We start from the raw sequence: 72,089 nt of genomic DNA, 5'->3' as shown, positions 1-72,089 counted from the left end.
GTTCATTGTATTGCATGGTGCGCCTAGATGGCATCCTTCCCCTTTTTGTATTTCTATACCTTCTCATTAATCCATCCATGTTTCTTGATACCATAGCAATTTCTTCTTCAAGAGCTTTTGGATCATCATCAATGTCATTCTCATGACCTTCAGTTGTAGATTTGAAGGCAACTGTTTTCTTATTTTCTTCCTGACTTGTTTTCTTGAGATGGGTTTTCTCGAATGCTATAAGATCTCCTTGTAGTTCATTATATGAAAGTTTGTTTAGATCTTGAGATTTGAGTGCAACTACTTTTGTCTGCCAAGTGGTAGGTAAACTCCTTAGGATTTTTCGAACTTGATCATCATTTGAGTAGGGTTTACCAAAAGCTTTCAGATCGCTAATAATTTGCTGAATCTTGTGAATATTTCCTCAATGGATTCTCCATATTTCATCTAGAAGAGTTCATAATCATGAACCAACATGTTTATCCTAGTTTCTTTCACTTTGCTGGTTCCTTCATAGGTGACTTTCAGTTTGTGTCACATTTCTTTAGTCGTATCACAACTTGAAATCTTCTCATGCTCTTCTCCACTTACAGTGTTATACAACAGGTTTCGTGCCTTATCATTAACATGAACGATTGTCATTTATTCGTTTATGTATTCATCTATATCTTCAGTATCAATGGCTAGTTGAGCTGCCGCTGGTAGTGGATAGTTTCTCTTTTTGGTAACGCGACGTACTTTCACATCATAATATTTTGCATAAATTTCAATCCGCACTTCCTAGTTAGAAAAGTGTTGTCCATTGAAATATGGTGGCCTTAGTTGTGACGTTCCTTCTTGAAAGAGTATCCCAACAGTTATTTGATTTGCCATGATCTTTTCTCACAACTGTTAAGCAAAAGGTGTAAGGCATGCTCTGGTACCAATTGAAAGTGCAAGAGGGGGTGAATTGTAATTTTTATTCTTTTTCGAGGTAGTCGACTAATTTGCGTTCTAGTCGACTGGACTTTTCAGGAACAAAATATAAAGATAAATTGCAGAAAGTAAATGACACAGTATGTTTTTGTACTAGTTCGGATTTAGAGTGAATCTTACGTCCAGTCTCCTTGGATTGCAAGGGTGATCTCTTTCAAGTATGAAGTAGCTTAGTACAGATGAGTTGATGTTGTTATATACCAACAACTTTTGTCACTTTGTTCTTCTCTCTATAATTGATACAATGTCTCACCAGTATTCTTTTCTCTCTTTCTCTTCTCTTCTTTGTTACATATGAAATCTAAAGCAGACTATAGTGTTTTTTTGAAGTAGAACAAAGAGAATGAAGTTGGTTTGATTAAAGTCTGAATTTCCAAGGCTGGTGCAGTAGGTTTTATACTTCTCGAGGCTTTCAAGTCTTGTATGTCTTTTTGAGAGATTGCAAACCCAAGGGAGTTGTATTCAGAAGGAATCGTAATTTGATTCTTTCCAAGATTGATTCTTCTGCTAACTTGCTTTGACTCGCGCGCTTGAATTATTTCTTCCTCAAATGAGAGAATATTTCTGTTGCCAAGTCCCTTGATTAAATGCTTCGATTGACATCTTTATGTGGGAGAATCTTTAGCGGATGATTTCGTGCCCTTGATCTCCTTTGATTGAGATCCTTCCTTTAATATTCTTTTTAATAGATTTTGCTCGCTCCCTTGGTTTGATTTTTCCGCTTCTCTTTTCTTTTTTCGTTTGATTCATTTTTACCTTCATATGCCTCCATTTTATTGCTCAAAATCTATTTCTGCACATATGGAGTAATTGGTTATTTTGCATCATTGAAATTTACTGAGATCTAACAGTTTGAACATGCATTTCATTGGAAAAAAATGTTGCAGTTTTGTTAGTGGGGAAAAAATCTTTTCTAAAAATTTTGAAAAAGTGATAAAAACCACTTTTTGTTTTAAAAAAATTAATTTTTGATTTTTTTAAAAACTTGCAAAATTTCATGGCAAACACATTTTTTTAAAAAAGATTTTTTTTTAATGGACAAACGGATCCTTAGTCATTCCCAAATAATTCCCTTTCTCCTTTATACTACGCTTCTTTGTCTTAGGTTGCTTCTCTAGAATTATAATCTACTTTATGTGTACTTCACTCCTTTCTAATAAAGTATATGTCGCGCTCATATTGAGACTACTAATTGATTAAACCTTTGTCTCTCAGAAAAACTACTTCATTTTTTTTTATTATCTTCATCTTAGTAAATGGATAAGAATTGGATATAGTTCAAAACTCAATGACTCTAAAACCTTTCCAATCAAAGCTCAAAGGCACCAAAAAGAAAAAAAGGAGAAAAAGAGGCAAATCAATGATTTAAAATTAGTGGTTGGATTTAAAATGAAAGTGATCTTATTTTATATGTATATCTTTTAAATCTTTTGAATTTGTATACACTTATAATTCGAACAGAAAAAAATGACTTTAGCTCAACCTGAAAAATCTGTCCTTAATTCGCTTAAAAAAAATGTATTATTCTAATTGGTCTTACACTTGTCTAAGGTACATGCCACTTTGCCATTGTATTGTTTAAGGGGCAGATGGAGAAGTAGCTTATTAGGTGTGGGTTCGATCGAATCCAGTCAATTTTTCTTAAATATAATATTAGTATTAGTAAATTCATTAAATATATATATATATATATAAATTTAATTGCAAATTCAGTATCTAAGATGAACTATGAGTTCTGTGACAAATTCTGAATACATAAGTTTTAAACTCTGGCTCCGTCTCTATCAAGGGATGATACCTATATGACACTTGTTAACCCTTAATACCCATTTGTCCATTTGCATGGACATCCATATAACATAATTTTATAGCATTTAACATATTAAAAGATTAATAGAGTACTCGTGCAAAAAAGCCCTCACAAAATTGTACTTGGCTTTGCCTCGTTATACTGTTACTAATCATGAAAAGATTATATAAGAAAAATACTTAATTTGGAAAAGAAAATTTCAACTTATATTTTAATTGCTTTTTATTAAAGAAACAAAGGTAACTGAACCGAATCTTAAGATAATCACATTTCATGTCATGAAATTTATTTACAACATGACCACTCTGTTGTCGCTACTGTGTTAAACAGAAATTAGAAAAAACTGTTAGAAGAAACTGAAAAAACAGTAAACTATAAAAAATATTCCGAGTCCACAATTTCTTTGTACGTCCTTAAGGAATTTTAACCCCCTCACAAGTTGCCAAAGTAATAGATTAAATCCTCCCAGGATGAAACAGAATAAACCTTCCTACAACAGTGGCAATACAAATTGCAGGATACCAACGAACTCAAAAAATGGAGCAAAATCACACTTCCAAATTTGAAAGAAAGCCTGTGAAATAGAATGCAGGTTTTTCAGAAGGAAGTTCTATATTTTTTCCAGTCTGTGAAAATTAAGTCATGCCTCGGAAGTTATAGGCAATTGTCGGAAGATGTGTGATATCTGTTCATAATGTGAATAGATATTTGAAAAGAAGAGGTATCTGTTCATAATGTATACAAAAGGGAAAACCAATTCAGCATTTTGGATTCCAGTTAATTCCGTTAATGAACTGACTAGCACTTAATTTATTCTTAAATAATTAATTAAATAAACTTTGTCAAAAAATTAATCTCATCGATCGATCATTTGACAAATCCAAATCCGAAGCCAAAGTCGAGCGACGATAACGGCGTGAGGCTTAATTCTTCAACTTCTTTTAAGAGCTCTAAGAAGTGATCCTATATTTTATACACACAAGTGTAGTTGTCCCTCATCAATGAGGGACAAAGTTCATTTGACAAAGCTCACTTGATTCAAATTTTCTAAAATTTTCATTTCCCTCCATTTTGTTTCCCACCATTTTCCAATTCACACTTCTAGTCTTTAAAGCCCAATGGCTTAAAGTCCAACAATTCCCCACATGAATGGGAATGAATGTAACAAGAATGAACATAGATGAAAGCTGTGTGATTTTCAAGTAAGGATTAATTGCATTTGGATAAGTAGGTTTCCCTTTGAACTTTCCGTAGTGAGCATATGTCGGATATACTCGGTCAATCGGTAGATTTGATATCTTTGAATCGTAGAACTTTAGTGTATACCTAGACAACCATATGTCACACAATCAACCCTTAACCGTCTTTTGGTTCTCATTGTTGTGTTCGTTTCAGCCATGAACACCGCCTAGTTTCATAAGTGTGTAGAGAATTGGCCTTACAGAATTCTCATTGAAGCGGCTTTCATTTCACACTTACATAGGTGATTCCTAAACGTGTAATCCTTTAGATTGACACTATTTGATAAATACCACATCAAACTCAGGTAATCATTAAAGAACATATAAAGTTCTATCCTTGTTACTGAACATTGTCTTCATCACGAGAAGGGACCAAATATTTTACTTTGACAAAGTTGAACAGGTCAATCACAACTTTGTTTGAGCTCCTTGAACCTAGATCTCGGAATATCCAAAATTCTAGGTAAAGTTACCGCCATGATGACTTATCCTCAGCCATAGTCCCATTCCCTTAGGTGATTTCTCAACTCCCTTTTTAGATAGGCCTTTTGTAAGCGGATCCGTCACATTATCCTTTGATCTTACATAATCAATAGTGATAATTCCACTAGAGAGTAGTTGTCTAACGGTTTTATGTCTTCGTCGTATATGAAGAGACTTTCCGTTATATATAACGCTCCCTGCCCGTCCTATTGTAGCCTCACTATCGCAATGTATGCATATAAGAGCCAAAGGTTTTGGCCAGAACGGAATGTCTTCTAAGAAATTTCGAAGCCATTCAGTTTCTTCGTTGGCCTTATCCAAAGCTATAAACTTTGATTCCATTGTAGAGCGATCGATGCACGTCTGTTTGGAAGACTTCCAAGATACTGCTCCTCCACCAACAGTAAAAACATATCCACTTGTGGACTTTGTTTTTGTTGAGCCGGTTATCCAATTTGCATCACTATATCCTTCAATAACCGCATGATATTTATTGTAGTGCAAAGCGTAGTCTTGGGTATATTTCAAATATCCGAGAACTCGTTTCATTGCCACCTAGTAATGTTTGTTGGGATTACTTGTGAATCGACTAAGTTTACTTATTGCACAAGCTATATATGAACGTGTACAGTTCATGATATACATTAAGCTTCCCAACACACGAGCATAATCCAATTGAGACGTGTTTTCACCTTTATTCTTTACAAGATGATGGTTTAAGTCAATTGGAGTTCTTGCACTTCTAAATTCCAAGTGTTTGAATTTTTCAAGTACCATTTTCATGTAATGTGATTGAGACAAAGCCAGGCCCTGAGGAGTCCTCTGGATTTTAATTCCTAGAATTACATCGGCAACTCCTAAGTCTTTCATATCAAACTTACTAGCAAGCATACACTTAGTAGCTTGAATGCCGCCAATATCTTTGCTCATTATTAGTATATCATCAACATATAAGCAAACAATAACTATATAATTTGGAACATTCTTAATGTAAACACATTTATCACATTCATTAATCTTAAAGCCATTTGACAACATTGTTTGGTCAAATTTCGCATGTCATTGCTTGGGTGCTTGTTTTAGTCCATAAAGGGACTTAACAAGTCGACACACCTTCTTTTCTTTTACCGGAACCACAAACCCTTCAGGTTGGTTCATGTAAATTTATTCCTCTAGATCACCATTTAAGAAGGATGTTTTTGCATCTATTTGATGGATTTGAAAACCATACAAGGCGGCTAACGCTATTAGTATCCGAATGGATGTAATTCTTGTTACCGGCGAGTATGTGTCGAAATAGTCAAGACCTTCTCGCTGTCTAAATCCTTTGACAACAAGTCGTGCCTTGTATTTGTCAATAGTACCTTCGTCTTTCATTTTCTTCTTGAAAATTCATTTAGAACCCAAAGTTTTGTTACTTGAAAGAAGTTCAACCAATTCCCAGGTGTGGTTGCTCAATATAGATTATATTTCACTATTGACAGCCTCTTTCCAATATTGTGCTTCTGATGAAGACATTGCTTCCTTGAAGGTTCGAGGCTCATTTTCTATCAGGAAAGTCAGAAAATCTGGACCGAATGAAGTAGATGTTCTTTGACGTTTACTTCTTCGCGGATTTTCCTCATTAGGCATACCATCTGTTGTTTCCTCCCGAGGTCGTTTTGACTTTTGGTAGGACAATTCACTTTCCTTTTTATATGGATAAATAGTTTCAAAGAATTCAGCATTATCTGATTCTATTATCGTATTAACATAGATCTCAGGATTTTCTAATTTATGAACCATAAAACAATATGCATTGCTATTGGTCACATATCCAATAAATACACAATCAACCGTTTGTGGACCTATCTTAACCCTTTTAGGTTTAGGAACTTGTACCTTAGCTAAACACCCCCATACTTTGAAGTATTTCAAACTGGGCTTCCTTCCTTTCCATTTTTCATAAGGAATGGACTGTGTTTTACTATGAGGTACACGATTGATTATTCGATTAGCTGTAAGTATAGCTTCCCCCCACAAGTTCTGTGGTAAACCAGAACTTATCAACAACGCATTCATCATCTCTTTCAACATTCGATTCTTTCTCTCCGCAATTCCATTAGATTGTGGAGAGTAAGGGGCAGTTGTTTGGTGAATAATGCCATTTTCCAAACATATTTCTTCAAAAGGAGATTCATATTCGCCACCCCTATTACTTCTTATCATTTTGATCTTTTTGTTTAGTTGTGTTTCAACTTCATTCTTGTATTGCTTGAAAGCATCAATTGCTTTATCTTTACTATTAAGTAAATAAACATAGCAATATATCTTACTATCATTAATAAAAGTAATGAAATATTTTTTCCCACCGCGAGATGGTGTTGATTTTATGTCGCAAATATCTATGTGAATTAAGTCTAAAGGACTTGAATTCCTTTCAACGGACTTATAAGGATGCTTAGCATACTTTGATTCCACACATATTTGACATTTGGAATTAATGCAATCAAATTTTGGCAATACTTCCAAATTTATCATTTTTCGCAATGTTTTGAAGTTGATGTGACCTAGGCGTGCATGCCATAAAGTGTTTGACTCAAGTAAGTAAGAAGAAGCATTAACTTTATTGATAGGAACTGCTATTACATTTAGCTTAAAAAGGCCCTCATTCAGGTAACCTTTTTCCTAAATACACATCATTCTTACTTAGTACAACACTATTAGAAACAAAAATATATTTGAATCAATTCTTGATAAGAGGTGAGGTAGACACAAGATTCTTGCAAATTTCTGGAACATGGAGAACTTGGTTTAGAGTCACAATTTTTCCCGACGTCATCTTCAACGCAATCTTGCCAACTCTTTCAATTTTGGCTGTAGACAAATTTCCCATGAAAATTGACTCGTCGGGTCCTGCGGGGGCATAAGAAGAAAATAACTCCTTGTTAGCACAAACATGGGCGTGACTCCAGAATCAATCCACCATTCTTTAGGATTTCCTACCAAGTTGCATTCAGACAACATGTCACACAAGTCCTCCATTTCTTCAACATTTTCAACCATGTTAGCTTGATTCTTCTTATTCTTCTTCTTTTGTACATCAGTCTTTGGTGCACGACAGTCCACGGCCTTATGCCCAGACTTTCCACAGTTGTGGCAATTACCCTTGAACTTTTTCTTGCTTGGGTAATTGTTTGGTCCAGAAGTCTTCTTTCTCTTCTTATTTTGTGGCGCCTCCTCAACAATGTTAGCCCTTATTATTGTCGAGTTGCCACGTGACTTCTTTTCAGCATTTTTGTTGTCTTCTTTATCCTCAAACGAACAATCAAATCTTCAAGTGTCATTGTCGAGTTGCCACGTGACTTCTTTTCAGCATTTTTGTTGTCTTCTTTATCCTCAAACGAACAATCAAATCTTCAAGTGTCATTGTCGAGTTGCCACGTGACTTCTTTTCAGCATTTTTGTTGTCTTCTTTATCCTCAAACGAACAATCAAATCTTCAAGTGTCATTTCCTTACACTTGCGTTTTAGATAGTTCTTAAAGTCCTTCCACAACGGAGGTAACTTCTCAATGAAAGAGGCGACTTGAAAGGCCTCATTTATGACCATACCTTCAATAATAAATTCATAATTAATAACAAGATAAATCTTATTAGTAAAATTATTGATTTGGGGCATACCTTCAGCAAGGAGGTCATGCACAATGACTTGTAATTCTTGGACTTGAGTTATGACCGACCTAGTGTCAACCATCTTGAAATCCAAAAACCTTGCAGCCACGAACTTCTTAAGTCCAACATCCTCAGTCTTGTACTTCTTCTCAAGCGCATTCCATAACGCTTTTGAAGTTTACATGACACTATAGACATTGTACAAGCTATCTTTCAAACAACTCAAAATGTAGTTTTTTCACAAGAAATTAGAATGTTTCCATGCTTCAGTTACAACAAATCATTCATCATCCGGAGTGCCTTCAGCCACGACCGGAGGATCCTCCTTGATGAATCGCTGCAAACTCAACGTAGTAAGATAGAAGAACATCTTCATTTGCCAACGTTTGAAGTCAATACCGGAAAACTTTCCGGGTTTTTCTGCTGGTGCCATAGCATGAGTAGGAGTTGAACGGCTCGACGAGGCAGCAACACTCGTAACAGTAGCACCCGTTCCATTAGCATTAGCTTGGTCCTCATTTGCCATTTTTCTGTAAAGTTGGCAACAAACAGAACTTTTCAAAATCAATGAAGGTTTTATATCTTCAAACTGAATACCAAACCAAACATTCAAAACATAAACGGTGAAGTTTATTATATTCTTCAAACCGTATTCAAATTTAATACCCCGGTAAAGTTTTTATGTCCTTTAAACTGGAGTAAAATATATATCACAGTTCAATATAAATTTCAACACAGAAACGTTAATGTAAATTCCTTAAGCTTGTTGGCGCTACTGTGTTAAAACAGAAATTAGAAAAAACTGTTAGAAGAAACTGGAAAAACGGTAAACTATAAGAAATATTCCGAGTCCACAATTTCCTTGCGCCCTTAAGGAATTTTAACCCCCTCACAAGTTGCTAAGGTAATGGATTAATTCCTCCCAGGATGAAAAGGAATAAACCTTCCTACAACAGTGACAATACAAACTGCAGGATACCAACGAACTCAAAAAATGGAGCAAAATCACACTTACGAATTTGAAAGAGAAACTGCGAAGTAGAATGCAGGTTTTTCAGAAGGAAGTTCTATATTTTTTCTAGTCTGTGAAAATGAAGCCATACCTTGGAATTTATAGGCAATTGTCGGAAGAGGTGTGATATCTGTTCATAATGTGAATAGATATTTGAAAGGAAGAGGTGTCTTTTCATAATATGTACAAAAGGGAAAACCAGTTCAGCGTTTGGATTTCAGTTAATTCCGTTAATGAACTGACTGGCACTTAATTAATTCTTAAATAATTAATTAAATAAACTTTGTCAAAAAATTAATCTCATCGATCATTTGACAAATCTAAAGTCGAGCCGAGCGACGACGACGGCGCGAGGCTTAATTCTCTTCAACTTCTTTTAAGAGCTCTAAGAAGTGATCATATATTTATACACACAAGTGTAGTTGTCCCTCACCAACGAGGGACAGAGTTCATTTGACAAAGCTCACTTGATTCAACCCTCCATTTTATTTTCCACCATTTCTCAATTCACACTTCTAAGCTTTAAAGCTCAGTGGCTTAGCCCAATGGCTTAAAGTCTAATCACTCTTACTAACTCCATAAGCAATTCATTTTCGTCATGAAAATTCCTTTGCAACATGCACAAAAAAAATTCCTTAATTTAATTCTTTCAATATGCATATGTTCGTGCGTACAGAAGTATGAACCAGCTTATTATGTGCAATTTCTGAGTCCAACCAGTCGTAGTTTAGGAGTGAGATGGAGAAATTCGCATTGAGTCAAAATACAAAATAAGAGCGGCAAGAAATTAAATAAAAAAGATGTCAAACTAGACTTTCTATGTTAAGTATGACTTTAATTCCTTTTTTTAGTTTTTTTATTTATTAGAAATAGGACTTCTAATACCCTTAGTTTACTAAACCGGGTTTAAACATCCGATACGGACCGATATATATATATAGTATCGTTTTACTATCGTTAAATCTGTTTGGGGTTACACTATGATAGCCTGGATTTTACCATTGAGGCCTTTTGACCTTTACTCGTGAGAGTTTCACGACGGCAGCAGAAAAATGAAAAACTAAAAAAGATCGAATAATGCAATAGCGATGAAAACAAATATTGTTCGATAAATAGGTTTTACAAATTTGCATCTACTATTAGTGCTCCATATAAAAGAAGAATTTGAGTATCCTATATCGATAAAATATTTATTTTGAAACCACCTATCTATTTATGCTACGTTATAAATTTATCACTCTTAGAGAGGTTATTAATTAAATATATCTTTTATATATTTATCATTTATATACAAAGTAATATATTAGACTCGAATTTTATTTTTATTTTTTCTCTCTTCCTCTTCCGCATTTTTTCTCCCCACTAAAAGAATGATCAAATTTCCAATTATATTTTGCAAAATTCACTGCTAAACCTTCGTCTTCTTCAACCCCTAATATTGCTACTCAAATCCGTAATTTTACATGAAATTCCGTTGAAACTCAAGCAAATATCCACTTTGTCTTCTGGAGTTCTCAGATTATCTCCGATGGCTTTAACTCGATCTTCTATTCTGCCCACAAATTCTATGATAGCCATGATTTTTAAGATGAAAATTTTATTGTCAGTTCAAAACAACTAACAATTTCGTCATTAACACCATTAAAAATGGTTGGAAACTTTGAATTCGAATATCGGATTTAGTAAAGTTGCACTTGTTTGGATTGGATGTTGTTGCAAATGATTGAGAGGAGTTTATATCTCAATTTTTAGAGAATTTAATGAAAATTTGAGTTGGACTTGGTTAAAATGTTAGATTGAAACTTGAAAAAAGAAAAAAAAACATAAATAAATTTATATATATATTTGGCAAGACAAAACATGAAAACAAAAATAACCTCATTCAACCTTTTTACTAGGTAGTAGTACAAATTCCCTCCTCTAGGCCCTAACCAATCTCATTCCTATGAAAGTTTGAGCTGGAATTCTGTCTGCTACATCTTAAAGCAACAAATATTGAGATTGTTAGAACAAAAACCTTTGTTGCAACCTGCATACACTTTAATAAAATTTATACCTGTTAACGGGCGGGCTGTTTCGGGCTGGACACGGAAAAAAAACAGCACGTTCGGTTATTGTTTCAGGCTGTTAGTGGGCTGAGGTTCCGGGCTGGTAGTGGGCTAGGATTTTCCGAGTTTTGGGGGCCGTCCGAGTTCGGGCTTAACGGGGCTGGACCGGGCCGGGTTACTTCTTATTTTTTTAAATTATATTTTATTTTTCTTATTCAATGTTATTGATACTTAAGTATTTGCAAATTTTTAAGGTTTAGAATTAAGGCTTAGAATTAAACTTTAAACTTTGAAGTTTAAAGTTTTAAATTTGAAATTTGAAAGTAAGTGGCTACAAAAAATTATTTAATAAGACCAATAGGCAATATGTAAGGATCAAACTTCGAAGGCTTTCCTTTTACATTTTCATTGAACAATAAATAATACTTCAAATTAATTTGCAAGTTCTATTTTTATTTTTTATTTTTGAACTTGCGAATTAAAAGTTTATAACAATTATAAAAAATAAGAAAGAGTACATCACATGCTTTGCACCATTTTTGTAAGTTCATCCATGCCAACATGAGGTTCTTGATTTCCGGCATTACTTGAATCGGAACCATAAACCATTATATCTTCAATTTCTTGGTCCTCCGCTTCATCTACCTCTTCACGCCCTTGATTTCGCCGTTATGATCTTATCTAATCTCTAAAACACATTAGAATTTCCAAAGCGTTTCCGTACTAAATTTGATATCAAACTTCAGTTGATATATTGATACTTGATACCACACTTCATTTGAATACTTAATATTTGATAATTATAATTTTGTAGTGACTAAAGTACTTGAAATAATAAGTAGTTGAGAATTTAAGAGCAATAATTAATAATATTAAGAGAGAATTAGAGTAGTAATAGAGTAAATTGTGAGAAGAGGGCTATTTAAAGTTTTTAAAAGGTTAAAATTATATTTTATCAATTATTAGGGGCGGGGGGACTATTTTCTTCGGGGGGTGGGCCGAAATGGCCATTTTTGAATTTGACCATTGGCAACGGTCCAGAAATTTAAAATAAAAAAAATTGTAATGGTAATAGGGCTGGACTGGGTTGTAGCCCGGGAAAACCCTAGTAACGGGTAACTGGGATAAACGGGTTACGGGGCACCGGTTACCAAATTTTATTCGTTCAAGCCCAGGTCCCCGCCCCCAACCCTCCCCAGCCTGTCCCAGCCACTACAGTACAAGGCTGAACTGGGTCGAACCGGGCTGTGAACGGGCCAGCCCGACCCGATTAACAGGTATACTTTAATTATATAAATACTGAATATGCTTTAATAAATATCTGTCGGAGTACTTGTATATAGAGACAGAACTGTGTACTTGAAAACAATTTAATTTAAATAACTTGGCGTTCCGGACACTAAAAGCATTTACAGCTTATTTGGATGGTTGTTACCTATTGTATTATATTGTATTGTTACTTTAAATATGATGTTTGTTTTGATTGTTACTTAAATTTTATTGTATCGTATCATTAAATTTGTTGTCATGTAACGACGAAATGTGCCACTTTATGTAACGACCGATTTGGTGTGGTCGCGTCGTTACCTTATCTTTTTTCTCAATCTCACCCTTTGTTATTATTAAATAATTTTATTTTATCATTTACCCTACCTTTTATATAGTAATTTTACCATGTATCATAGTTTTTTTTAAAAATATTACAAATTTATTCTTCATATTGATGGTGCGTGATATCATCAAACGATGACAAACGACATAATCTATCCAAATATTATTTTTATCAAACGATATGGTACGATACGATACGATACGATACGATACATTACGAAACGATGCGGAAAAACCATTCAAACAAGTTGTTTGAGGGCATTAGTTGAACAGAATATTGATGCCTCTGTTGTGTTAAAATCCTAGGTTTGCTTCTGCTTCTATAGTATGAACTAAAGGTGTTTATCGGGCGGGCTGGACACAAAAATGGTCAGCCTGTTAGGGTTACGGGCGGGTTGTTAGCGGGCTGGAGTTAACGGGCTGGTGGCGGGCTGGGATTTTTCGGGTCCTATAGGGCCCGTACGGGTTCGGGCCTAGCGGGTTCGGGCGGGTCGGGATTTCGTTTTTTTTTAACTATCTTATATTTTTCTTTTTCAATGTTATTGATAGTTAAGTACTTAAGTGTTTTCAAACTTTTAAGGGTTAAAATTAAAGATTAGAATTGAACTTTTAAGGGTTAGAATTAAAAGAACAAACTAAAAGTCTAAAATTTGCAAACTAAAAGTCTAAAACATAAAACATATTAACATAAATGCATAAGTCTATATAAAAAATATTGAATAAGATTATAAGACATTATGCAATATAAAATATTCACAATATTTAAGTAACTTTGATATTTTTATTGAGTAATATATAGTACTTCTAATTAATTTGCAAGTTCTTTTTTGATTTTTTAAATATTTGAACTTGCAAATTAAAAGTTTACAACAATTGTTAAAAAAAAAGTAATAGTAAATCAAATGTTTTGCATCATCTTTGTAAGCTCTTCCATGTCAATGTGAGGTGCTTGGTTTCCGGTATTATAGTCGGTACCATAAACCATTATATCTCCAATTTCTTGGTCTTCCTCTTCATCTACCTCGTCGTGCCCTTGATTTCGCCGTTCTGATCTAATCCAATCTCTGAAGCACACTAGAACTTCCAAAGCGTTGCTGCCCAATGAATGACGGGTATCTCCTAGCTGCTGTCTTGCTTGGCTAAATGCGCTCTCTGATGCGACTGTTGAAATAGGCACATTTAGAACGTCTCGAGCCATGGCCGAAAGAACAGGAAACTGATTTGTGTTGCTCCTCCACCAACTCAGAGGTAAAAAATCCTTTGTGAGGGGCTCCGGTAACTTTTGCAAGTAGAATTGGAGTTCATCAATATTCCGGCTACTGGTTTGTTGATGCTCTCCTAGTGTAGACCAAATCAAATAATCTTGAACATTATCATCATCTTCCAAATTTGTTCCAGATGTTGAAGTATTACTTGAAGGAATATTTGCATCTACAACCGAAGAAGCATCAACAATGTTAGCATAATAATTATACAAAATTTGTAAATGTTTGTGCAGATCATAAATACAAGTCTCAGTATCAGGAGTTTCAGTTGGTCCAATATCCATATAAGTATATAAAGCACTGATTAATTGGCGACACTTTATCATTTTGATAGTAGGGTTTAAAATAGCACCAATTTGGTAAATAGGGGGAATTAGAAAGAAATATTTTTTAAACTTATCTAGCATGGTTTCAACAACATTGGTATATCCCTCTTTCGCCTTCAACTTATGTAGTAAAAGAGAAATTTCAGCAATGTGAACTAAACCATTTACAATAGTAGGATAATAAGCTCCAGAAAACTCAAGTGTAGCCACATTGAAATTTTGTAAAAATTGTACAACATCATGAATGACATCCCAATTTTTAGATGTTAACAGACGGTTAGGATCGGCACAATGAGAATTAGCAACTTCAGTTATAGGCATTCTATATTTATAACAACATCTTAGGAACAAATAAGTATAATTCCACCTAGTAACTATTTCTTCAGGCATGAGTCTTGGTTTTAGTCCATAGTGTACACATTTTTCCTTAAATGCATTTAATCTAGCACTTCTATTATTTCCTTAAATTACACCAACAGCTCTTCTAACTAAAGTGATGTCATTGTGAAATAAGTCAAGGTCACTCTTCACAATTAAGTTATAAATATGATATGCACATCTAATATGAAATATTTCAGGAAGTGGTGGGCGTAGATGCAATTTTAGTAATGTAATAGCAGAAGTGTTATTAGAAGCATTATCAAATGACGTACACAAAACTTTTTCAGAAAGATTATAAAATAAAGCAACTTCATGGATAGTAGCACTTATAAATGCACCGGTATGACTTTGATCTTCATCATATTTAAAAGCAATAATACGTTTTTGCATACAAAAATTATCATCTATACAATGATATGTAACAGTTAAATAATCATTTCTATTTACAGCACGACCAATATCAGAAGTAAGAGAAACTTTATAAGAAAGACTAGCGAACAAATAACTTATGTATGTCTGATATTGTCCATAAAGCCTAAAGATATCAGATCTACAAGTACTTCTAGGAATACCTTTAAACATAGGGTTATAAATTCTTTGAATATAAGTAACAAGATATGGTGAAGAAGCAAAACTAAAAGGTAAACAACCTAAAACAATCATTTTAGCTAATTCTTCTCGATCTTTTTTAATATCGTATTTACCCATTAACCCCCCAGTGACCGGGTTAAGTTTTTGTTGCCCAGCTTCATCGCCTACTCCCCAATCAATAGGATGAATTTCTTCCATGTGCCTACGAAGTTGACCCGTTCCCCCATTCTTACCGGGCTCGTGTTTATAAACTTCATTACATATTTTACATTTTACATAATTTTTCTCATTTTCTAGTCTATCAAAAAAATTCCAACACTTACTTCTTAATCTTCTATTCTTCTTAATAGGCAAAGGAGGCTTACTTACACTTCTACCGCTAATATTTTGACTAGCATTACCGGGTGTAGGTGGTGGTATTTTAAGATTATCGGGTGATTGAATATCATCTAAAATATCATCTAAATCATCATCAATACCCAAATTTTCTTGAAGTAGCTCATAATCTACATTTACGTTTTCGGGTGAACTTTCAGAAATATGTGTTGCACTACTAGAAGAACCACCACTTACTCTTTTGGAATTTTTCTTACTACCACCTTTACTAGTGCAAACTTTTTTGGCCGCTCTAAGTAAATCCATTATCTAATTTAAAACAAAAAATTCAAATAATAATTCTAAATAATAAAGAGAAAGGGATGGAACGAGTGTACCGGGATTCCGAATGCCGCACTAAATTTGATATAGAAACGAGAAAGTAGAAACTCAAACTTCAAATCTTCAATTGATATTTGATAACTTGATAATTGTTGTCACACTTCACTTGAATAATTGAATTAGAAATTTATGATAATAATACTTTTGTAATGAAAGTATGAAACTTGTAAGTTGAAACTTGAAAGCTTGAAATAATGAGCAATTGAGAATATTATCAAGAGAGAAGTGAGAGATAATTAGAGAGAATTGAGAGATAATTGTGAGGAATAATAAAGAAAGGGGGTATTTATAGTTTTTTAAAAGGATTCAATTGCAATTTACAAATTATAAAGGGGGGGCTAAAATATAAATAAAATACCAAATTTTGGCTGTTTTTGACAGATTTGGCCGTTGGCCAACGGTCATTTTTGAAATTTGACCGTTGGCAACGGTCAGATTTAATTTAAAAAAAAATAAAAATTAGGCGGGTTTGCGGGCTGTTGTGGGCTGAGGTCCGTTAAGCCCTTAACGGGTTGTGGCGGGTTCGGGTACCCGTTTGACTAAAACTTAACGTTACTAGACCGCCCCCGTCCAACCCGTCCCAACCCGCACACATATGCACAGTAACGGGCTGGACCGGGCTGGACCGGATTATTAGCGGGTCAGTCCGGCCCGATTAACACCTTTAGTATGAACACCGTTTTGATTTGGCAAATTGAAGTTACAATCAATAATATATTTTTACACTTAAAAATTCCAAATAAGATAAACAATTAGATAATAATATTTGACTGATAATTATTCAAGTAATTGCTTTTGTCGACAATCAATTAGTATCTTATAACCGGCAATCTTTTTCTCTATCTGAAATCCATTTCTCTGCAACTCTGATACTTCATTTATGATTTTAACCCTTCTCTATATTTTTGCATAAATTTCATAACCTTTTTGGAGAAGTGCACCCTCCCACCATTTAATGATATTCTACAAAAATCTCCAATTATTTCATGAATTTTTAGTTTTATCCGTTGACCCATCTTTTTTTTTCTCCTACTACTTTCCTATCCCATAATCTCACCCAATTGTCCAATTTTGACCAAACTTTAATTCTTTTTCTCCTTATTCGGATAGTAAATCAAATTCTGGTCAACACACTTCAAATTTTTACAATCTTTCAATATATCTCTTAGTTTGCTATAGACCATTATTACTCTTAGATTTTATGTCCCAAAATACATTTATATAAGGGCTAGTCAAAGTTAAACAAGAAAAATTCATTCAACATAGCTATAACATTTTCATTGTTATATTTCACAAGAAAATTTTCACCCTTCTTTTTTTTCTTTTAAATCTTTTCTTGAGATGGTATAGAAACCAAGTTGACAATTGACAAGTACTTGTTTGTTTTGTAGTTGTCTTTTTGAAAGTTGATTGAACGTGTCTCTTTTTTTTCAAATAGAACAGAAACATAAATAGTAGTAGGAGTTATTACAATTCCATTGAAACAAACAAACCAGAAACATTTGCATTTTTAGCCAAAATAATGGAACAAAATGACACTACTACTATAGAGATGTCAGCCATGGAAATTCACAAAGTTGCTCCTCCCCCACATAAAACCACTTTGCAAAAACTGAAAACTAGGCTTAAAGAAACTTTTTTTCCTGATGACCCTTTGAGACAATTCAAAGGACAGCCATTGAAAAAGAAACTAATTCTTGGAGCTCAGTATGTTTTTCCCATATTAGAATGGGGTCCTAATTACAGTTTCAAATTGCTCAAATCTGATATTGTTTCTGGTCTCACCATTGCCAGTTTAGCCATTCCTCAGGTAAATATTTTTTCCTTAATAAATATCCTTTTCTATATAAGTTTCTAAGTTTGTAAAAATTTTTGTTATACATGGTAAATTTGTTAAGCTTTTAATTTCTTTTCTTTTTATTTATTATTGTGCAGGGAATTAGCTATGCAAAGCTAGCTAATTTACCTCCCATTGTTGGTCTATGTAAGTATTTCTTTTTCTTTAGTATTCTTTCTATCCCAATTTATATTGCACTGTTTGACTTGACATAAAGTTTTAAAAAGAATGGAGTTCAGTGGATGTGGCTGTTCTTCCCTTAACCAGAGGTCTCGGGTTCGAGCCTTGGTTATGGAAAAATCCTTGATAGGGAGTGCTTCCCCCGAAAGGATCCTACGCGGCGCGAATCCGGATATAGTCGGGCTCCAATGCGGTACCTTACACTGGATGGGAACCAAGAAAAAAGTTTTAAAAAGAAATTAAATAAAAAAAATAAAATTTGTGATCTGACAAACCTTAAATATTTGTATGACTATAAATTATCTCATTAACGGTAGAATAAGATTTTAAAAATTAAATTATTTCTAAATATGAAAAGGTGATATTCTTTTTGAAATATACCAAAAAGGAAAATATATCATATAAGTTAAGACGAGTTATTTAAGATGAGTAATTTAGCATGGATGAATCAATTATTTCCACTTTTATTTAATATTTTTATTTAATTTTTGCCATGCAGATTCAAGTTTTGTTCCACCCCTAGTGTATGCTGTACTAGGAAGTTCAAGGGATCTAGCAGTAGGTCCAGTTTCAATTGCATCACTTGTTCTTGGATCAATGCTTAGAGAAGTGGTTTCTCCTACAAAAGATCCAATCTTGTTTCTTCAACTTGCCTTCTCTTCTACTTTCTTTGCTGGCCTTTTCCAAGCTTCTTTAGGCTTTTTAAGGTAATCTCACTCTCTTTCCTATTCTATTTTATAACCCCCCCGCACCCTCACACCTAGAAAAGATAATGATTTTGGGTGTATTTGGCAAGAAGTAATATGTTCTAATTTTTTCATTTTTGGTGGTTTATATATTTTGAAAAATATTTTTCTCATAAACTCTTCTCTACTAGAATAAAATATTTTTCAAACTCTTTTTAAACCTTCTCTACCCTAACCCCCACCCTCATCACTTCACCCTCACCTAGGGATGGAGAACGGGCGGGGCGGGGCAAAATGGGTAATAAAAAACAGATAAATTATACGACCCGCCCCATATTTAATACGGATAAAAAACGGATTAACCAGCGAATAATATGAGTAATCATATTATCCATGGCTTCATGAATATGATCACTTTTGGGAGAATTCTTAGTCTCACAAACTTGAGAAACCCCCAATTTGAGGTTTTACAAATATAAAAGTTAAACCCGTTTCCATTAGTTATCCATTTTCTAAATGGATAATATTATTCTTATCCATATTTGACCCATTTTTAAAAAGTTCATTATCCAACCCATTTTCTAGTGGATAATATGGTTGGTTAACACTTTTCTTTTAACCATTTTGTCACTCCTACTCTCACCCCCGTCACCCCTACCCCCAACCCCTCTCTCTTCACACCACCCCCGCCATCCACCGACTCCCATCCCCTACCCTCGCGATCCGGCCCCTAAACCCCGACCTACCATCCTTTCTCGCCCCTTATCAATTTTGTCTCCCATAATATTTGCCTAAATTATATATTTTTTTTAAAAAAAAATTTGCTACCTAACCAAACACCAGAAAATAAGAAAGAAAATCACTTATTTTTCAAAAAAAATATTTTCTTTCATACCAAACATCCTTTAACTTCTTTGTACCGATCGACGACATAATATTATTATTTAATACCATTAGATTAAGTTACCCCCGACTATAAGTGATTATTTATAGCAAATCTGATATAATAAGTTGAAATGAGTAAATAATTATAACATACTATTAAGATACACTGTTTGCTTATATAATCTTACACTGTTAATATATCCAAACATGATTAAAGGGGGAAACAAGAAGTTTGGAAAAATCTCTCTTTCCTATTCTGTTTCAAAAAAAGAAAAATATCATTAAGTAGGGAGGTAGACGCTTGAAAAAGCAAAATTGAGGCATAAGTATATATGTTATACCTTTGGTCATATATTATTTATCTTTTAAAGTTTTTTCACATTCCTTAAAAGTAAAATTACTACCCTTAATCGTAAATATATTGTTTAAACTACCATTTATCTCTCTTAAATATTTACTTTATTAATATTGATGTTGCTCGAACTCTTCAAAAATATCGATGAGTGTGTCGGATCCTCCAAAAATAATGTACTTTTGGAGGATCCGACACGAGTGTGGCAAATGTTTTGGAGAGTCCACTCAACGTAGATTAATACTATATTTAATTGAATTAATAAGGGTTGATTTGAAAAGAAAAATATCTAATAAATGACTGTATTTTTTTTTTTAAAAAAAGAAAGTCAATTAGTTTTCTTCTTAAGACCTCTTTACTCGTTATTTGTCACTCTACTAGCAAAACTAAAATAGAAAATGGTTGAGTGACAGATAATCGGTTATGAACTACTTCCTCGGACCACAATAAATGACAATTTTATCTTTTTGTTGTGGTCCAAAATAAGTGTCTATTTACATAATCAAGAAGGAATTAATTATATTTTTACAAAATTTACCCTTATTTATATATTTTAATGTGTCAAGGTAATAATTAATTAAGGTTAATTTAGTAAATATATTTTTTCCTCTAGGAGTTTGTATTTTCTTAATGGGTGGGCAAAAGGTAAAATGGTCACTTATTGTGAACAGGGGAATAATGTTTAATTTGATATATGAGTTTTTGCTTTCATTTTCTTTAAATGCAGACTTGGGTTTATAATTGATTTTCTTTCAAAAGCAACACTGATTGGATTCATGGCTGGAGCTGCCATTATAGTGTCATTACAGCAACTCAAGAGTCTTCTTGGTATTACAAATTTTACCAAACAAATGGGAATAATCCCTGTTCTAAGTTCCGTTTTCCACAGGACAAATGAGGTTAGTGTAATCCTTTTTCATTCTTTAATTTAAATGATCTAATAGTGTAAAAATATTTAATTCGTCAGTGTATATAAGTTAATCTCAATGAATTAATTTGTGTTTATGTGGTATTTGTGCAGTGGTCTTGGCAAACAATATTAATGGGAGTTTGCTTCTTGGTTTTCCTCTTATTCACTAGACACATAGTAAGTATTTTTATCCTTTTGTTTTCGGCTCGAACTCGTGACCTATATGTATTTTCTTGAATTTTTTATAATATTTTTGTCTCGTCGTGGTTTAGGGAACACACACATATATAACGTATATCTTGTAATTCTAATATTGATAAAGGATCTTTACACAAATAGTTGGTCAGATTCATTGTTTATTTTTTCTAGTCGGTCATAGATTACACACTGATTATACACAAATTATACACATATTATACATCTGTCGGCTATATAATTTTATTTAGGCAGTTGGATGGACGGCTATTTAGGTTAATTCTTCTATTGATAACTTATCGAACATCCCATACTTTTGTAATGCAGAGCATAAGAAAGCCAAAATTATTTTGGATTTCAGCTGGAGCTCCTCTTCTTTCAGTGATTATTTCTACGCTGCTGGTATTTGCACTAAAAGCTCAGAAGCATGGCATCAGTGTTGTAAGTTTCTCTAAAGAATAAATTCATTATGTCAATAATGGTGGTCAATATAACTAAAATAATTTATTTTTGGGCAAAATAAAAAAATGGCCAGTCGGCGGGAGCTAATTGCATTTGCTAGCCAAAACGAGTATAAACTATATATGTTATATGTATATGATACGTTTATATACAAGAAATATACATTTTGTCGGCTATTATTTGTAGGAGCGGCGATATATATATATATATATATATTTCTCTTTATTTTTGTGTAAAATACAAAATGGCCAGTAGACAAGAGCTAATCGCATTTTCTAGCCAAAAAGTGTATAAAATATGTATATTATATGTATATAATACATATATATATACAAAAAGAATACATATTTTGTCGGTTATTATTTTTAGGAGCGGCTAAAAATATATATTTTTCTTTATTTTTGTTACTATAGTATCTACACTCTTTATCCTTGACGATTATTAAATTTTTGTTACTTATGGTAGATTGGAGAACTACAAAAAGGATTAAACCCTGTCTCATGGAACATGTTACACTTCCATGGAAGATACTTGGGGCTTATAATTAAAACAGGCATTGTCACTGGCATCCTTTCACTCACTGTAAGTTTATTCCAACAACTCTCTTTTTGTGCTTTTAACTCCACGTTGTCACACACACTCTTTGTTGGATCCGTGGTTATCCTGTACTTGTAAATAATAATTCTGGAAAAAAATAAAAGTTAGCGTATAAATGTAAATATAAACGAAACAGTAATTAATTCGAGCCCACTGAATTCACAGTATTTCCTTAAGGAATTTAATCCCCTCCTAGTACCCAAGGTTATAGATTATTTCCTCTCAGGATAGAACGAATTACACATTGGTATAGCGGTACTTCAAACCCCAGTATTTCAGCGAACACAAAGTTCGGCAGCAAATCACACTTATGGATGCTTTGTTTGTAGTTAAAAACAATGCAGAATAAGGAGGACAACTCAGAAGTCGAATGAAAATTCTGAGAGGAAGGAATGCAAAGTATAGCCAATGTTGAATTCTTACTGAAGAGAATATCAGATTGCAATTCGTTTTTCCAGTGTATACGCAGTGTATACAGAGTGTATATCCAGTATATACAAAGTGTATATCCAGTGTATACAGAGTGTTTCGAGTATTTTTTCCGATGTGTTATTCTTTCTCTCCAACTTATGCTCTATTTATAGCAGTTATTTGAGAGAAATCCTCCCCCTCCATGGTGCAACAAGCACTAGGCTATCATGGAGGAAGCACTTACATGGTGGAATGTACACTTGCTTGGTGGGAGAAGCACTTGCACCATTGTGGGAGATGCACTAGGCTGCTTATTGCTTAGTGTTGCAACACAATACACGGATTGGAAAACATCCGTTACAAACATGGATTATATCACGTTAATATTCACTATTAACAAATAAATTTGGTCCAAAAAATTAATCAATCGATCGATCATTTGACCAAATCCAAATCCAAATCCAAATCCAAATCCCATTTCCCATTCACTCTAATTTTAAGACTATTTCATCTTAAACAAAAACTCAACAATCCCCCACATGAATGGGGAATGGCTATATCACGGAAGTATGCATGAAAAACTTGTGTGATTTGCAAGCAAGGATTAATTGCATCTGGATAAGTAGGTTTCCCTTTGAACTTTCCGTAGTGAACTTATGTCGGATATACTCAGTCAATCGGTAGATTTGATATCTTTGAACCGTCGAACTTTAGTGTATACCTAGACAACCATAAGTCACACAATCAATCCCTTAACCGTCTTTGGTTCTCATTGTTGTGTTCGTTTCAGCCATGAACACTGTCTGGTTTCATAAGTGCGTAGAGAATTGGCCTTGCAAAATTCTCCTTGAAGCGGCTAACACTTCACACTTACATAGGTGATTCCTAAACGTGTCTCCCGTAGATACACTATTTGATATACCCTGTATCAAATTTAGAAATCATTAAAAAGCCTTAATACTTTATCCCTTGTACTGAACATTATCTCATCACGAGAATGGACTAAAATTTTTGTTGACAATGTTGAACCGTCATTAATGACTTTGTTTGATCTCCTTGAACCTAGATCTTGGGATCTCCAGTCTTCTAGGTAGAGTTACCGCCACAATGACTTGTTCTCGGCCATAGTCCCATTCCCCTTGATGATTTCTCAACTACCTCTCTAGTTAGGCCTTTTGTAAGTGGATCCGACACATTATCACTTGACTTTACATAGTCAATCGTGATAATTCCTCTAGAGAGAAGTTGTCTAACGGTTTTATGTCTTCGTCGTATATGACGAGATTTACCGTTATACATAACGCTCCCAGCCCTTCCAATTGCCGCTTGGCTATCACAGTATATGCATATTGGTGCCAACGGTTTGGACCAAAATGGAATGTCTTCCAAGAAATTCCGGAGCCATTCAGCTTCTTCACCGGCTTTATCTAAGGCTATGAACTCAGCCTCCATTGTAGAGCGGGCAATACATGTTTGTTTGGACGACTTCCAAGATACCGCTCCTCCACCAATAGTGAATATATATCCACTTGTGGACTTCGAATCAGTTAAACCGGTGATTTAATTTGCATCACAATATTCTTCAATCACCGCAGGATATTTACTGTAGTGCAAATCAGAGTTTTGGGTATGTTCTAAGTATCCCAAAACTCGTTTCATTGCCATCCAATGAGATTGACCTGGATTGCTCGTGTATCGACTTAGTTTACTTATAGCACAAGCTATATCTGGTCGTGTACAATTCATGATGTACATTAAGCATCCCAACACACGAGCATAATCCAATTGTGATATGCTTTGGCCTTTATTCTTTGCTAGTGCAAGATTTACGTCAATTGGAGTCTTTGCAACTTTAAAGCTCAAGTGCTTGAATTTTTCAAGTATTGTCTTAATATAATGAGATTGTGACAATGCCAGACCTTGAGGAGTCTTTTGGATCTTAATCCCCAGAATTAAATCCGCAATTTCCAAGTCCTTCATCTCAAACTTGCTAGTTAGCATACGCTTAGTAGCATTTATGTTGGCAATGTTATTACTCATTATCAGCATATCATCCACATATAGGCAAACAATGACTATGTGATTTGGAACATTTTTAATGTACACACATTTATCACATTCATTTATCTTAAAATCATTTGACAACATTGTTTGGTCAAATTTCGCATGCCATTGTTTGGGTGCTTGTTTTAGTCCGTAAAGGGACTTAACAAGTCTACATACCTTATTTTCTTTACCTGGAACCACAAACCCTTCAGGTTGTTCCATGTAAATTTCTTCCTCCAACTCTCCATTTAAGAAGGCCGTTTTAACATCCATTTGATGAATTTCAAGACCATACACTGCAGCTAATGCTACTAACATCCGTATGGACGTAATCCTTGTAACTGGGGAGTATGTATCAAAGTAGTCAAGACCTTCTCGTTGTCTATACCCTTTGACAACAAGTCTTGCCTTGAATTTATCAATAGTGCCATCATCTTTCATTTTTCTCTTAAAAATCCATTTAGAACCCAAAGGTTTATTTCCAGGAGGAAGATCAACCAATTCTCATGTATGGTTGTTCAATATGGATTCTATTTCACTATTGACTGCCTCTTTCCAGAACAATGATTCCGAAGAAGACATAGCTTCTTTAAATGTTCGAGGCTCATTTTCCAATAAGAAAGTCACAAAATCTGGTCCAAACGAAGTAGACGTTCTTTGACGTTTACTACGTCTTGGATCTCCCTGATTAAATGTACTTTCTTTTGTTTCTTCCCGAGGTCGTTTAGATACTTCACCAATCGACTCACATTCCTTTTTATACGGATATATATTTTCAAAGAACTCAGCATTATCTGATTCTATAACCGTATTATTATGAATGTCGGGATTTTCTGATTTATGAACCAGAAATCGATATGCTTTACTATTAGTTGCATATCCTATGAAAACACAATCAACTGTTTTCGGTCCTATTTTTACCCTTTTGGGTTTAGGAACTTGCACTTTTGCCAAACACCCCCACACTTTAAAATAATTCAAGTTGGGCTTCCTTCCTTTCCATTTTTCATATGGAATGGATTGTGTTTTACTATGGGGTACTCGATTTAGTATTCGGCTGGCCGTAAGAATGGCTTCCCCCCACAAGTTCTGTGGCAAACCAGAACTTATCAACAATGCGTTCATCATCTCCTTTAATGAACGATTCTTTCTTTCCGCAATCCCATTGGATTGGGGAGTGTAAGGGGCTGTTGTTTGATGAATAATTCCATATTCTAAACATATTTGTTCAAAAGGAGATTCATATTCACCACCCCTATCACTTCTTATCATTTTGATTTTCTTGTTAAGTTGCGTTTCAACTTCATTTTTGTATTGCTTGAATGCGTCTATTGTTTCATCTTTACTATTAAGTAAGTAAACATAGCAATATCGAGTACTATCGTCAATAAAAGTTATGAAATACTTCTTTCCACCGCGAGATGGTATTGACTTCATGTCACAAATATCTGTGTGAATTAAGTCTAAAGGATTTGAATTCCTTTCAACCGACTTATAAGGATGTTTAACATACTTAGATTCCACACATATTTGACATTTTGATTTTTCGCATTCAAACTTAGGCAATACTTCTAAGTTTATCATTTTTCGCAAGGTTTTATAATTGACATGACCTAAACGTACATGCCATAAATCATTTGACTCAAGTAAGTAAGAAGAAGCTGAAGTTTTATTATTAGTTTCAACAACTATTACATTCAGCTTGAAAAGGCCCTCAGTAAGGTAACCTTTTCCTACAAACATTTCATTCTTACTAATCACTACCTTGTCAGATACAAAAACGCACTTGAAACCGTGCTTTACAAGAAGTCCAGTAGAGACTAAGTTCTTCCTAATCTCGGGAACATGAAGGACGTTGTTCAAAGTCATGACCTTGCCAGAAGTCATCTTGAGAAATATCTTACCATATCCTTCAATTTTTGTTGTAGCAGCATTTCCCATAGAGAGCGTCTCTTCGGGTCCAGCAGAAGCATATGTAGAAAATGTTTCCCTCACAGCACAAACATGGCGAGTGGCTCCAGAATCAATCCACCACTCCTTTGGGTTTCCTACCAGGTTGCATTCAGAAAGCATGGCGCACAAGTCATCAACATCATCATGCTTTTCTACCATGTTTGCTTGACCCATTTGCTTGTCTTTCTTCCGAGCACGACACTCCGTAGATTTGTGTCCGGTTTTCCCACAGTTGTAGCAGTTTCCACTGAACCGCTTCTTGCTTGGGTTGTATTTCGGACCAGAAGCCTTCTTTCTCTTTTTGTTATCTTCAACAATATTTGCTCCCATTATTGTTGAATTTCCACGGCCTCTTCTCTCAGCAGCTTTGTTGTCCTCTTCGATTCTCAATCGAACAATGAGATCTTCAAGGGACATCTCCTTTCGTTTGTGTTTCAAATAATTTTTGAAGTCCTTCCACAATGGAGGCAACTTCTCAATTATTGCTGCTACTTGGAATGCTTCATTGATGACAAGACCTTCAATGAAAATTCCGTTAGTAAAATTACTAAAAATTTTACTTTCAATATCAGTATTTATTTGAAACATACCTTCAGCAAGTAGATCATGAATAATCACTCGCAATTCCTGGACTTGGGTAATAACAGACTTGCTATCTACCATTTTGTAGTCCAAAAATTTTGCGGCGACGAATTTCTTCATCCCGGCATCTTCAGTTTTGTACTTCTTTTCAAGTGCATTCCACAATTCTTTTGACGTCTCCACGCCACTGTATACATTATACAGATTATCCTCCAGTCCGCTAAGAATATAATTCCTGCACAAGAAGTCAGAATGCTTCCACGCCTCAATCACGAGAAAGTTATCATTCTCTGGAGTTTCATCTGGAAGATCAGGAACATCTTCCTTGATGAACTTCTGTAGACATAACGTAGTCAAGTAGAAGAACATCTTTTGCTGCCAGCGCTTGAAATCCATCCCGGAAAATTTTCCGGGTTTCTCTGCCGGTGCCAACGCCGGAGTTCGACTTGTCGATGCGTTGGCAGTCATCATCGGAACAACTTGATTTCCGTCATTCGCCATTTTTACTGTAAAAATGACACAAACAAACGTTTAATAAACGTTTAAAACTGGAGTGAAAAATCACGTAGATTTTAATCTCCAACAAAACGTCACGAAGGCTTTACTCTCCAAATGGGAGTACACAAAACCACAAAGGTTTTAAGTTTCCAGAATAATAAAAGTAACACAAATACAGAAATTAAAATTATTAAATTCCTTAAGCTTGTTGTTCCTTCTGTACTTGTAAATAATAATTCTGGAAAAAAATAAAACGTTAGCTTATAAACGTAAATTTAAATGCGACAGTAATTAATTCGAGCCCACTGAATTCACAGTGTTTCCTTAAGGAATTTAATCCCCTCCTAGTACCCAAGGTTATAGATTATTTCCTCCCAGGATAGAACGAATTACGCATTGGTATAGCGGTACTTCAAACCCCAGTGTTTCAGCGAACATAAAGTTCGGCAGCAAATCACACTTATGGATGCTTTGTTTGTAGTTAAAAACAATGCAGAATAAGGAGGACAACTCAGAAGTCGAATGGAAATTCTGAGAGGAAGGAATGCAAAGTATAGCCAATGTTGAATTCTTACTGAAGAGAATATCATATTGCAATTCGTTTTTCCAATGTATACGCAGTGTATACAGAGTGTATATCCAGTATATACAGAGTGTATATCCAGTGTATACAGAGTGTTTCAAGTGTTTTTTCCGATGTGTTATTCTTTCTCTCCAACTTATGCTCTATTTATAGCAGTTATTTGAGAGAAATCCGGCCCCTCCATGGTGCAACAAGCACTAGGCTATCATGGAGGAAGCACTTACATGGTGGAATGTACACTTGATTGGTGGGAGGAGCACTTGCACCATTGTGGGAGGTGCACTAGGCTGCTTATTGCTTAGTGTTGCAACACAATACATGGATTGGAAAACATCCGTTACAAACACGGATTATATCACGTTAATATTCACTATTAACAAATAAATTTGGTCCAAAAAATTAATCAATCGATCGATCATTTGACCAAATCCAAATCCAAATCCAAATCCAAATCTCATTTCCCATTCACTCTAATTTTAAGACTATTTCATCTTAAACAAAAACTCAACACGATTTGTCCCCTAAATACCCAAAATGTAATTAAATAGAAATAAATATGGGGTGAAATTAAAAAATAGCCAGATTTACAACTTTTAATTGAAAAATACTCAAAAGTTTCAAAAGTAATCGCAATTTAGCCACTTTTCATATAAAGATAAATCTGAATTAAAAAAATGTTAAAAATCCGAAAATATTTTAGCATAACATGTTGGAGTTCGAATTTTTTACATATGAGCTTCCAGCATAATATGCTTGAATTTTATAATGTGTTGGATCATAATATGCTGGAAGTTTATATGCAGGAGCTCCATAAACTCCTGCAAAACAGTGGCTATTTTTCAATGACTTTACAAACGCTGACTATTTTTTTATTACCAATCCAAAGAATGTCTAGCCCGTGCTATTTTGACATAAATATGATGTCGTAATTATGCATATATTGTGTTCAAACAGGAAGGAATTGCAGTTGGAAGGACTTTTGCTGCTTTAAAAAACTATCAAGTGGATGGAAACAAAGAGATGATTGCAATTGGATTAATGAATATTGTTGGTTCCTCTACCTCCTGCTATGTCACAACAGGTATTATAATCTTCCCTTTACCACTTGTAATCCATTAAATTTGACAAAAAGAAATTAAATTCAAAGTAAATGTATGTAAACTGTCTCATATCAGGAGCGTTTTCGCGGTCAGCAGTGAATCATAATGCAGGCAGCAAAACAGCAGTTTCAAACATAGTAATGGCAGTGACAATAATGGTAACACTCCTGTTCCTCATGCCATTATTCCAATACACACCAAATGTTATACTCGGGGCGATCATCGTTACTGCTGTCATTGGCCTAATCGACATCTCAGCCGCTTATCAAATCTGGAAGATCGATAAATTCGATTTCGTTGTCTTGTTATGTGCATTCTTTGGAGTCATTTTCATTTCTGTCCAGGATGGTCTTGCCATTGCAGTAAGCTCAAAATTCCACTGTTTTCCTTTTTTTCTTGTATAGTATTCCTATGGTTTTTGACATTTTTTGCTTTCTATAATATTGAATTTCAGGTTGGAATATCAATATTCAAGGTGTTACTGCAAATTACAAGGCCAAAAACAGTGATGTTAGGAAATATACCTGGTACAAGAATTTATAGGAATTTAGATCATTATAAGGAAGCTTTGAGTGTACCTGGTTTCCTCATTTTAAGTATTGAAGCTCCAATTAACTTTGCCAATACAACTTATCTCAAAGAAAGGTACAAAAAGTCATTTTTTGCTTTCTTTTTTAATTTCCTTTTGTTTTGCCATGTTTATTTTGGATGTTTTAATATTATCTGTTACTCTTAATTGCAATAGGATTTCAAGATGGATGGAAGAGTATGAGTCAGGAGAAACAAAAAAGCAGTCAGAGCTACAATATGTGGTCCTTGATTTGTCTGGTAAGTTGACTGAAACATGATTCCTCCATACAGTCGTAAAAGAGGGCCAAGTGCACAGATAGCTATTGTCCTTTTCGGATGCTATTTAGAAATTAGCCACTACTTATTTTGTCCTGAAGTTTTAAACTAAAAAGTTCAACTTCCACACATTTCTAGACTTTTTTGTCCCGAAAGTTTGAACCGAAAAACTGAAATTCAGGATACACTGAATAATTTCTAAATAGTAGTTTTTTAGAGTGGCCATCTGGTATAGTAGTTTTGATATTTTACTATTTTATTTTTTTTTGTGGGGGGGGGGCAACAATTCTTTTTTTTATCATTATTATCTATTTTTTCTGTTATATTATCTGAAAATTGACCAACAACAACAACTAGGTCTTAGTACTAGACAAGTTGGGATTAACAATATGAATCCTCATTTTTTTCTTTAAACTTAACTCATATCATCATCATTATCTGAAAATTAAATATTGAAAATTGATCATAATTGTTTTTCAATATTCAGCTGTGAGTGCTATTGATACAAGTGGAATCTCATTGTTTAAGGATCTAAGTATGGTACTTGAAAAGAAGAGTCTTGAGGCAAGTACACTTTAGCTAAGCTTATTTCACCATTGCCTAGTTTACCTTATCTTTTTTGCTTCTTTTCATTTATCTTATTTTATTCAATTTTTGTTATTATAAACTGTTCTTATTTTGCAAATCATAGCTTGTGTTGGTGAATCCAATTGGAGAAGTACTGGAAAAGTTACAGAGAGCTGATGATACAAAAGATATGATGGGAACAGATTGTCTGTTTTTAACAGTTGGAGAAGCAGTAGCTTCAGTTTCCTCAACAATTAAATACCAAATACCAGCTCATGTATGATATCCTGAAGTAGCTACTGTAATTTTCTTCCCTTTTTTACCTTCAAAGATTTGATTCTGTTTGATCAAGAAGCTAATTAAAGCATATAGAAACAATATCTTTCTCCTTAGATCTACTAGATATGCAGTGATAGTATTGTACAAGCATTGCCTGGTAAGGCAAATATTGATTTTCAGAAAGCATTATCCATCAAAGTAAACTTGTTTTGTTAGCCTATGCATTACCACTTGAAATGTTTGTTCATTACAAAGAAAAACAGTAGCATGCTCTAATAAGATGAATTAAGTAATATGAAATTGAGAATCTTTTGCAAGAGATAACAATGAATTGATTTATGCAAGGTCCGGGAAATGGCCGCATCTAAGAGGTGTGATGTAGATAGTCTATCCTAATGCAAGTATTAGTGGTTGTTTCCACAGCGCACGAATCCTGGCCTATAGGTTACAAGGAAACAAACTTATCATTAGCCCGGGGCTTCCATCTGACTATATTATTATAGTCAAATTGAAAAATGAGTTCTTAAAACTATAACACTAATCAAGAAGTTCTCAATTTTGTGGGTAAGATAATGAAAATCACATAATCATTGGTGCATAGCCCATAGCCCAAGAAAACTTTAAGGGTCTGTTTGAAAAGTCACCAGGTAGTTGAAATTGGTGTAGTTATTAGGATCGTAATTACACAGCCTAATAATTACACAGTATGTAATTACGATGATCCGTTTGTTTTTCATAGTGTAATTACACTATAATAAACTATGTTGAAACTGTGCAACAGTAACCCAAACACCGAATGGCGGTGACCCACGACATCATTCTTGAAGAACGCCTCACCCAATTCTTGTCCAATATTCTTTATGCTACCCCTGATCGGATATCCTCCTTATGCTTGGGTATGATACCTTTTTTAATCTAATAGTAATACCGAGAAACTTGTTCTTTTTCTTTTTATATGTGTTTTCGTATAGCCAACCCCAACTTTGCTTGGACTTGAGGCCTAACTTTTACTACTATTGTTGTATCTGTGTTGTCATGCTGTTTTCTTTTGTGTGTGTGTGTGTGTGTGTGTGTGTATATATATATATATATATATATATATATATATATATATATATATATATATATATATATATATATATATATATATATAGTCCATTACTCAAATGGTCATTCAACTATCCGAAATTCTCTACCAAAGTCATCTTTCTTTCGGCTGTAATAACAAAATCACTTAACTATGTTATAGCACTTAGAAGGTCACTCAACTATATTTCTCAAATTTTTGATCACCAAATACCTATTTTATCCTCTACATTATCAACTTTTATCTTCTTTTTATTTATTTTTTAGCTTTTTAATATAATAATTGTTTTCTCTTTTTAATTTATATTATGGACTTACCTTAGAATAAATAAATCTTAGTCATATATTAAAAAAATTAAAAGAGTATTTAAGCATATATAATGTTGGAATAATAAAATATTGAGCATAGTAGAAAGTTAATTAGAACAATTTGTTCGTAATAATAATTTCGATATTAACAAAAAAACTCAAAAATTTGTTTACACAATTGAGCATGAAAGAAAATAAAAGTTTTAAAATATATATTCCATGCACGTACTATAAAAAATAATTATTTAAAATAAAGGTATTCTTGTAATCTACATTACATATTCTTGAATATTATGCTCAATTATACTATTATTTTGATATTATATATGCTAGAAATTTTTTATTTTATATTTTTTAGATAAAATATTTTTGTTCTATAGGTAAGTCCATAATGTTGATTAAAAAGAGAAAATAATCATAATATTAAAAAAGCAAAAACAAAAAAACAGAAGATAAAAGTTGATAATTTAGAGGGTAAAATAGGTATTTGACGATCAAAGGCTTGATAAATCTTGTTGAATGATTTTTTGAGTGTTATAGGTATAGTTAAGGAACGTTGCTGTTACAAACGAAAGATAGATGACTTTGGTAGATAATTTCGAATAATTGAGTGGTTATCTAAGAAATGGACCCTATATATTTGGATAAGATTAAAAAATCTAAATTGGGCGTCTGGTTCAAATTTGATATTGATTAGAAAGAAAGAAAAAAATTGTATTACAGAACATAGGTTTCTGTCAATGTTCTTTGATTATGGCTGACATTATATATCTAGCAGCAAGGTTACCAAAGGCGAAAAGCGCAAAAAAGCTTTATGTCACGACCCAAAACTCCGCCTTGTCATGATGGCGCCTATCGATGGTACTAGGTAGGGCTATTTATCGAGCGGATTGGGCAGTAGTTTATTCTTAACGATTTGGCTTATCGGTTATCGGTTTTTAAATGTATTAATCCGCTAGCCACCCGATAAGATATCGGACGGATTGGTATTGGTTTAGTTCTTATCGAACGGTTTATCATCCTAATACAAGTGGATTGTAACAACAATTTTGTATGCCAAATCATTTTCGCTGTGCAGGGTGGATCAGGTCATCAGGGTCCGTGCAAGGACTATTGTTCTCAAACCAAATACCAATTGTAATTGATCAGTTCTATTGTGACAAGAGCAAATGCAAGAACCAGACATCAGCGGTGGCTTTATCAGGAATTAACTACGAAAAAATAACAGTTTTTAAAAGCAATTTTAAAAAGCAAAAATATGAACTTTCTCTTCAAACTAGGGCACTAAGAATTCTAATGAGAATTGAGATGCTCTTTGATTTTAAAGACCTCAACAAGAAAAGAAACTTATCATCTGCTAACTGTTGTTCTGGCTATGGCGAGAAGGATAGGCGAGACAGCGAGAGGGAGACGGCAAGTCGACAAGATAGAGTGTTGGAAGCCTAGAAGTCAACGAGATAGAGTAATGCTGGTGGCTGCTGGTTTAGGCGTTAGGGTTTCTGGCTTTTGATTATTTAGGAACTAGGCGTTACGCGTTAGAGACAGAGTACTGGAACTCTGGAAGTGGAAAGGTTTTTGATATTTAATATATATATGTATAAAAATAAATTTTTGTATATATATATATTCTTAACGGGTTAACGGATTATCCGTTAAGAAAATTGAATAATCCGCCCCCAAACTCTATAAGTCGTTAATAAAAAAAAATTCAATCTGTTCCCCGTCCGTTAAATCGTTAACATGATACCAATAAGCCATTAAGCTTCGATTTCGGTTTGATTTTCGGTTTCGGTTTGATTTTCGGTTTCGGATCGGTTTTGAACACCCCTAGTACTAGGCCAACTGACTTTCCAAACACTTATATATTTCATTACAAGATAAACCAAAAGTTATTTTTAATAACATAAATCCCATAAAGAGTTAAACTCAGAATAAAATGCGGAAAAGATAGTCCGACACCGGGGTGTCACTAATTCATGAGCGTCTAAACATAACTGATCTGAACATAACACAACTGACAAAGTCTGAAATACAAATACAACTAAATGAGAGGTAGAGAAGAAGAAAGTAAGGCTGCGAGCGGTGGGCAACTACCTCGCTATCTCCAATAATCAGCTACGAGGACTATCAACACCCTCCATGACCGCCAACTCCTGGATTTGCACACGAAGCGCAGGGAGTAACGTGAGTACACTAACTCAGTAAGTAAAAATAATAAATAAGGAACTGAAGATAGTGACGAGCTACACAGTTTTAGTTCATTTTCAATAATTTCATAAAGGAAAATAGTCATGCTTCCCAAGTTCCGGTAATTCAAGTCAAATCAATTTGTTTAAATCAAGTTCAAGTAAAACCATAAAAGAATATCTTTCAACAGTTTTCAAAATATATAAGGTAATTGTGTGCATCAATAATATAATCATATACTGCCTCTCAGGCAATCAACTCTCAGTTCTCTCAGCCACTCTAACCTCGCAATCACTCATTCCTCACAATCACTCGGCAATCGGCACTCGGCACTCGTACACAGTAGGTACCTGCACTCACTGGGAGTGTGCAGACTCCGGAGGGGCTCCTTCAGCCCAAGCACTATATCAAGCCAATCATGGCGTAAATCAATAAAAGATGTTGCGATGTGCAGCCCGATCCCATAAATATCCTCATAATAAGGCCCTCGGCCTCACTCAGTTATCAATCTCTCCAGTCTCTCGGGCTCTCAAAAATCAGGAAAAATCAGCCCAAACAGCAATAACATGAAGTATCAGATAGAATAACAGAGACTGGGATATGATATACGAGTAAAAACTGTAACTAAGTACTAATAGCACATAACATGCAATTCAGCAAGTAACGCGGCCTCTGTGGTACTCAACAGTACCAACACATAGCCTAGACATGGTTTCTAACATGATTTACAATAGATTTTCATAACACATAGAGAGCATATAGCTAACAGCATATTGTTTAACTTTACAGCTTATACGGGGCGGACCAAGTCACAATCCCCTCGTTACATGCCACACGCCCGTCACCTATCATGTTACTACCTCAATCCGAGCAAAATCTTACTCTGCAATGCTTTTGCCTCTCGAATCAGTCTCCTAACGTCCTGAATCTAGCCACAATCAGTACAATACTATTAATATATGCTAAAGGAATCAATTCTACAAGAAAACTACTAAATTAGACTCCAAAATCTGAAATTGACTCAAACCCGGCCCTCGAGCCCACGTCTCGAAATCCGATAAAAGTCACAAAATCCGAAAGCCCATTCACTCACAAGTCTAACTATATTAATTTCATCAAAATCCGATATCATTTGCCCCTCCAAATCCCCAAAACTTACTCTCCAATTCTCAAGCCCTAACCTCCCAAATTTCACCTTAAAAACTCACCAACTAGTGTAAAATCAGTGGGAAAACACCATTATTGAACATAAATAAGCATAAGGAACTCACCTCAGTGATAGCTCTGAAATCCCTCTCAAAAATCCCCAAAATCCGAACTCAAAGATGTGAAAATAGGAAAAATCTCGAAGTGTTCTATTTATACCTTCTGCCCAGCAAAACGGCATTTATGGTACCATTTACGCTTCTACGACGCCGCACCTGTGGAAATTTCATCGCAGGTGCGGATACCACTTACTCACCCAAAATCCGCATCTGCGGTCAAATACTCGCACCTGTGAGTGCGCACCTGCGGGCCCCTCCCGCTTCTGCGATCCTTTCTTCTCATGCCTTTTTCCACATCTGCGCTCCACTTCCGCATCTGCGATTCCGCAGATGCGCTCCTAATCACGCACTTGCGCTTCCAGTCCACCTCAGCCTTGCCCGCATTTGCGAGCTCTTCTTCACTTCTGCAGGGATGCACCTGTGGGCTCCCCGCCGCAGGAGCGAAAATACTAGAACCAGCAGCTTCAGTTGCACTTTTTCAACTCAAAACAATCCGATAACCACCCGAAATCACCGTGAGGCCCTCGGAACCACAACCAAACATACAAGCACTTCCCATAACATTATACGAACTTACTCGAGCCTTTGAATCATTCAATACAACATCAAAACACCAAATTACACTCGGATTCAAGCCTAAGAACTTCTAAACTTCTGAATTCCACAAACGATGCCGAAACCCACCAAACCGCGTCGGAATGACCTCAAATTTTCCACACAAGTCAAAAATGATACCACGAACCTACTCCGAATTTCAGAAATCCAATTCGACCCCGATATCAAAATTTTCACTATCGACCAAAATTGCCAAAATTTTAAATTTCGTCAATTCAAGCCTAATTCTACTACGGACCTCCAAATCACATTTCGGATGCACTCTTAAGTCCAAAATCTCCTAACGGAGCTAACGGAACCATCAAAATTCAAATCCAAGGTCGTTTACACATAAGTCAATATCCGATCAACTTTCTCAACTTAAACCTTCTCATAAGAGACTAAGTGTCTCAACTCACTCCAAAAATCACTTCGGATCCGAACTAACTAACCCGGTAAGTCAAAATACAACTAAAGAACACAAAAGAATCAGGAAAGGGGAAATGGGGCCATAACTCTCAAAACGACCGACTGGGTCGTTACATCCTCCCCATTTTAAACAAACGTTCGTCCTCAAACAGGTCTAGAAACATACCTAAAGTCTCAAATAGGTATGGATATCTGCTCTGCATCTCCCACTCGATCTCCCAAGTAGCATCCTACATGGGCTGACCTCTCTACTGCACTTTCACTAAAGCTATATTCTTTGATCTCAACTTTCGGACCTGCCGCTCCAAAATAGCCACCGGCTCCACATCATAAGTCAAATCACCATGTGCTGAAATACAAAACATGAGACGGATCGTCGATATACTTCCGGAGCATAAAAACATGAATTATTGTATGCACACCTGACAGGCTAGGTGGCAAATCAAGCTCATAGGCCACTTCCCTAATCCTCCGAAGCACCTCAAAAGGCCCAATGAACTGAGGGCTCAGCTTTCCTTCTTCCCAAATCTTATAACATCCTTCATGGGTGAAACCTTCAGTAGAACCTTCTCCCCAACCATATAAGACACATCACGGACCTTCCTATCAGCATAACTCTTTTGCCTTGATTGCGTTGTATGAAGTCACTCCTGAATCAATTTCACCTTGTCCAATGCATCTTGCACCAAGTCTGTACCCAAACGCCTAGCCTCACCCAGCTCAAACCAACTCACTGTAGATCTACACTGCCTCCCATATAAATCCTCATACGAAGCCATCTGAATACTCGACTGATAACTATTGTTGTACGCAAACTCCGCGAGTGGCAGAAATTGGTCCCATGAACCACCAAAATCAATGACACACACACGTAACATGTCCTCCAATATCTAAATAGTGCGCTCGGATTGTCCGTCCATCTGAGGATGAAATGTTGTGCTCAACTAAACCTGAGTGCCCTACTCTCGCTGCACGACTCTCCAAAATTGTGATGTAAACAGCGTGCCTTGATCTGAAATGATGGAAACTGGCACACCGTGCAGGCGAACAATCTCTCTTATGTAAATCTCATCCAACCGATCTAAAGAATAGGTAGTACTCGCAAGAACGAAGTGCGCGTATTTGGTCAGCCGATCCACAATCACCAAGATAGCGTCAAATTTCCTCGAAGTTCGTGGCTATAAAGTCCATGGTGATTCGCTCCCACTTCCACTCTAAAATCTCTATCTGCTGAAGTAAGCCACCCCGTCTCTGATGCTCATATTTCACCTGTTGATAGTTGAGACGCCGAGCTACAAACCCAACTATATCTTTCTTCATTCTCATCCACCAATAGTGATGTTTCAAATCTTGGTACATCTTCGTGTCACCCGGATGGATGGAATACCGCGAGCTGTGGGCCTCCTCCATAATCAACTCCCGAAGCCCATCTACATTGGGCACATACATCCAGCCATGCATCCTCAACACCCCATCATCCCCAATAGTCACATCCTGGCTATCATCATGCTAAACTTTGTCCTTGAGGACAAGCAAATGAGGATCATCATACTGGCGCTCTCTGATATAACCAAACAAGAAAGACCGAGAAACCATACAAGCTAGGACCCGGCTGGGCTCTGAAATATCCAATATCACAAGCTGGTTGACCAAAGCCTAAACATCAACCGCAAGAGGCCTCTCCCCAACAGGTATAAATACAAGACTGCCATATTCACGGCCTTCCTACTCAAGGCATCGGCCACCATATTGGCCTTTCCCGGATGATACAAAATGGTAATATCATAGTCCTTTAGCAGCTCCAACCATCTCCGCTGCCTCAAATTAAGATCTTTCTGTTTGAACAAGTGTTGGAGGGTACAATGATCAGTAAACACCTCATAAGACACACCATAGAGATAGTGCCTCCAAATCTTCAACGCATAAACAATGGCAGCCAACTCCAAATCATGAACATGGTAGTTCTTCTCATGGGGATTCAGCCGACGAGAAGTATAAGCAATCATTCTACCTTCCTCCATCAAAACACATCCAATACTGATCCGAGAAGCATCACAATATACTGAATATGAACCAGAAGCTGATGGCAGAACTAATACTGGAGTTGTGGTCAATGCAGTCTAGAGCTTCTGGAAGCTCGCCTCACACTCGTTCGACCACCTAAAAGGAGAACCCTTTTGAGTCAATTTGGTCAAGGGCGATGCAATAGATGAGAAACCCTGCACGAATCAGTGGTAGTAAGCCACCAAACGAAGAAAGTTACGAATCTATGTGGCTGAGGACGGTCTGGGCTAACTCTAGACCGCCTCTATCTTTTTCGGATCAACCTGAATACCCTCACTAGACACCACGTGCCCCAAGAACGCCATTGAACTGAGCCAAACTCACACTTGGAGAACTTAGCATAAAGATTCTCCTCTCTCAACCACTATAACACAATCTGCAAATGTTGGGCATGCTCCTACTGGCTACGAGAGTACACCAGGATATCGTCAATGAATACAATAACAAACGAGTCGAGGAAAGGCTGGAACACACTATTTATCAGATGCATGAACGTTGCTGAGGAATTGGTCAACCCAAAAGACATCACAAGGAACTCATAATGACCTTATCGGGTCTTGAAAGTTGTCTTAAGAATTTCTGGGTCCCTAATCTTCAACTGGTGATACCCTGATACGAGATCAATCTTAGAGAACACCCTCGCTCCCTAAAACTTGTCAAACAGATCATCAATGCGCGGCAAAGGATACTTGTTCTTGATTGTGACTTTGTTCAACTGCCTGTAATCAATGCACATTCTCATAGTGCCATCCTTTTTCTTCACAAATACAACAGGTGCACCCCAAGATGACATACTAGGCCTAATAAACCCCTTCTCAAGGAGCTCGAGAAGTTGTTCCTTCAACTGCTTCAACTCAACAGGTGCCATACGGTACGGTGGAATAGAAATAGGCTGAGTGACCAGCACCAAATCAATATCGAAGTCAATATCCCTATCTGGAAACATGCCTGATAGGTCTGCAGGAAACACATCTGGAAAATCTCTCACCACCGGAACAGAATCAATAGTAGGGGTCTCTATATTAATATCTCTCACAAAAGCGAAATAGGATAAACAACCCTTCCCAACCATCTGCTAGGCCTTCAAGTATGAAATCACTCTACTGGGGACATAATCTAAAGAACCTCGCCACTCAATCAGAGACAACCCCGGCATTACCAATATTACAGTCTTAGCGTGGTAGTCTAAAATAGCATGAAAGGGAGACAGCTAATCCATACCCAATATCACATCAAAATTAACCATACAAAGCAGTAGAAGATCCACCCTAGTCTCCAATCCCCCAATGGTCACTACACACAACCTAAGCACACGGTCCACGATAATAGTATTGCCCATCGGCATAGACACATGAATAGATAAAGCTAAAGACTCACAAGGCATATCCAAGTAATGAGCAAAGTACGATGACACATATAAATAAGTAGTGTCAGGGTCAAATAATACCTAAGCATCTCGGCGACATATTGAGATAATATATGTAATCACAGCATATGATGCAATAACATCTGATCTGGCAGGAAGTGCATAGAAACGGGCCTGACCGTCAACTGATCGACCTCCCCCTCTAGGGCAACCCCTAGCTGACTGACCTCTACCCTAAGCTGACTGGACGGGTGGTGATGTAACTGGTGCTGAAGATGCAGCCTGACCTCTCTGTTGCGCTGAACCTTCCTGATGTCGAGGACACTGCCTCCACATATGCCCAAACTCCCCACACTCAAAACAACTCCCTGGTGCTAGTGGTGGGGACTGAAGGGAACCCCGAGCACCGGGATAACTTGTAGAAGAACCTGTCATAGACGAGCCCTGAACCAATGGAGCACAGGACAAACTCTAAGTTCAAAGGGCACTGAGAGATGAGTGTGACCCTTCTGAGAACTATGAAAATCATGGCTAGATGATGCACCACGGTGGGCTGGGCGAGCCGTCTGAGCATGCCTGAAGGGACAGCCCCTGCTGTGGTGAAACTGACCTCCAGAAGGAACACCACCAAAACTACTAGATCCCCGAGGACTCTTGGCCTCCCTCTCAACTCGCACTTGGTGGCGGATCGACTCTATATCCCGAGCAATGTCAACTACCTCTTTAAAAGTAGTACCAGACACCCTCTCTCTAGTTATAAGAATCCGCAACTGATATGTGAGGCCATCAACGAACCTCCTAATCCTCTCCCACTGACCTGTCACTGGGAACCAACCAAATAGCATGATGGGCCAACTCAGAAAATCTCATCTCGTACTGCATCACCATCATATCATCCTAACGCAACTTCTCAAACTGTCTGCGCAACTCCTCTCTGCGGGACTGCGACACATACTTCTCCAGAAAGAGAACGGAGAACTGTTGTTGGGTAAGGGGCACTGCACCAATAGGCCTATGCATCTCATAAGCCTCCCACCAAGTGAAGGCAGCTCCAGAGAACTGAAAGGTAGTGAACGAGACCCAACTGGTCTCCAGAATACCTATTGTACGGAGAATCCTCTAACACTTATCCAAGAAACCCTGGGCATCATCTCCCTCTACACCGCTAAAAGTCGGAGGCTAAGTCTACCAAACCTCTCCAATCTACGTTGCTCATCATCAGGTATGACAGGAACCACATAGTCCTGAGTAGGGGCAACCGGCTGGGCTGGTGGTGCCCCCGGTGTCTAAAGTCCCTACACCACCTGCTCTGGTGTGCAGGCAGTGGGAGTCTGAGTACCTCCTCCAGCCTGAGAAGTGGCTGCTACAGCTGGAACAGAGACCGCCTGAGCAAGACTGGTGCACACGGTCAAAATCTAAGCTAAGGCTTCCTGAAGGCCTGGTCCCGCTGGTGCATCTACAACCGAGACCCGATCCTGAACTACGGCAACTGGTGGATCTGCATGTTCCACCCTAGCTATTGTACAGGCTGCACCCCTGCCCCTACTATGGCCTCTACCCGACCTCGGCCTCTTGCGGCCCCAACTAGTGATACTAGCGATTGCCCGTCCTGACCAGTAGCATGTGTCCTCACCATATGTGAGAGAGTAGAATAACAGAAGATTAGTTACTAGAATCAACAGATTTGCATGACAAGAATTTAAGAATGTGAAGTTTCCTAAGGGTTTCGCAGCCTCTCAAAGATAAGTACAGACATCTCCGTACCAATTTGCACGACTCTACTAAACCCGCTCATGAATCGTGAGACCTATGTAACCTAGACTCTGATACCAACTTGTCACGACCCAAAACTCCACCTTGTTGTGATGGCGCCTATTAATGGTACTAGGCTAGCTGACTTTCAAAACACTTCTATATTTCATTAAAAGATAAACCAAAAGTCATTTTTAATAACAGAAATCCCATAAAGAGTTAAACTCAGAATAAAATGCGAAAAAGATAGCCCGACTCGGAGTGTCACTAAGTCATGAGCGTCTAAACATAACTAATCCAAAAATAACACGACTAACAAAGTCTAAAATACAAATACAACTAAAGGAAAGATAGAGAAGAAAAAAGCAAGGTTGTGAACGCCGGGCAGCTACCTCGCTATCTCCAATAATCAGCTACGAGGACTATCAACACCCTCCATGACCGACAACTCCTGCATCTGCACATGAGGCACAGAGAGTAACGCGAGTACACTAACTCAGTAAGTAACAATAACAAATAAGGAACTGAAGATAGTGATGAGCTACACAGTTTTATTTCATTTTCAATAATTTCATAAAGGAAAATAGACATGCTTCCCAAGTTTCGGTAATTCAAGTCAAATCAGTTTGTTTAAGTCAAGTTCAAGTAAAACTAGATAAGAATATCTTTCAACAGTTTTCAAAACATGGATATAAGACAACTATGTGCATAAATAATGTAATCATATACTTCCTATCAGGCAATCATCTCTCAGTCCTCCCAATCACTCCAACCTCACAATCACTCATTCCTCCTAGTCACTTATTCCTCACAATCACTTAGCACTCGGCACTCCCACTCAATAGGTGCATGTGCTTACTGGGAGTGTGCAGACTCTAGAGGGGCTCCTTCAGTTCAAGCACTATATCAAGCCAATCATAGCGTAAATCAATAAAATATGTTGCGGCGTGCAGCCCGATCCCATAAATATCCTCACAATAAGGCCCTCAGCCTCACTTAGTCATCAATTTCTCCAGTCTCTCGGGCTCCTAGAAATCAGGAAAAATCAGCCCAAACAGCAATAACATGAAGTATCAAATAGATTAACAGAGACTGAGATATGATATACGAGTAAAAACTGTGATTGAGTACAAATAGCACATAACAGGAAATTCAGCAAGTATCACGGCCTCTGTGGTACTCAACAGTACCAACAGATAGCCTATACATGGTTTCTAACATGATTTACAATAAATTTCCATAACACATAGAGAACATATAGCTAACAACATGTTGTTCAACTTTACAGCTTATACGGGGCGGACCAAGTCACAATCCCCTCGGTGCACGCTCACACGCCCGTCACCTATCATGTGCGTCACCTCCAAACTAGTCACAAGACACAATGTCCGGGGTTTCATACCCTCAGGACTAGATTTACAACTGTTACTTACCTCAATCCGAGAAAAATCCTACTCTTCAATGTTTTTGCCTAGCCACAATCAGTACAATACCATTAATATATGCTAATGGAATTAATTCCACAAGAAAACTACTAAATTAGACTCCAAAATCCGAAATCGACTCAAACCCGGCCCATGGGACCACGTCTCGAAATCCGATAAAAGTCATAAAACCCGAAAGCTCATTCATTCATGAGTCTAACCATATTAATTTCATCAAAATCCGACATCATTTGGTCCTCCAAATCCACAAAACTCACTCTCCAATTTTCAAGCCCTAACCTCCCAAATTTCACCTAAAAAACTCACCAACTAGGTATAAAATCAGTGGGGAAACACCATTATTGAACAGGAATAAGCATAAGAAATTCACCTCAGTGATAGCTCTGAAATCCCTCTCAAAAATCCCCAAAATCCGAGCTCAAAAATGTAAAAATGGGGAAAAATCCCGAAGTGTACTATTTGTACCTTATCTAACAAAACTGCATTTGCGTTACCATTTATGCTTATGCGACGCCGCACCTGCGGGAATTCTATCGCAGGTGCGGATCCCACTTACTCACCCAAAATCCGCATCCGCGGTCAAATACTCGTACCTGCGAGTGCGCACCTGCGGGCCCCTCCCGCTTATGCAATATGTTCTTCTTAGGCCCTTTTTCGCATCTACGCTCCACTTCCGCATATGCGATTCCGTAGATGCGCTCCTAATATCACACTTGTGCTTCCAGTCCACCTTAGCCTTGCCCGCATTTGCGAGCTCTTCTTCGCTTCTGGGGGGCCGCACCTGCGGGCTCCCCACCGTACGTGCGAAAATGCCATAACCAACAGCTTCAGTTGCACTTCTTCAACTCAAAATAATCTGATAACCACCTGAAATCACCCCGAGGCCCTCGGGACCACAAAAAACATACTGACACGTCCCATAACATGATACAAACTTAGTCGAACCTTTGAATCACTCAAAATAACATCAAAACACCAAATTACATTCGGATTCAGGCCTAAGAACTTCTAAACTTCTGAATTCCACAAATGATGCCGAAACCCACCAAACCGCGTGTGAATGACCTCAAATTTTGCACACAAGTCAAAAATGACACCATGAACCTACTCCAACTTCCGAAAATCCAATCTGACCCCGATATCAAAACTTCCACTGCCGACCAAAATCGCCAAAATTCCAACTTTCGCTAATTCAAGCCTAATTCCACTACAGACCTCCAAATCACATTTCAGACGCGCTCCTAAGTCAAAAATTACCTAACATAGCTAACAGGATCATCAAAATTCAAATCCAAGGTCGTTTATACATAAGTCAACACCCGGTCAACTTTCTCAACTTAAACCTTCTCATAAGAGACTAAGTGTTTGAACTCACTCCAAAAATCACTCCGGACCCGAACCAACTAACCCGATAAATCAAAATACAGTTGAAGAATACAAAATAAGCAGAAAATAGGGAAATAGGGCCATAACTCTCGAAACGACCGGCTGGGTCGTTACACTCTAAGGTCCATTAGGGCCTTAAATGCAAATAAAGCATGGACTTTAATGAAGAAAGGCACAAATGGAGAAAAATACGAATATGTATATGTAGTCCAAGACTAATACTTATAAACATGAATAATAAATATATGGACAAAAGAATTGAAAAAGTAAATACAATAAAATGAAATATCAGTTGTTTAGTGCCGCCTCAGGATTATGCTTAGTGGCACGGAAAAATATGTCTTGGAGCATTGATGATGACACTAAAGCACCCGTTAATCAAGACAAAGCGTTCAAGATTTTTTGCTCCTCGCTTCAGGGCTTATGCACACTTTAAGTGTTGCTTTGACAATCGTATAGTTTGAGAAAATAGTTGAAATTGGAGTTTCTTGCAGATAATAATCTAAGGGGGTTGTCTAGCCTTTTTAAGTTTTGATGTCAATTTGAAATTTTTGTTGTTTACCCATAAAACTGTACAATTTAATTTATAAGTGGTTTCTAGACAAGTGAACTAATTTGATCCAGAAAATAAAGTAATTGAAGAATAATACGATACTTAGCCTCAGAATGTAGATAAAATAGCATAAATAACGATTTTGGGAGCAAGACCTCTGGCCACAGCAATGATGAGATCAAAAGCAATAAAGTAAATGTTATTAAGCTTTGTCTAGAATATAGTATAAGTTTGCGAGAAAATTCGTGTTATTTACAATAATACCTGAGCTCTCTATTTATATATATGTCTTGGGAAGGAGGTCGTAGGATCGTTCCCTCCTGTAATGTCAATTATGAGGGTCATTCATGAAGGTGTAACGGTAGAAATAAATGCCAAACTCATTGTAATGGGCTGTCGTTCCTAATATTACAAAATATTCTTTATTAAATGCTACCGAACGTAAAGCAATTAATACATCTTTATGAACATTCTCTCCCGGTGACAAGCGGAATAGCTACGTTCGGTGACCATCTCTGTCTTGGGTTCCATGTGTCCTTCCTCTAGGTGACCACGTGTCATATCATATTCTTCCCTATACAGATTGTCCCCCTGCCTTCAGGTGGCACAATCTTGTGCTACTGGGAAGTTGGTAGAAGAACTCCTTTTCATGGTTGTCAGTAGGTATCCTTCTTCAATTCGCCCTACCAGTATTCCTACTATGAAGGAAGATTGTCGTTGCCATGACTTAAATATTGTTGCTCCCAATCTATCGGAGTGAGTGACCCTTTCCAGTGAGGTTTTGCACATTTTTTACACATATCTCTTTACTTTGGGTGCATTTTCTTAGAGCAGAGAGCTTGATACCGTGATTGCGGAGTTTTGTCTTCGCTACCAAGTATGCTCGTCAAGTAAGCCCTTCTGAATTGTGGAGACTCTTCAAAAATATCAAATAGATCTTTCACCACAATTTTTTTCATTTTTCCACATTTTATAAGATCACTGATTAGCCCTTGTATGTTACAACGTGCAGAAAAGTTGACAACAACCCAACGCTCTATCTTTGTCGGATCAACTAGTCTCTTGTTATTGAAATTCCACCTGCCATTACGTAGAACAAAGTCATTCCCACCATCAATTACTACATCATCTTTATCGACCACATCTGGTCATAAAGGAAATGTTATTCCTCCCCAGTCCCCAGTCCAAGGGAATTTGGGGAAAAGTTACGCTGCCTCTTCTAAGGATACATCTACTTTTACCGGGGGCGTGGACACTTTTCTTCCTCCTGGTTCTAGAGATGCTGCAGTTTAGCTTTTCTTTTCTTTTTCTCATTCTTGTATGTTTTCCATTTTTGTTTTTTTAAATAAAGACACATATTTGCTCAAGTATTGTTTGAGTCTTATTTTCATTTGAATATCCATGCAAGTCCTTAATCTTTGCATTTGCTTAAGAATTTTCCGCATGTTTTCATTTTGTGCTTTGCTATGAACATTTTCAAATGCACTTTCTTTGAAGTACTTTGATTCCGAGCATTATCCCTTTCACATGAAGGTTTCTATAAGTGTTTGCTCAAGTTTACTTTTTGTGTCTTTTAGTATACGTCTTGGGGTGCATTATTTTCCCGAAGGCATTTTGATTTCGGGCATAAATTCTTCTGAAACCAACCCTTTAACGTGAGGGTTTTTATAAGAGAGGACCCTCTTATGTTTATAGTGCTCTTGAAGAGGACGTCTCCTATTCATTATGGCACTAGCATTTGAAGTACTTGTTTAACTTTCAAATGATAAAGTTAGTTCATCGTTCAGGCAATAAACAAGATAAAAACAAAAGGATTTAATTTCATTCAATTCCTTCTATTTTCAAAAAGTACAAAAGCATTTGTTATGCTGAAAAACAAAATTGCCATTGCTTGTAGTTATCTTGTACAACTTGTATCTACAGGGCTGGCTGTGTAGTCCCCGGTCCTGATGACACATTTGTATTTCCGAATTTTCATTCCCGGTCGACGTGGTAGTTATTGATGTTGTATCCTCATATTAATTTTCCCGTGTTCGAATGCGAAGAATGTGAATTGGAACATTGGAAGTCTTGTGCCTTCAAATATTTCACCAATGGATTGCCAAATAATCCTTCACTTGGTAACAAATCTTACTTTCCCTCAGGAATTGATGCTATCGAGCAAAAGATTATCTAACAATCCTCTAGTGATTTATGCTCGTGAACAGTCGGATAATCTTTGTGCAATAGCAAACTTAACTTCCTAGTAAGAATTTGCTATATAGATAAAGACTATCTAACCATCCTCGAGTAGAAATTTGCTGATTTGCCTTGATATTTAAGGTCTTATTGTTGTTGTCTTCGTAGTATGCTTTCTAACGCCACCTCATTAAAAACCTTGCCAGAAAAACTCAAATAGGACAAAAACTGAATGAAGGAAAAAAGAGTGCAGCACCATACTTTCAGATTTGATATTGTTCATTAGCAATATTATCTTTTGAGGTGCACCACGTTCCAATTGCTATGTAATTTATCTATATTTTGGTTCTCCAATTTGTATGAACCTTTTCCTGTGATAGCTGAGATCTGGTAGGGGCCTTCCTATGGTGGCCCCAACTTCCCCGCATTGAGTTCTGGGGTATTCTGGGTTACTTTTCTTAAGACCATATCTCCTACTTTGAAATAACAAAAATTGGCTCTTTGATTATAATACTGCTTCATTCTCTGCTTTTGAGCTGCCATTACATGCGCCAAGTCCATGCGTTCCTCGAGCAACTCCAAGTTGATTAATATTGCTTCGTTGTCCGATACTTTATTTGCTTGGAAGTATCTCAAAGTAGGTTCTCCTACTTCCACCGGGATTAGAGCCTCTACACCGTACACAAGAGAAAAAGGAGTTTCTCCTGTGCTCGATTTGGCCGTTGTTCGGTAGGCCCATAGAACTCCAGGTAATTCTTCGGGACAATTGCCTTTTGCCGCTTCCAATCTCTTCTTAAGGTTTTTAATAATTACCTTGTTTATTGATTCCGCTTGACCGTTTGCACACAGATGATAAGGTGAAGAGGTGATCCTCTTTATTTTTAAATCTTCAAGAAATTTCGTAATTTTTGTGCCGATAAATTACGGCCCATTGTTGCATGCTATTTCTTTTGGTATTCAGAACCTGCAAAATATATTTTCCCACAGGAAGTTGACCATTTCGTGTTCTCTGATCTTCTGATAAGGACCTGCTTCCACCTATTTAGAAAAATAGTCAATCAAAACTAAAAGAAATCTTACCTTTCCAGGAGCCGGTGACAGTGGTCTGATGATGTCCATCCCCTATTTCATGAACGGCCATAGAGACAGAACCGAATATAAGGGTTCTGCTAGTTGATGTACTAGTAGTGCATAACGTTGGCACTTTTCGCATTTTCGGACGAAGTCTTTGGCATCTTGTTCCATGCGGGGCCATTAATATCTTGCCCGAACTAATTTTAGTACCAAAGAATCTGCTCCCGAGTGGTTGTTGCATATTCCTTCATGAACTTCTCTCATGATGTAGTTAGCTTAGGATGTTCCCAAGAACCGGGCCAATGGGCCTTGGAAGGATTTTCTATATAATAGGCCTTTCTGGAAGCTATAATATGCAGCTTTTGTGCATAGCGCTCGTGATGCTTTGGGATCTTCGGGCAACTTCCCGTGCTCGAGATAGTCAATTATTTCATTTCTCCGGTCCCATACCAAACTAGCCGAATTCACCTCATAGTAACCATATGTATCCAGGACTGAATTCATTAGTTGTACCACCATCCCTGATTCTGATCCCTTGATTTCTATCGATGAGCCCAAGTTTGCCAATGCATTCGCTTTCATGTTTTCTTCCCTCGGGATATGAGAAATTGACCACTCCCAAAATCGCGCCAACAGAGCCTGAACCTTGACCATGTATTGATGCATACGGTCCTCTTTGGTGTCAAAGATCCCGTAGACCTAATTTACCACCAACTGCGAGTAACATTTGATTTCAATGAGCTTAGAGTCGAGTCCTCGTGCCAGTTTGGGCCCTGCAATCAAAGCTTCATACTATACTTTATTGTTAGTTAAAGGGATCGTTCTGATGGCTTACCTTAGGGTTTTCCCCGATGGCGTGATTAAAAATATTTCGAGCCCGGACCATTTTATCTTGTAAGCTCCATCTTTAAATAAGGTCCAAACCCCCGATGTCGATTCTGACACCATTACTGCCTCCTTGGTCGCCAGAGGCAAAAGTCTCGGCTTGAAGTCAGCCACGAAGTCAACCAAGACTTGTGACTTAATTGCAGTCCTTGGTTTGTATTCAATATCATTTTCACACATTTTAACGGCCCCATTTGGTCAATCTGCCTGAGATCGGGCTTATAAAGAATGTTCCGCAAAGGGAAAGTAGTCACCACAACTATCGGGTGACATTAGAAATAAGGCTTCAGCTTCCGAGCAGCGACTACGAGAGCTAAGGCTAATTTTTTCAAATGTGGGGAGCGAGTTTCTGCTCCCGTTAGAATTTTGCTAACATAATAAATAAGAGATTGTGTACCTTCATCCTCTCGGACTAAAACTGCACTTACCGCAACTTCTGAAATCGCGAGGTAAACTAGCAATGTTTCACCTTCTTTTGGTTTAGAGAGCAACGGAGGGCTTGACAAGTACTTCTTAAAATCCTTCAAGGCTTGCTGACATTCTGATGTTCATTCAAAATCATTCTTCTTTTTGGGCAGTGCGAAGAAGCGATGACATTTTTTCGATGATCGGGAAATGAACCTGCTCAATGCTGCTAACCTCCATGTGAGCATATGAACTTCTTTTATGTTTTATAATTGATCCAGGATATCTTCTATAGCCTTGATTTTGTCGGGATTTACCTCAATTCCCATTTGTGAGACCAGGAATATCGGGAACTTACCAGAGCTGACCCCCAACGTGCACTTCTCGGGGTTAAGTTCCATGTTATGCTCCATCAGGATGTCGAATGTTTCTTACAAATGCTTAAGGTGGTCACCTGCATTCCAAGACTTAACGAGCATATTGTCTATATATACTTCCATAGTCTTTCCTATTTGTTTCTCGAACATCTAATTCACGAGCCTTTGATAAGTGGCTTCGGCATTCTTTAACCCGAAGGGCATCACATTGTAACAATAGATGCCAAAATTCGTTATAAAGGAAGTCTTTTCCTGATCTTCCGGGTTCATATTGATTTGATTGTACCCAGAATAAGCATTGAGGAAACTCATTAACTCGTGCTCGGCCATGGCATCAATCATTTGATCGATATTTGGCATTGGTGTCACACCTCCTTTTTACATACCCGAGAGGGTACAAGGGAGTTTTTTCCAATTAAAGGACAATCGAAATGGGATTGGTTTATTTATTTCAGAGTCGCCACTTGGGAGATTTAGGGTGTCCCAAGTCACCAATTTTAATCCCGAATCGAGGAAAAGAATGACTCCATATTACAGTCTGCGTACCAGAAATCCGGATAAGGAATTATGTTAACCCGGGAGAAGGTGTTAGGCATTCCTGAGTTCCGTGGTTCTAGCACGGTCGCTCAACTGTTATATTCGGCTTGATTATCTGATTTTATACAAATATGAACTTATGTGCAAATTTTATCTTTTAACCGCTTTATTATTATTGTTTTTAAAAGAAATGTGAACGCAGAAGAAGGTGATGTTCGCGGTGGGAAGGTGATGGGTGGTGGACGCAGAAGAAGGGAGCTAGTTTGGGCAGCCATGGATGGGGTGTTTTTGGAGTTTGGAGAAGATGAAAGTAAGGAAGGGGGCGGACCATTTTTTAGGGTTTTTAGGGTTTTTGGTTTGTGTTTTTGTTTTGTGTTGGATGAAAAAATGAAGAAGGGTATTGGGTATTTGGGTCAATGGGGCGGACCGGGTCGACCCGGTCTGAAGTGGACTGGGTCATGGAGAAGATTGGACAATATTTTGGGCCTTTGGCTTACAATTGAAGAAGTGGCCCAATCCGATTTTCTTTTGTATTTTTGTTCTCTTTTCTTCTTTTATTTTCTAAAACTAAATTATAAAAGTACTTAAATTATTATTAAGAACTAAATTAAGTTATAAAAGCGCAAATTAACTCCCAATAACAATTAACGCACAATTAAGTAATAATTAAGCATAAAATTGTTCATTTGGACATTAAATGCTAAAAATGCAAAAGATGCCTATTTTTGTAATTTTTAATTTTTGTAAAACTAATTTAATTACTAACAATTGTAGAATTAAATCCTACATGCAAAATGCGACATATTTTTGTATTTTTTTATTAATTTAACAAATAAGCAAACACAGACAAATACAAATAATTATCCAAAAATATCACAAAATCTCACAAAATTGCACACCGAGGAAAATCATTTGATTTTGAATTTTTTTGGAGTAATTCTCATATAGGGCAAAAATCACGTGCTTACAATTGGGAATGAGTCTTTCGGGCATGTTTTGTTAAGATCTTTATAGTATACGCTCATGCAGAACTTATTATTTTTCGTAGGAACTACTACTACATTAGCTAGCCAGTCCGGATATCTTACCTCTCGGATAGAACCGATATTGAGTAAGCGGGTTACCTCTTTTTTGACAAATTTATTCCTCGCTTCAGCTATAGGGCGCTTCTTTTGTCTTACTGGAGGTATGTTAGGATCCAAGCTTAACTTGTGTACGACTATCTTCGTCAGGATATTTGTCATATCCGCATGCGACCATGAAAAACAATCGGCGTTAATTTTAAGAAATTCAATAAAAGCAGACCTGAGCTCCGAGTGTAGTCTTGTTCCCAAATGGAATTTCATTTCTAGGAATGCTTCGAACATCGCAACTTTCTCTAGTTCTTTCATCGTGGACTTCGTTGCATCTCTCTCTTCTAAAACTTGGAAATACCTTGGCACCTGATACTGTTCCGATTCCCCCGTCCCTGGGCTAACTTCCTCTGATTCGAGGGCAGATGTCAGTTCTTGTAATTACTATGCCACACACTCCTTTCCTTTTCTACTGGAGACTGAGATTGTATTCATATCCCTTTGCTACTGGTTGATCATCCCTTATCTGTTTGATCCCCTCAACTGTCGAAAATTTCAACAATTGGTAATAAGTTGAAGGCACAACTTTCATCTCGTGTAACCATGGCCTTCCAAGGATAATATTGTACCCCATGTCTCTGTCTACAACTTCGAAGAGAGTTGTCGTCATTACTCCTTCAGCGTTTGTGAGCAGCAAAATCTCTCCCTGGGTTGTCACGTTTGCTAGGTTGAATCCAGCGAGGAGCTTTGTTGTCGGAATAATGCTTCCGGTGAGTTTGGTTTGCTCTAATACTCTCTATTATATAATATTAGCTGAACTTTCTGGAGCCACTAGAATATGTTTAATCTTAAAATCGAATATATTTAAAAAAATCACCAGTACATTGTTGTGTGGAAGCACCAGTCCATCTACATCTTCCTCCATGAAAGTGATATTATTTTCTCTGAGCCTTTTACTATGAGTTATTGAAACTTTTGTCTTCTTCGTCGCCGAAAAGGTGACCCCATTAATCTCATTCCAAAGATCATATTGATCGTTTGGCATGGGGGTTCTTCTCCTGCCTTTGAGGGTTCCGTATTGTCCCTGTTCCGACCATAGTTGTACTTGGCTCAGTCACTTAAGAATTCTCTGAGATAAATGTTCTTTAACAGCGTTGCCACTTCTTCCTGAAGGTATCGGCAGTCCCCTGTCCGGTGGCCATTTGTCCCATGGTATTCACACCATAGGTTATGATCCCTCTGTCTGGGATCGGATCTCATTGGTCTCGAGAACCGTGCATCTTTGATGTTTCTCATGGATGACACTAATTCTACTGTATTGACGTATAAGTTGTATTTCGATAATTTGGGGTAAGGAAGATCCCTCGACCCTGATGTTTTTTTCTCCTACAGCGATCTATTGTTTCGACCGCAATAAGTCCCTCTGTCAATAGTGAACTTATCTGTTGTTCGGAGGTTTCTGCTACTGCCTTCAGTCCGCTCATAGGGGGGAAAATCGGCACCTCGAAGTCCGTCTGTCATAGTCATCTTTTGATTTTTCTCTATCCTTCTCCCGTCCTTTAGAAAACTATGGAAGCCAACGTGATCATCTTTGACTCGTACCGATTGTGGTCATCCGCCTAAGTCGTTTCTTGAAACTCGAGCAGGCTTTCCTTCAATTTCCAGGAAGCATCTGAACTTCTCATATTCAATCCTTTGGTGAATGCTTCGGCTGCCCATTCATCCGGGACAGTCGGGAGAAACATCCTTTCCTTCTGGAAACGAGTGATGTATTCGCGTAACAACTCAGACTCTCCCTGCGTAATCCTAAATATATCGGTCTTTCGGGCTTGCACTTTTCTAGACCCTACATGAGCCTTGATAAAAGAATCTGCAAGCATCTCAAAGGAGTCAATGGAATGCTCTGGTAATAATGAATACCATGTCAGAGCCCCTCTCATGAGAATTTCTCCAAATTTCTCTAACAACACAGATTCAATTTCGTGAGGAGCCAAATCATTTTCTTTTACTATTGTTGTATAGGTGGTAATATGCTCCTGAGGGTCTAAATTCCCGTCATATTTTGGCACTTCAAGCATTTTGAACCGTTTCGGGATCAACTCTGGTGTAGTGCTCGGCTTGTACAGGAATTGAGTATACTTCTTCGAATCCGGGCCTTTCAATACTGATGGCGCGCTTAGGATCTGGTCCATGCGGGAGTTTACCTCCCTCATAAATCGTAAAAGCTCATTCTTAAAATGATCGTTTTCATTGTTGAGACCGAATCCGCTCCCCCCAGCCCCGTCAAAGCCAACTTCACCCCTGGGAGTGTTGTTGCCGACCCTCTGCGCTGTTTGATTCATGGGGACACCGGGAGGAATTGGATCTCGTTTGTTTGCATTATTGGAAGCACCTGACAGCCTGTTGCTCTTGTAAAACCCTTATCGTGTCAACAACATGCTCCTCATCAGCATCATCGGGAGTTGTCTCCCGAACTTGTCGAGGATACTGCCTGTTATGAACTGGTGTGGCGTCATTCTCCTCGCTACGAGTGTCACTGATTGAGTCCACAAAGTGAAGCCAATCTCTTTGAATCTCGGGGTTGTGTGTGTTGTTAACAGTGTTTATCTGCCATTTCTTATGGTTTTTCTTTAAGACAAAACAATCAGAATACGTTAGTAAAAAGGCAAGGATCAATTTAATTGCACGACTATCTAGGCCCTACGGTAGTCGCCAAACTATTTACGTAAAATGGTACAGTTGAATTTATACGTGGTTTCTAGACAAGTAGACTAATTTGATCTAGAAATAATAAAGTAATTAAAGAGTAATACGATACTTAGCCTCAGAATGTAGATAATATAGCATAAATAATGATTCAGGGAGAAAGACTTCCGGCCACAACAATGATGAGATCTAAAAGCAAGAAAGTAAATGTTATTAAGCTTTGTCTAGAATGTAGTATAAGTTTGTCAGAAAATTCATGTCCTTTACAATGATATTGAGCTCTCTATTCATAGCTATGTCTTGGGAAGGAGGTCCTAGGATCGTTCCCTCCTTTAATGTCAATTATGAGGGTCATTGATGAAGGTGTAACGATAGAAATAAATGCCAAATTTCTTGTAACGGGCTGTCGTACCTAATACTGCAGAATATTCTTTATTAAATACTACCGGACGCAAAGTATTTAATACATCTTTATGAATATTCTCTTCCGGTGACAAGCAGAATAGCTGCATTCGATGACCATCTTCGTCTTAGGTTCCACGTATCCTTCCTCTAGGTGACCACGTATCATATCATATTTTTCCCTATACATTTGTATAACTCAGCTTTAGGTGAAGTGAAAATACTGAAAATAGAAAAAGAGTGAATTACATGTAGAATTTCGAATTAAATTATGATTTATAGGAAACCAAAGACAAATGATTCAGAGAATTGTCATTTAAGAGTGTTCCGTTTACCTTTTCTGAATAGCATCATGCACTTGTTCAAAATTGTTAATCTGGTTATTTTATAGTATTCTGATGGAACTTGGGAATTCCAAGATAAGGAGATTTACTGATCAACATTATTACATGCCCCTCTGTCATTACAGCTTAAAATGTTTTTGGTTTTAAACAAGAGAAATAATTGAGCAAACAAGAGAAATAATTGAGCAAACAAGAGGAAGCGAAGTTGGGATTTTGGAGAGGAAGAAATAAGAGTCTTAAAGTTGAGGGTCAGAAAATAAATCTGCAAAAAGGGTATGTCCAAGTTTTTTATGAAAAAAAAAGAGAAATAAAGAACATAATGAAGCACCTCTTGCTCAAATATAATTTGGTCCATATATGCATGATAAAATATAATCCTAATTGCTTTCAAGATACATCAATATTGTGGTAAAACGTTTTGTGAATTTCAAAATTATCACATTACTCTTATTTATAACTAGGGCGTTCGTCGGACGGTACGGTATGATATTTAATTATTTCGGTTCGGTATTTTCAGTATTTAGTTTCTTAAAATATTATACCAATACCATACTTAATTATATTCGGTAAGGTTTTCTCCTTCCGATTTTGATTTATTCGGTTCAGTAATTTCGATTTATTCGGCTTGAATATTAACTAGTGCATAAAGCCATAGACTGAAATATTCTTAATTAAAGTACTCAACGAAAACGTTCTAAACTCACCTACCATCAAGTATCAACTAAGAGGGAAAAAAAGACATAAAAGAATATATTTAATCATTGAAAATCATGTTACTTGCTTAGAGTTAATTGTTGAAATTAGAGAATATAACATGAACTAATCCAACATATGCAACAATAATATAAGAGTAACGGAATAATAAACACCTCAAAACTGTTGAAATATTACGTTAAACTGTTTGGAAACCTAAAGAGTAAGAATTAGAATACGCATCTTACCTTGTTCCTCCATTTTCCTAAAGAAGTACATGGGCTTTACCGTCAACCTCAACATAAATGCCAAAGAAAAGTATTGTGCAACTTAGTATGTTGATTAGTAATATCTATAATGTGTAATTTACTGTAATATATATTTTTGTACAATATCGGTATTTCGGTATTATTTTTTTAAATACCAAATATCATATCTAATACCAAATTATTTTAAAAACTTAAACTAAACACCAAAAAATTAAATACTATATACCAAAATTTTCGATTTCGATACAGTAATTCGGTATTTACCATATTATATGCACCGCCCTATTTATAACCATTGGTTACTGTTAACACCAAATAAATAAGTTTATTGGCTTGTACATGGAATGGACGTAGTCTACCTAATACTTTATTTCAATTAATTTCTTTGCATCTGCCTCTTTAAACAAAGTACTTAGTATTTGTAGCTTTTTGTTACCATATTCATTTTTAATTATGCCCACTATAGTCTACTTCCATTAAAGAACGTATTTTTCTTCTAAGTAAAAGTTGTGGCGTTTCTGTTCTAGTTACATTACAAGTATAAACACTACAAGTACCTGTTTATAGTAAGGGTGAATAAGTAATTGAAAAATAAAAAGTAAGTAATTTACTTACTTTAAGTGGGCTTAGGACATAAGAATTGTAAAATTCCCAAAAAAAAAAATAAGTAAAAATAATATTTAAAAATTAAAGTTATGTTTGAATATGAATATAAATTTGGGTTGTTTTTGAATTTTTGTGAGTAATCTGAGCGAAAATTTTGAAAAACAGCATTTTAGAATTTTTAAAATTTTCAAAATTTATCGTTAAGTGAAAATTAAAAATTTATGGCCAAATATTGATTTCAAAAAGAAAAAAAAAACTCGAAAAAGTAAAAAGAATTCTTATGTCCAAACGGGCTCTAAAATTATATTGATATGATGAAAAAGGATTACACTGATATTTTAAAATATTCTTTAATTGTAAGTGTATTGTTAATTCTTAAAAGTTTCAAGACCTTAATGTTTCGGACCAAACAAACCTCCAAAAACTTCTCTAGAATTCCAAACAAACCGAATCTCACAAGTTATGGATCTGTCAATTACTTCCAAAAACCCTAGTTTTTGTACCAACAATGTGCAGCAGCAGCAGCAGAAAGCAGTAGGCATGAACAAATTGAGAGAAGCCATATTGAAACTGTCAAACAGTGAACCAAATGGGCCATTATCACCCACCCAGAACTCCATTCTTCAACAACGCCTTTCCCATTTCCTTTCTTCTCTTCATACTACCCCTGATCATCCTCCTTATTCTTGGGTAAGTAATAATTTCATGATTTTTGGACGGTGGGTACAAAGTAGTTTTACTGCATCCATTAATTAATCTTTTATAAAAGTAATTGTGAACTTAATTATTTATAGAATTAGAGACAGAAAAAAAAATGGTAATCTGTCAATGATTTTATAAAAAAATTACACCCAAGGGTGAGGCCTAGTGTTGGGATTCAGAATCATGAGGTCTCAGGTTCAAATCCCAGCAGAGACAAAATACTAGGTGATTTCTTCTCATATGTTTAGCGTTGGTTAATGGAGTTACCTGATACCTGTTGTTGGTGGGAGGTAGCAATTATCCGGTGGAATTAGTCGAGGTAGGCGCAAACTAGCCCTAGCAAAAAGAAAAAGAAGTGGTCGATTGGAGGAGGGATTACCTCTTAGATGACTTAATTTTTTTAAAGACCGAAAAATTCTTGGTGCACGCTTTGCAACCCCCTTACCAATGGAGTTTGGGGCCATGGATTGAGCTAAAAGGAGGCAAGGGATTTGATTGAATCCCCTTGTACTGTACAAATAGGGTAAATGTGAAAAATTATACTTGTTTATATATGAACAATTCAATCCCCTTGACATACAAAAGATTATAGTGTAGTGATAAACGGGGTTAAAAATTTGCTTGAGGTCACATGTTCAAATCCTAGGAGTGAATTTCTGCCTCCGCCACTGAATGGGGCCGCCCCTAGGTCCTTCTCCCGTTAAATATCAGACTCTTGTCTGTGGTTAGAATCGAACTTGTGACCTGCGCCTAACCACACATTACAAGATCGCTCATACCACTAGACCAAAGCCCAAGGGCTAGATGACCCAAGTTATTAAGCTATTGAAACTGTAGTTACTTAAGGACGAGTAGTAAATTTGGAGTTGCCAAGTTTTGGGCTTTTAGCACCAGAGCAAGTTCTGATTTCTTTTGTACGAAACATTGTCTTGTTTTACTCAATGATGGGTAGGGGTTCCATTGTATGAGATGTATATATAGGTGGAGTTTTGTGTGTCTGTATTATTAAGTTTGGTGAATAGTCGGACAAGCTTTATCGATATGGGTCTGCTGGGAAAAAATGAATTCTTGGCTTTTAGTTTTTATTTTGAATGCTAGGATAGTTAGCCTGCCTATGTGTATGAGTCCAGATATCAGAGAATTTTTTTCCATGATTGTGTGTTGGGGCTTATCTCAAGACTTATTGAGTAATAATAATTACTCTCTTGAATGAAAAGGAAATAGTTATTCTCATTTTGTTAATGCGTGTTTGTCGGATTCTTGTCAATTCTGGTCACTTCATGTTATTCGGTTCATATGTATCTTGTGGAAAAGTTAGATTTCTTTTTTATTATAATGTTAATATTTTCCTCAAGACACTAGCCAAAAAGATTTGCTTTGGAAAGTTCTTTTCTTAATTAAGAGCTTGATTAATCAAAGTAGCAATCCAAGTTCAGATCTCGGAGAGTTGATAAGCAATTTCTCTTCTTCCTATTCATCTCTAACGAGTAACAGTGAATAGTTTTGAATCCTCAGTTTCCACATAGTTGAAGATTTTCCTTATTGGCCTAATCAAATGTTTTCTTCTTGTTATAGATGATTCAAAGGGCATTGCAGGAATTGGATGAAGCAGAAGGTTCGACTGAAGACTCAATATCTAAGTTTATCAAGAAAGAATATGACGATTTGCCAGTGGCTCATATGTTCCTGCTGAAACATCATCTACAGAAGCTGTCTGAAAATGGTGAAATTCTTATGATTGATGGAGGAGGGCGCTTTTTGCTTGCTGGTGGTGGCGACAATAGCTTGAATCCAGAAACAAAAACCAAGAGGAAGTACAAGAAGAGGAAGGGAAGGTGGGGTTGGGAGATTAAACCAAAGAAGCGGCGGCGCAAGGAAAAGAAGGAGAAAAAGCATGATGATGTACAAGTTGTTAAAGAAGAGAGGAAGTTGGATGAGCAACAAAATGTAGTCAATCATGGACAACAAAATGGAATACACAGGGAGTTGAATGGGCATCATAATGAACCGAACACAGATAAAGAAGAAGGGCAATTAAGTGCGAGGCAAAATGGTGTAACTGGAAATAAAGTACTTCCCAAAGGAGGTCTAAAGATCAGATTACACAAACAGAAAGGGATGCAACAGTTTGAAGGACCACCGCAGTCTTTCGTTTCTAGTGAGAGTGATGTAGGTAGTAAGGCAGGATCTGAGCATTTAGATGATTTGAAATTGCAGCAACAGAAGCTTAGTCTCAGCGGAGTTGAGGAAACAGCTGACATTTGTAGTTTATATCCACTGGAAACTGAACAACCTGAAGATAACCTGCCTCAAATATTAAGTCCCCAAGCACCTCCAGGTTTTGAGTTTACGGTGGTGGAGGATGCCACGGCAAATAACTCCGCATCAGTTGCTTTGGACTCTGCGAAGGAAGATTATGTTAAACCTAGAATTGATGACTTGTCTGATGCATCAAAACAGTCTAAAGAGAGCCTAAAGCAGCAGAGGGAGTATCAATACAGCAATGATGGATCTATGTCATCAGCAACGGTATTGTCCTTAAACCAGAATCAACAAACTGAAAGGCTAGAAGATGAGCTTGTTGCTGAGGATTTGTTGAAGACTAAGAATCAGCAAAAGCAGCACGATGCTTTGCAGCAATTGAAGAATACCAACGAGGCGCAAAGGAAAGGAACAGTAACTCAGAATGCACCACTAGTTTTGACTTTGCAATGTGAGCAGCGGGAGCAGCATATATCAGACAGAGGCACAAGGCAAGTACAGTTAACACCATCAGAACCCAAGCAGCAGCTGTCCGTTCCGAGAAGACTGACAAGAAGTCAGCTAAAAGAAGGATCCAGAACTCAACTGTTTGCCTCGAAACAGCTAGAGCAAGAGAGGAGCTCATCAGAACCCAAGCAGCTGACCATTCAGAGAAAAAGGACAAGAACTCAGCTAAAAGCGATCATAACTCAACCCGCATCATCAACAGATTTGTTTGCCTTGAAACATCTAGAGCAAGAGAATTCACCTGAACTTAAGCAGCAGATAGATAAGCCTTATGACCTCAGTAAGAAGACAGGAGCTCTGCTAAATGAAATGATAATTCCAGATACTCACGGGAGTTTGGACAAAAGAGAGGCGCAGCAGCTGATAGAACTGTCAAAGATGGAAGAATCTCACGAGATTGTACTTGCAACGGTTGAACCATCATCTGAAAAGAAGCAGCAGCTGGAAGAAGGGACATCTACCCTGGAGAAGCTCAACGAGGATGATGATTCTACAGGATTTGAGGCAGTGTCGATTGAGATTTCATCTCAAACTGATCGTGAACAAAGACAACTGAAGCGCTGGAGCAGAGACAGATCTGAACCTAAATCAGTAAGTACCTCTGAAGTTGAACCATTGCCATTCTGTGCCTCAGCAGATAAACATTTAGTACAATTTGAAGAACCTTTGGCATTGGCAACAAGTGAGGAGGCCTTGAATTTGACTGATCCTCAGCATGAGGTGTCCTTGGAGCAACCAAAACGTCAGCTTCGTCGGAGGCCTCCAGAGTACAAGGAGGATGAGGCCAAACTAGGTACTAGTACAGTTTCGGTGCTGGCAACAAATGAGGAGGCGTTGCCTGATAAAAGAACAAATGAGGAGGTGTTATGTTTGAATGATTCTCAGCATGAGGTGCACTTCAAGCAACAAATACAAAAGCGTCGTGGGAGGATCCCCAAGGGCAATGACGACGGGGCCAAACCAGATACTACAATTTTGAAGAAGTTGGGAGTATCTAAGAAGTCAAAGAAGAAACAAAATGGTCGAGGTCTAGGAAGGCCTAGGAAGACACAGTAAAGTGAGAATTGCAGTTTCTTGATTCTTAAGATGATTAATGGTATAAATTGAGATAAATCTTAGAAGTTCAAATGTTAGTGAATAACAGTAGTTGCTTGTAGTTCTTTTATAGTAATGGTATAAATTGAGATAAACCTGGCCCTGTACAGTAGAGGTACAATATAGTAATTCAAGCTAATAGCTTGAGTGACATACTTACTTGAAAGAAGCTATAACTTTATTTTATTAATCGCATGTAGTTCTATTTTCTTTTTAAATTTTACTCTATAAAGTAGAGGTTATAATAGAGTAATCCCGCAATGAAGAATTAATCTGAGAAAAGGAAGTTGGTGCATGGTTTTTAATCTCGATTTAGAAGCTTTTGTATTACATCTCTATGAAGTAGAGAGTAGAGACCTTGATAGAATCTGTAAAGTCTCTACAGGCTTAGCCTGTTGAGTGCTGTAACTATTTATAAAATGCTTTATTTTACCAAAAAGGTCTGCATGTCTCTTTTGCTGCATCATGGAGTTAGTGTGGAAGATGAAGGCTTTGATTGTTCAAGGTTTATTGAAGTAGAATGGAGTTTCTGGTTCGGTTCGGCTATTTCACTTTGGTAGCATCTCTTTAGCTGTTGAACCACCTATGATTTTGCCTCCTTTGCTGCTGCTCTGTCCAGATGTCTGAGCCATTGCCTTAAAACTTTTTCTGGAATGCTTTCCTGCTCTTGCTAATGTATACACTTATGTAAGATAGTATTGTAACTGTTTGATTACCTCTCCACTTAGTTAGGGATTGAGGTAAAGTTGATTGATATATTTGCTTGTCTAGTCTGATAGTTGAGTTTCATGCATATTCAACTAATTATAGGCAAAGCTCGAAACTTTGCCAGTCTACACTTGAAGCTCCTTGGAATGGAGAAATTTTTAATAGTGAGTGTTTCCCCCCTTTAATGGCTCTTATGCGGCACAGATTTGAATTAGTTGGACTAGTGAGTTTCTGATGGTTAAATCAAAAGAAGAACCTGGCCATTTTCTTGATACTTAAAAGATAAAAGACTTTTTCTTGCAGGTATTATACTGTTTAAGCTTGAATTTCTTATAACATGGTCTTCTTGAGATAATGTCATGTTCATGATTCATGGGTAGGCCTTTTCATTTGTTTTATTTTTATTTTTACTTTTGTTAATTTTCCAGTATACAGTTGGGATTAGCTAATAAATATATAATTATCTTCATTTATTCCCAACTAAACAAAAGAAAAATAAAATAAAATAAAATAAAATAAAGGAGTTTACCAAAATGACGAGACGTTTCAACTAAGTATACCAATGGGGAGGTCATCGTCAATAAAAAAAATATCGTATTGAACTACTTGCCAATGCACAGTAAATGCACTGAATCTAAGCACTTTTTTTTCAATTAAATACAGTCACCCTTAATTTTCTTCCATCTTTTACTTTTTCATGCTTATTTCCCTGCTTATAGCCCATTTGGCCAAGCTTCTAAAATCAGGTTATTTTTTAGAAGTGGTTTTTTCAAGAAAAAGTGCTTTTGGTGAGAAGTAGTTTGTGTTTGGCTAATTAATTAGAAAAACACTTTTGAGCAGTAATCAGTGTTTGGTCAAGCTTTTGAAAACTGCTTCTAAGTGTATTTTTCTCAAAAGTGCTTCTCATAAAAGTTCTTTTGGGGAGAAGTTACTTTTTCTGCTTCTCCACAACTGCATTTACTTCTCCTCAAAATCACTTTTTTTCCTTCCAAAAGCTTTGCCAAACACCTCAATTTTTGGCCAAAATGCTTTTGTCAACAAAAAAAAAAATACTTTTGGCCCAAAAAAAGTTTGGCCAAACAGGTTATTAATTCAAAGGGAAAAGAGGTATACTGATTTTAAAAAAGTAATATCGGAGAAATCTGTTTATTTATTACTGTAGGTTACTTCTTACCTTTTTCAGATTTTGATATTCAAAAATGTGAAACAATTTTTTTATTAAAGATTATTTTGCCTGGGCTAAGTTGTACTTTAGCTCAGTTCGATTTTGATTAAATCTCGTAAAAATAGCACGGTATAGCTAGTTTTTGAATTGGTCATTCAAAAATAGTTAGCGTTTACTAAGTTAATGAAAAATAACCACTATTTTGCTGTAACAGAGATCGGTCCAGCATAATATACTGGAGTTCGGTGCACCTGTGTATGAACTCCAACATATTATGCTGGACCGGTATACTTTACTGGATACTGGAGACTGGAGCACAGGTGCTCCAAACTCCAGTATAATATGTTAGAGTTCAAATATACTTATGCTGGAACTCCAGCATAATCTACTGGCGTATTTTTCGGGTTTTGAACAGTGTTTTCGCTCAGATTTATCTTTACATAAAAAGTGGCTAAATTTTAATTACTTTTGAAACTGGGCTATTTTTGAACGACCAGTTGTAAATCTGGCTATTTTTGAATTTCTTCCTTAAATCTCGTTTCAGTTCGACTCAACCTGCCAATGTTCAGTTCCTTCAAAGCTAATAAGTTTGTAACAATTTTTCTTATTTAGACTAATAATTCATATTAATTAATTGCATTTAATTCGATAGTTTCTTAATTTATGTTCTTCTTAATCAAACAATTTATTATGAATTTCATATTTTTAAAGGTTTAATCACATGCGGAAGAATAAACTTAAAAAATTACCTCGAGCTCAATTTGACTTTAGGAAAAAAAAAATTGTAGACCAGGCTCCACTAGATACAACAACAACAACAACAACAACAACAACAACAACAACAACAACAACCTAGTATAATCCCACTTAGTGGGGTCTGGGGAGGGTAGTGTGTACGCAGACCTTACCCCTACCCTAGGGTAGAGAGACTGTTTCCAAATAGACCCCCGGCATCCTTCCCTCCAAGAACTTCCTACCTTGCTCTTGGGGAAACTCGAACTCACAAGCTCTCGATTGAAAGTGAAAGTTGCTTACCATCAGAGCAACCCCTCTTGGCTCCAAATAGATAGTGTAGAGATTACCAGACTTCTTTCAACTAGGCTTAGCATTTTAGGAAACTTGATCTCAGTAGCATGAGATTAGCTGTAGTGAACCCATTATTTTTAATTACGCAAGGGTTGTATTTGAATGAATAGAATTTTTATACACTTAATTATAGGTTTTAGGTTTGAATTTTGGGAATGAAAAAGACCAAATAAGGAGAACTTTCCCTTTTAATTGATTTTATGCGGCATGATTCAACATTAATCAGGACTCCAAAATAAATCTTTTTAGTGATACCAAGTCAAGAATTCGACCCTTCATCTGCATCTGAACTCAATATAGCTGTCAACTTGGGAATTCTATGAAGTAGCTGCAGGCATATAAATTTTATTAAAATTAAATTTATAAAATAATTTAGATTATATTTTAAATTTAAGATATATTAGTCCAAATAAATACTACGGGCTAATATAATTGAATTAATTATATAAGTCCAGTATATATAGATTAAATAAATAAGTCTTAATCCATTGGACTAGCCCATTTAATTGGGCTAAAGAGATGAGTTCACTTCATTAAGTTAAAATAGCATGGTCTAGCCAGTTTTCGGACTGGTCATTCAAAAATAGTCAGCATTTGCCAAGTCATTGAAAAATAGCCACTATATTGCTGTAACAGAGTCTGGTCTAGTATAATATACTGGAGTTCGTGCACCTGTATATGAACTTCCAGCATATTATGCTGGACTGGTATACTTTGTTGGCTCCAGTATAATATACTGGAGACTGGAGCACCGGTGCTCCAAACTCCAGTATATTTTGTTGGACTGGTATATTATACTGGAACTCCAGTATATTATGCTGGAGCATTTTTCTGGATTTTAAACAGTATTATCGTTCAGATTTATCTTTATATGAAAAGTGGCTAAATTTCGATTACTTTTGAAACTGTGACTATTTTTGAATGACCACTTATAAATCTGGCTATTTTTGAATTGTTCCCCTCCATTAATCCCAAGATGACATCTTCCTAGAGGCCCAGTTTGGTATCACGCGTCAAATGAAGTGGCGCGCCAAGTCAAACGGAAGAGCCAATAGGATCATGTCACATGTCAAAATGACAAGGCATGCCAAGTCACACTGAAAGGCCAATGATATCGCGTTGTGCAAGTGACATGTTCTGACCAATCAAATACGGTCATGTCACACTTTAATTTGATTGGTAAGAAAGAGTTTGTATCGCGCTGTGCAAGTGACATGTTCTGACCAATCAAATGCGGTCATGTCACACTTTAATTTGATTGGTAAGAAAGAGTTTGTTCTTATCACAACTCCTCCCTTACACAACTATAAATAGAGGTTTTCATAACTCAGAAAAGACACCAGAAGTTATAATAAGAAACAAGAGAGAGCTCTGGGATCAAACGCCGCAAATTTCTCTACAAGTTTCAAGCTTCAAGCAATCAAATTCAAGCTTAAGAACGAAGAACAAATCAAGTTCAAGCTCAAGAACGAAGAACAAATCAAGGTCAAGTTCAAGCAATCAAGCTCAAGAACAAGATCATTGTTCGTGGCAACAAACATAGATTCAAGATCAAGCTCAAAGACTTTTGAATTTATTTACTATTGAAAAGAAGAATCAGAGGATTCATAGAGATTGTAGCACTCAAATATTTGAAATAAAATACTACGATTGTTTCAATATTTTTCGGCTTGATTTTATTTTCTCGACGCAATTTATTGTCTATAGTATCCTTGCTCTTAAAGCAATAGATATTGAGAATTCTCTTGCATCTCAAATAGAATGGTCCATTTAAAGTATAATGGTTAACTAGTATTAGTACCCACGCGGATGCGCGAAAACTAATCATGTCAATTGTCAAATATTTAAGTTATTTGGATTGCATGTAAATAATCTTAAAATTTACACTTTCTCAGTAAATATAGATAATCACTGAATATTAACTACATGAACAAAATTAACCATTTTTTATATTTTTCTTTTTTGATATCATTCTTGCCGGTGTCATTAGATCCTAAAAATAGTCAGGAAGCAAAATAATAACTCATATTTATGGCAAAACAATCAAATGTTGAGAAAATGAATGATTCTTTGGATAAGATTTAACTCTTTTACTGCTACTTGAACTCTTATTTGGTATGTTGATATCTCTTAAAAAATATTTCTTTCTTAAAATTTCAGTTTCTAAAATATTATTTTTCAATAATAATTATTTTATAATAATGTAATTGAAAATACTATTCTTAATTCAAAACTCATTTTAGTTGGCTATCTAAAAATATAAAAAATTCTTTAGCTACTGAATTTTTTTACTCTATTTTGATATTTGACATTAACCATGTTAAATATGTGAGTTATTTGAATTATATGTAAATAACCTTAACATTTAAACCTTCTAAATAATTAGAGATAATAGTCAGATATTAATTAAGAAACGCTACATGAAAAAAGACTTACATTTTCTCAATTCTCGTAGTGATAATTTTATTTTTGCACTATTTTCATAGGTGTCATTGGAACCTAAAAATAGCCACAAAGTGAAATAACAACTCATATTTATGGCAAAGCACAAAGGTTGACACGATATAAACGATTCTTTGATTACGACGTGACTCTTATACTACGACTTGAACTCTTATTTGGTATGATTTTATCTTTCAAAAATATTTCTATTTTGAAATTTCAATTTCTAAAACTTTATATATATTATAATAATGATTATCTTTATAATGATGCAAGTGAAAATATTATCGTTCATTTAAAATTTACTTTAAAGATATTATCGCTAATTTAAAATTCACTTTAATCGGCTATCTAAAAATTTAAATGATTCTTTACCCGGATTTATTTCAGTATGACTCCACTTTAAGTTTATCGATATCGCTAGCCCCAAAATTTAAATTTTTAATACCCTATATATACAAAAATTTTGTTCTTTGAATCATTAAATGTTAAATTAGTTGATTGTTATTATAAAACATTGCATATATTGTCTTAAAATTGTCAAGTAGTTTATTTTTCGACATCATACTTAGCTTAACCTCAATGCGAACTACTCAAATTGCATTCCAATTCAAATTTGAATATCATATCAGTTTGTTAGTAATAGTGATTTTTTAAAAACGACACATAATATAAATTAAAAAAATATTCAAATATATCCTTATCTTATAATATATGAATTTGAGTTGAAAAAAAATATTTGAAATCGATGAGATTAACTTTCAAATTTTTTATTCTCTACAAAGATGAAACATAAGAAGAAATTTGTTGTCATCTTTTATTTCTCGTTTTTAGATCTTTCTAACATTTTTTTTCAATATTTATTTTCTTTTATCTTATTTTTTATGTCATTATTTCTTTTGTTACAAAAAATTAATTTATTTCACTATAAAAGGATGAGTTTTAATAAAAATTGTCTACATATGAACTTTAATTACATTTTTAGTCTTTGGTTGAAATTATTTCATATTTTTCTTTTGACTTTATCTAATCAGCCTAAATAAGTGCTCACCCGATCACTTAAATAAAAAAATTAAATGATGTGTAATTTATATATAATTCATATATAATATGTGTATAATCGTGTGTTGTCGGTATATCATCTAGCTATATTAGCTATAAAAAGTAAACAATAAATATGGCTGGATATTATGTAAATATTCCATAAGATTTCGATTTTTTGAGTTTATCCATGATATAACTTCTATTATAATAATTTTAAAACTCTCTATTAATATTCAAAAATATCTTATCTTTTTATTATCTTTGAATTAAAAAAAGTAAAGAGTTTTTTCGAAATAATTTGTTTACATTTAAAAAAAAATATTTCACGTCATACTAATTTTTTCTTTATATATACTTTTTGTTACACTTAAAAGTCCCTATAGAAACTATCAATTAGAAACCAATTTATCTCTTATTGAGTTTGAAAAAAAAACTTTCACATAATCTAGTAATTCAAAATTAATATTTTTCAATGAAAAAATATTATACCCTTGCAATATTGGCTTGACTACAGTTAAATGAAGGGGTTTCACCCTTAAATTCCTTGAATGTGCTAAATTGAAATTAATGATAGCAATTGTATAGCTAAAGTTTTGTTATTTGTTTGATGTCCATTTATGCAAATTGACTCTTCAAACAAATATTCTTCAAGAAGAAAAAAGAAACAACTTTTTTTTTAATATTGACTGATTTGTGATGTTTCTTTCTCCAGCATGTATGTTTACTTTATTATATATGTAAGTAAACTTTTATTTGGTTTTGTAAACTCTCTTTTGTTATTTAGATAAACATAGACATGTACCCTATATATTACATTATTTTAAAAGAATTTCGTTTTATTCAAATTTAGCTACAGTGTTTCAAAGAATTATACTTATGATTTTAAATGTGAAAGAGTTTTATAGTTATATGGAGTATTTTTTTTGACTAGAGGCGAAATAGCATGATTGCATATGATCATTAACCGAATTAAGTATGATAACATGATAAAAAAGATAAATTTTATTTTTAATTTAAATTCGAATTTTAGAACTTTATCTATAAATTCAAAATTATCTTTTAATTCAAATTCCGTGTGTGTGTGTGTATATATATATTATAGTATATTATATTATGTTATATTTATATTTAACTAAAATAGCCAAATATAGAATAAAGTTATCAGATACTATTGACATTTATTAGCTTGCCACTTAGCTTAACCATAATGTCAATTATATATGGTAACTTTCTTGCTTTAATATATATACTAGAATTAGCACTCGCGCGATGCGCGAACACAAATATCAAATTAGAATTTGAATTATTGGAATTACCTTAAAATTTAAAACTTTCAGATAACATATTTCTTTTTATTTATATTTTTATTTTATATCTGTAACAATCTAACTCCTTGATTTAGTACTTGTATTTTATTTTGTGGTAAATATTAAATAATACTAAACATATCACGTTTGTGATATGTCTTGTTTGAGCATATTATTTAACAAAATTCTTACTACCACTTTATGCTTCACCGCAAATTCGAATAAGTCTTATCCTTCTACATTTTCACCCAAAACAACTCTCTCTTTAATCTTTGCTTATAGTTATTGCATTATCTATTACTTAATAATGTTATATTCATGTGATCTTTTATTAGCTTACCAATTGACTTGATATCTTGCTTATTACCCTTTTGATAAATATATATAAATATAAAAATTTTATTTATTTTTGTACTTTTATCCTCTTACTTGGAATTCTATTTTCATTTAAATCTTTCAATAATATTTGTGAGTATTATTTAATTATTTAATATACTTATACTTAATTAATTCAAAGTATAAATATTCTCACACTATCTCTATTTTCCTCTTTATACATCCTCTTCCCTACTATGAATTTTTATTTAGTTTTTTACATTAATATTTTACCAATAAACAAAATATATAAAATCACATTTTATTTTAAGTTATAACTTTGAATTAGTTTAAAATATTAATAGATAATTTTTTTATTATTATACTTTAAATCTATTGAATTTTCTTATAATTATTTTTGTATCACGTGTAATTAAATTTTCTTTCTCTTTTAACATTAGGATACAAATAGACTTTAATTTTCGTTCATAAAATTACCCACACGAGATATTTATTTTGTATTTCCTTAGTTTTAATTTGTTATCCAATTTTTATTTTTTTTATCTAGTAAAACTTTAATTTTGTAGTCCTATCCATAGTTTGACCGTTTCACCATAATTTTAAATATTTAAATTGTCTTTCCCTTCTATTTATAATATTAAATATTTTTAAATTTTTTATTATTGCTATTAAGTTACCTAATATATAATATTTTATTTTCTTATGGCTTTCAGTAACATGCCTCTTTATTTTATATCATAATATATTTATATCCTTTAATATTATTATATAAATCGATGTATGATTTTTTAATCTTGAAATAAATATTTATTTTATTTAAAATTAATACCCAAAATTATCAAATTCTTTAAATTTATTAATAATATTTTTAAGCATTATATATTTACTTTATTTTATTTTTATACTAATTCTTAGTATAAATAACCTCACATTATCTCTAATTTAATAATATTTTGATTTTTTTAAATTTTTTAATCTATTAAACTTCAGTTATGTGGCCTTATCCACTTCATGACCATTTTTTATCATACTTAAAAAAAAATTATATCAAATTTAAATAAGTTTTATCCTTTTTCGTTCTTTATGATAGAAATTTTTATTAGTTTACTTGAATTTAACATTCACTTTTATCACATTCATTTTAATATAATACAAATGATAAATAAAAATTATTTCAATGGTAACTTTGACTCTATTGCTCATATTCTTAAATATGAATTTTCTTATCATATTAAAAGAAAAGTCCCATATCAAATTCAAATATATCTTATTCTTCTATTTTCTCCATTGGACCACATTTCCAAAAATCATCTTATACTTTCAAACTTAACCTAGCAATACTCAATTCAAATATTAATCGTAAAAACTCTAATTGTTGCAACAATATTTTCACTATTATTTTAAGAAATATTTATTTATGTATAAAATATTTATTGTCTGAATTGTCAATATTAATATAACCTCATTATATATATATATATATATTATTTAATTATTTTTCCTACCATAGTTGAATTATACACAAAATTTAATTAAAGATACCTATAGTAATGTATATTGCTCACAAATAAGATCAGATACAAAGCTTGTACTAAATAAAAAATTATTATTCCAACTTAAAATTAATGTGTAAGATACAAAATAAAAATTTAATTAATTCTTTCTCAAAAAAAGATACCGATCATAACTGAATTATACACAAAATTTTAATTAAAGATACCTACAGTAATGTATATTGCACCCAAATAAGGTCTGATACAAAGTTTGTGCTAAATAAAGAATTACTATTTCAACTTAAAATTAATGTGTAAGATACAAAACAAAAATTTAATTAATTCCTTCTCAAAAAAGGATACCTACCATAACTGAATTATGCATAAAATTTTAATTAAAGATACCTACAGTAATGTATATTGTACTAAAATAAGGTCAGTTACAAAGCTTGATCAATTAATTAAAATTCTTCCCTACCATAATTTATTTCGTCCCTACCATAATTATACAAAAAAATGTTAACTAAAGTATACTACTAATAGAGATTTGTATCATAATTAAAAAATAATTCTTATTGAACTACTATTTCCATTAATTATGTTTCCATTTATAATTCAAATTTTTACTGTTGTCTTAAAATTGCCAAGTGACTTTTTTTTAGCTTGCCACTTGGCTTAACCTCATGCTTCATTACTCTCCTTTTAATACAATATAGATAGATAAATATAGATATTTAATTATTTTTTACATTGTATGTAATTTGTATATTTTATGTAAGATATTATTTTGTTGCTTGAATTTTTTTAATTTTTAAAATCAATAAATCTTTAATATCTTAAGTAAATTTTTATTTTATTTTATATTTTAACTTACTCCAAAGTATAGA

General features: G+C 35.4%; 2 protein-coding genes across 2 annotated transcripts; both read left to right on the top strand.

Annotated features, from left to right (window-relative positions):
• The first annotated feature begins 17,553 nt into the window (after positions 1–17,553).
• Positions 17,554–31,273, top strand: LOC107802855 (putative sulfate transporter 3.3). The gene is made up of 13 exons (XM_075233376.1): positions 17,554–17,911; positions 18,037–18,085; positions 18,618–18,825; positions 20,769–20,940; positions 21,063–21,128; positions 21,474–21,587; positions 22,074–22,190; positions 29,233–29,359; positions 29,454–29,740; positions 29,833–30,023; positions 30,124–30,206; positions 30,712–30,788; positions 30,916–31,273. The coding sequence occupies exons 1-13, from the start codon at positions 17,624–17,626 to the stop codon at positions 31,072–31,074; spliced, it is 1,938 nt and encodes a 645-aa protein (XP_075089477.1). The 5' UTR covers positions 17,554–17,623; the 3' UTR covers positions 31,075–31,273.
• A 26,151-nt stretch (positions 31,274–57,424) lies between these two features.
• Positions 57,425–61,814, top strand: LOC107762765 (uncharacterized). The gene is made up of 2 exons (XM_016581148.2): positions 57,425–57,745; positions 59,333–61,814. Exons 1-2 carry the CDS (start codon positions 57,518–57,520, stop codon positions 61,580–61,582), a joined length of 2,478 nt encoding a protein of 825 aa, XP_016436634.1. The 5' UTR covers positions 57,425–57,517; the 3' UTR covers positions 61,583–61,814.
• The last annotated feature ends 10,275 nt before the right edge of the window (positions 61,815–72,089 follow it).

This window comes from Nicotiana tabacum, chromosome 16, assembly GCF_000715075.1.
Source record: "Nicotiana tabacum cultivar K326 chromosome 16, ASM71507v2, whole genome shotgun sequence".
NCBI lineage: Eukaryota > Viridiplantae > Streptophyta > Magnoliopsida > Solanales > Solanaceae > Nicotiana > Nicotiana tabacum.
Note: the sequence above shows the minus strand (reverse complement) of the source record. Positions and strands in the feature narration are given on the sequence as shown.

Bases quoted from the DNA above. Each gene is read 5' to 3' on its own strand.
- LOC107802855 (XM_075233376.1), top strand. From the start codon at position 17,624: ATGGAACAAAATGACACTACTACTATAGAGATGTCAGCCATGGAAATT. The intron at 21,129-21,473 runs GTAAGTATTTTT...TTTGTAATGCAG, and splicing joins TCTTATTCACTAGACACATA to AGCATAAGAAAGCCAAAATT. The intron at 29,741-29,832 runs GTAAGCTCAAAA...ATTGAATTTCAG, and splicing joins AGGATGGTCTTGCCATTGCA to GTTGGAATATCAATATTCAA.
- LOC107762765 (XM_016581148.2), top strand. From the start codon at position 57,518: ATGGATCTGTCAATTACTTCCAAAAACCCTAGTTTTTGTACCAACAAT. The intron at 57,746-59,332 runs GTAAGTAATAAT...TTCTTGTTATAG, and splicing joins ATCATCCTCCTTATTCTTGG to ATGATTCAAAGGGCATTGCA.